The sequence below is a fragment of the Urocitellus parryii genome, unplaced genomic scaffold (assembly GCF_045843805.1).
Source record: "Urocitellus parryii isolate mUroPar1 unplaced genomic scaffold, mUroPar1.hap1 Scaffold_171, whole genome shotgun sequence".
NCBI lineage: Eukaryota > Metazoa > Chordata > Mammalia > Rodentia > Sciuridae > Urocitellus > Urocitellus parryii.
In genome coordinates, this window is record NW_027552194.1 from 114,673 (window position 1) to 167,889 (window position 53,217).

Consider the following 53,217-nt stretch of genomic DNA (forward strand, 5'->3'; position numbering starts at 1 on the left):
GTCTCTCTCTCATGGAGCTGGTCTCTCTCATGGAACTGGACTTTCTCATGGAGCTGGTCTCTCACTCATGGACCAAGTCTCTCTCAGGGAGCTGGTCTCTCTCTCATGGTGCTGGTCACTCTCATGGAGCTGGTCTCTCTCATGGATCTGGTATCTATCAGGGAGCTGGTTTCTCTCTCATGGAGCTGGTCTCCTTCTCATGGAGCTGGTCTCTCTCATGGATCTGGTCTCTCTCTGATGGAACTGGTCTCTCTCATAGAGCTGGTCTCTCTCTCATGGAGGTGGTAACTCTCATGTAGCTGGTCTCTCTCTCTCATTTAGCTGGTAACTCTCATTGAGCTGGTCTCTCTCATGGACCTAGTCTCTTTGTCATAAGACTGGTCTCTCTCATGGAGCTGGTCTCTCTCTCATCTAGTTGGTTTCTCCAATGGAGCTGGCCCCTCTCATGGAGCTGGTCTCTCTCCCTCATGGACCTAGTCTCTTTGTCATAAGACTGGTCTCTCTCATGGAGCTGGTCTCTCTCTCATCTAGGTGGTTTCTCCAATGGAGCTGGCCCCTCTCATGGAGCTGGTCTCTCTCCCTCATGGAGCTGGTCTCTATCATAGAGCTGGTCTCTCTCATGGAGCTGATCTATCTCTCATGGAGCTGGTCTCTCTCAGGGAGCTGGTCTCTCATGGAGCTGGTCTCTCTCATAAAGCTGGTCTCTCTCTCTCAGGGAGCTGGTCTCTCTCTCATGGATCTGTTCTTTCTCATGGAGCTGATCACTCTCTCATGGAGCTGGTCTCTCTCCCATGGAGCTGGTCTCTCTCAGTTAGCTGGTCTATCTATCATGGAGCTGGTCTCTCTTAGGTAGCTGGACCCTCTCTGTGAGCTGGTCTCTCTCTCATGGCGCTGGTCTCTCTCTCATGGATCTGGTCTCTCTCATAAACCTGATCTCTCCCTCAAGGAGCTGGTCTCTCGCATGGAGCTAGTGCACTATCTCATGAAGCTGGTCTCTCTCATGGAGCTGGTCTCTCTCATGGATCTGGTCTTTCTCCCATTGAACTGGTCTCTCTCTCTCTCATTGAGCTGGTCTCTCTCATGGAGCTGGTCTTTCTCAGGCAGCTGGTCTTTCTCAGGCAGATGGTTTTTTCAGGGAGGTGGTCTCTCTGTCATGGAGCTGGTCTCTCTCAATGAGCAGGTCCCTCACTTTCATGAAGCAGGTCTCTCTCTCATGGAGCTGGTCACTCTCATGGAGCTGGTCTCTATCAGGAAAGTGGTCTCTCTTTATGGAGCTCGTCACTCTCAGGGAGATGGTCTCTATCTTGGAGCTTGTCTGTCATGGAGTTGGTCTCTCTCTCATGGAGCTGGTCTCTTTCTCATGGAGGTGGTCTCTCATGGAGCTGGTCTCTCTCTCATAGAGCTGGTCTCTCTCTCATGGAGCTGTTGTCTCTCTCTCATAAAGCTGGTCTCTCCCGTGGACCTAGTCACTTCTCATGGAGGTGGTCCCTCTCTCATGGAGCTGGTCTCTCTCATGGAGCTGGTCTCTCTCTCAGGGGGTTGGTCTCTCTCTTGGAGCTGATCCCTTTCTCATGGAGCTGTTCTCACTCATTATGCTGGTCTCTCTCTCATGGAGCTGGTCTGTCTCATGGACCTGGTCTATCTCTCCCATGGAGATGGTTTCTCTCATGGAGCTGGTCTCTATCATGGAGCTGGTCTTTCCCATAAAGCTGGTGTAACTCTCATGGAGCTGGTCTCTCTCATGGAGCTGGTCTCTTTTTCTCATGGAGCTGGTCTCTCTCATGAACGTGGTCTCTCTCATGGAGCTGGTCTCTCTCTCACGGAGCTGGTCTCTTTCTCATGGAGCTGGTCTCTCTATGGATTTGGTCTCTGTCTTTCATGGAGCTGGTCTGTCTCATAGCGCTGGTCTCTCTCAGGCAGATGATCTCTCTCTCAAGGTGCTGGAATTTCTCTCATGGAGCTGGGCTATCTCATGGAGTGGGCTATCTCATGGAGTGGGCCTCTCTCAGGGTGTTTGTCTCTCTCTCATGGAGGTGGTCTCTCTCAGGTTGCTGGTCCCTCTCTCATGGAGCTGGTCTCTCTCAGGGAGCTGGTCTCTCTCACATGGTGCTGGTCTCTCTCATGAAGTTGGTCTCTCTCTCATGTATCTGGTCTCTCTCCCAGGGAGCTGGTCTCTCTCATGGAGCTTGTCTCTCTCATGGAGCTGGTGTCTCTCTCTCTTGGAGCTTGTCTGTCTCAAGGAGCTGTTCTCTCTCATGGAGCTGGACTCTCTCATGGAGCTGGTCTCTCACTCATGGAGCTGGTCTCTTTCATGGAGCTGGTCTCCTCAGGGAGCTGGTCTCTCGCTCATGGAGTTGATCTCTCTCATGGAGCTGGATTCTCTCATGGAGCTGGTCTCTCTCTCATGGAGCTGGTCTCTCTCAGGGTGCTGGAATCTCTCTCATGGAGCAGGTCTCTCTCATAAAGCTGGTTTCATTCAGGGAGCTGGTTTCTCTCTCATGGAGCTGGTCTCTCTCATGGAGCTGGTCACTCTCAAATGGTGCTGGTCTCTCTCTCAGGGAGATGGTCACTCTCATGAAATAAGTCTCTCTCATGGATCTGGTGTCTCTCTCTCATGGAGCTTGTCTCTCTCATGGAGCTGGTCTGTCTCTCATGGAGCTGGTCTCTCTGTCTCATGGAGCTGGTCTCTCTCATGGAGCTGGTCTCAGTGAACTGATCTCTCTCTATCATGGAGCTGGTCACTGTCATGGAGCGGTCTCTCTCTCATGGAGCTGGTCACTGTCATGGAGCAGTCTCTCTCTCATGGAGCTGGTCTCTTTCTCTCATGGAGCTTGTTTCTCTCACGGAGCTAGTCTCCCTCTTGGAGCTGGTCTCGATCTCATGGAAGTGGTCTCTCTCATGGAGCTCGTCGCGCTCAGGAAGCTGGTCCTCTCTGTCATGGAATTGGTCTCGCTCAGGGAGCTTTGCTCTCTCATGGAGCTTGTCTCTTTCTTTCATGGAGCTGGTGTATCTCATGGAGCTGGTCTCTCTCAGGGAGCTGGTCTCTCTCTCATGGAGCTGGTCTCTCTCTTTCATGGAGCTGGTGTCTCTCATGGAGGTGGTCTCTCTCAGGGAGCTGGTCTCTCTCTCATGGAGCTGGTCTCTCTCTAATGGATCTGGTCTCTCTCATAAAGCTGGTCTCTCCCTCAAAAAGCTGGTCTCTCTCATGGAGCTAGTTCGCTCTCTCATGGAGCTGGTGACTCTCTTGGAGCTGGTCTCTGTCATGGAGCTGGTCTCATTCTCTTGGAGCTGGTCTCTCTCAGGGAGCTGGTCTGTCTCTCATGGAGCTGGTCTCTCTCATGGAGCTGGTCTCTCTCTCAGGGAGATGGTCTCTCTCATGGAGCTGATCCCTTTCTCATGGAGCTGTTCTCTCTCATTAAGCTGGTCTTTCTCTCAGGGAGCTGTTCTCTCTCTCTAATGGAGCTGGTCTCTCTATTATGGAGCTGATCTCTCTCATGGAGCTGGTCTCTTTCATGGAGCTGGTCTCTCTCATAAAGCTGGTGTATCTCTCATGGAGCTGGTCTCTCTTTTTCATGGAGCTAATCTTTCTCTCAGGGAGCTGTTCTGTACTCACATGGAGCTGGTCTCTCCCATGGAGCAGGTCTCTCTAATGGAGCTGGTCTCACTCATGGAGCTGGTCTCTCTCAGGGAGCTGGGTTCTCTCTCATGGAGCTTTTCTCTCTCTCTCATGGAGCTATTCTCTCTCTCATGGAGCTTGTCTCTCTCATGGAGCAGTTCTCACTCTCTCATGGAGCAGGTCTCTTTCCATGGAGCTGGTTTCTCTCAGGGAGCTGGTCTCTCTCATTGAGCTGGTCTCTCTCATGGAGGTGGTCTCTCTCAGGGAGCTGGTCTCTCTCATGAAGCTGGTGTCTCTCAGGGAGCTGGTCTCTCTCAGGGAACTGGTCTCTCCCTCTTATGGAGCTGGTCTCTCTCATGGAGCTCGTGTCTCTCTCTCATGGAGCTTGTCTCTATCATGGAGCTGGGCTTTCTCATGGAGCATGTCTCTCTCACGGAGCTGTTGTCTCTCTCATGGAGCTGGTCTCCCTCTGGGAGCTGGTCCCCTTCTCATGGAGCTGGTCTCTCTCAGGGAACTGTTCTCTTTCTCATGGAGCTGGGCTCTCTCTTGGAGCGGGTCTCTCTCAGGGAACTGGACTCTTTGTCATGGAGCTGGTCTCTCTAATTGAAATGGTCTCTTTCTCATGGAGCTGGTTTCTCTCTCATGGAGCTGGTCTCTCATGGAGGTGCTCTCTCTCTATAATGGAGCTTGTCCCTCTTATGGAGCTGGACTCTCTATCATGGATGTTGTCTCTGTCTCATGGAGCTGGTCTCTCTCATGGAGCTGGTCTCTCTCTCATAGAGGTTGTCTGTGTCTCATGGAGCTGGTCTCTCTCATGGAGATGGTCTCTCTCTGTCTTGGAGCTGGTCTCACTCATGGAGCTGGTCTCTTTCTCATGGAGCTGGTCTGTCTCATGGAGCTGGTCTTCCTCATGGAGCTGGTCCCTCTCTCATGGACCTGGTCTCACTCTCATGGAGCTGGTCTCTCTCATATAGATGGTCTCTCTCAGGGAGCTGGTCTCTCTCTCATTTAGGTTGACTCTCTCTCATGGAGCTGGTACCTCTCATGGAGCTGGTCACTCTCTCATGAATCTGGTCTCTCTCATGGACCTGGTCTCTCTCATGGGGCTGGTCTCTCCCTCTCATGGAGCTTGTCTCTCCCTCTCGTGGAGCTGGACTCTCTCGTGGATCTCGTCTGTCCCATGGAGCTGGTCTCTCTCATTGAGCTGGTCTCTCTCTCTCATGAAGCTGGTCTCTCTCATGGAGCTGGTGTCTCTCTCTCATGGAGCTTTTTCTCTATCATCGAGCTGGGCTCTCTTATGGAGCGGGTCTCTCTCAGTGCGCTGGTCTCTCTCTCATGGATCTGGACTCTCTCAGGGAGCTGGTCTCATTATCATGGAGCTGGTCTCTCTCATGGAAGTGGTCTCCTTCTCATTTAGCTGGGCTCTCTCATGGAGCGGGTCTCTCTCAGGGAACTGGTCACTTTCTCATGGAGCATGTCTCTATCATGGAACTGGTCTATTTCTCATGGAGCTGGTTTCTCTCTCATGGAGCTGGTCTGTCTCATGGAGCTGGGTTCTCTCTCTCATAGCTGTTCTCTCTTATGGAAATTGTCTCTCTCTCATGGAGGTGGTCTCTCTCATGGAGCTGGTCTCTCTCTCATGGAGGTTGTCTCTGTCTCATGAAGCTGGTCTCTCTCATATAGATGGTTTCTCTCTATCTTGGAGCTGGTCTCTCTCTCATGGAGCTGGTCTCTCTCATGGAGCTGGTCTCTCTCATGGAGCTGGTCTCTCTCTCATGGAGGTTGTCTCTGTCTCATGAAGCTGGTCTCTCTCATATAGATGTTCTCTCTCTATTTTGGAGCTGGTCTCTCTCTCATGGAGCTGGTCTCTCTCATGGAGCGGGTCTTCCTCATGGAGCTGGTCTCTCTCTCATTCAGCTTGTCTCAATCTCATGGAGCTGGTCTCTCTCATGTAGCTGGTCTCTCTCAGGGTGCTGGTCTCTCTCTCATGGAGCTGGTCTCTCTGATAGAGCTGGTGTCTCTCTCTCATGGAGCTTTTCTCTCTCATGGAGCTGGGCTCTCACATGGAGCGGGTCTCTCTTAGGGATCTTGTCTCTCTCTCATGGAGCTGGTCTTTCTCAGGGAGCTGGTCTCTCTCTCATGGAGATGTTCTTTCTCAGGGAGCTGGTCTCCTTCTCATGGACCTCATCTCTCTCATGGAGCTGTTCTCCCTCTCATGGAGGTGGTCTCTCTCCCAGGGAGCTGGTCTCTCTCATTGAGCTGGTCTCTCTTATGGAGCTGGTGTCTCTCTCTCTTGGAGCTTGTGTCTCTCATGGAGCTGGTCTCTCTCATGGAACTGGTCTCTGTCTCATGGAGCTGGTGTCTCCCATGAAGCAGGTCTCTCTCTCATGGAGCTGGTCTCTCCATTGGAGCTCGTGTTTCTCTCTAATGGAGCTGGTCTCTCCCTTGACGCTCTTGTCTCTCTCTCATGGAGCTGGTCTCTCTCAGGGAGATGGTCTCTCTCTATCTTGGAGCTGGTCTCTCTCTCAAGGAGCTTGTCTCTCTCTCATGGAGCTGTTCTTTCTCTCATGATGCTGGTCAATCTCATGAAACTGTACTCTTTCTCATGGACCTGGTCTCTCTCAGGGAGCTTGTCTCTCTCATGGAGCTGGTATAATTCATGGAGCTGTTCTCTCTCTCATGGAGCTTGTCTCTCTCTCGTGGAGTTGATCTAGCTCTCTCATGGAGCTGGTCTTTCTCTCATGGAGCAGGTCTCTTTCTCATGGAGCTGGTCTTTATCATGGAACTAGTCTCTTTTTCATGGAGCTGTTTTTTCTCTCATGGATCTGGTCTCTCTCATGGAGCTGGGCTCTCTCATGGAGCTAGTCTTCCTCTCATGGAGCTGGTCTCTCTCACGTGGTGCTGGTCTCTCTCATGGAGCTGATCCCTTTCTCATGGAGCTGTTCTCTCTCATTAAGCTTGTCTCTCTGTCAGGGAGCTGTTCTCTCTCTCCCATGGAGATGGTCTCTTTAATGGAGCTGGTCTCTCTCATGGAGCTGGTATCTCTCTAATGAAGCTGGTCTCTCTCTCTCATGGAGCTGGTCTCTCTCATGGAGCTGGTCTCTCTCTTATAGAGCTGTTGTCTCGCATGGAGCTGGTCTCTCTCTCTCATAGAGCTGGTCTCTCTCATGAAGGTGGTCTCTCTCATGGAACTGGTCTCTCTCTCATGGAACTGGTCTCTCTCATCGAGCTGGTCAATCTCTTATAGAGCTGTTCTCTCGCATGGAGCTGGTCTCTCTCTCTCATAGAGCTGGTCTCTCTCATGAAGGTGGTCTCTCTCATGGAACTTGTCTCTCTCTCATGGAGCTGGTCTCTCTCATGGAGCTGGTCTCTCTCAGAAAGCTGGTGTCTCTGTCTCATGAAGCTTGTCTCTCTTATGGAGCTGGTCTCTCTCTCACAGAACTGCTCTCTCTGTCCCATGGAGTTGATCTCTCTCATGGAGCTGGTATCTCTCTCATGGAGTTGGTCTGTCTCTCATGGAGCTGGTATCTCTATGGAGCTGGTCTCTCTCTCCATGGAACTGGTCTGTCTCATAGAGCTGGTCTCTCTCAGGCAGATGGTCTCTCTCTCAAGGAGCTGGACTCTCTCTCTCATGGAGCTGGTCTCTCTCATGGAGCTGGTCTCTCTCTCAGGGAGCTGGTCTCTCTCATGGAGCTCGTCTCAGAAGCAGGTATCTTTCAGGGCGCTGGTTTCTCTGTCATGGAGCTGGTCTCTCTCAGGGAGCTGGACTCTCTCTCATGGATTTGGTCTCTCTCATGGAGATGTTATCTCTCTCATGGAGCTGGTCTGTCTCATGGAGCTGATGTCTGTCTCATGGAGCTTGTCTCTCCCATGGAGCTGGGCTCTCTCATGGACCTGGTCACTCTCAGGGTGCTGGTTTCTCTCTCATGGAGCTGGTCTCTCTCAGGGAGCTGGTCTCTCTCTCATGGAGCTGGTCTCTCTCAGGGAGCTGGTCTCTCTCTCATGGTGCTGGTCTCTCTCGTGAACCTGGTCTCTCTCTCATGGAGCTGGGCTCTCTCCCAGGGAGCTTGTCTCTCTCATGTAGCTGGTCTCTCTCTCATGGAGTTGGTCTCTCCCATGGAGCTTGTGTCTCTCTCTCATGGAGCTGGTCTCTCCCACGGAGCTGATCTCTCTTTAATGGAGCTGGATATCTCATGAAACTGTTCTTTTTCTCATGGAGCTGGTCTCTCTCATGGAGCTGGTGTCTCTGTCTCATGGATCTGGTATCTCTCATGGAGCTGGTCTGTCTCTCATGGAACTGGTCTCTATCTCTCTCATGGAACTGGTCTCTCTCATGGAGCTCTTCTTTCTCATGGAGGTGGTCTCTCTCATAAAACTGGTATCTTTCTCATTGAGCTGGTTTCTCTCTCATGGAGCTAGTCTCTCTCATGGAGCTGGTCTCTTTCTCTCATGGAGCTGCTCTTTCTCTAATGGAGCTGGTCACTCTCATGGAGCTTCTCTCTCTCTCATAAAGATGGTCTCTCTCATGGAGCTGGTCTCTCTCTCTCATGGAGGTTGTCTTTCTCTCATGTAGTTGGTCTCTCTCATGGAGCGGGTCTCTCTCTCTCTTGTAGCTGGTCTCTCTCATGGAACTGGTCTCTCTCTCATGGAGCTGGTCTTTCTCTCATGGAGCTGGTCTCTCCCATGGAGGTGGTCTCTCTCTCATGGATCTGGTCTGTCTCATGGAGCTGGTCTTCCTCATGGAGGTGGTCTTTCTCTCATATAGCTGGTCTCTCTCTGGGAGGTGGTCTCGCTCTCATGGAGCTGGTCTCTCTCTCTCATGGAGTTGGTCTCTCTCTCATGGAGCTGGTCTCTCTCATGGAGCTGGTGTCTCTCTCTCATTGAACTTGTCTCTCTCATGTAGCTTGTTTCTCTCAGGGAGTGGTCTCTCTCATCGAGCTGGTCTCTCTGTCATGGAGCTGTTCTCTCCCATGGAGCTGGTCTCTCTCAGGGAGCTGGTTTCTCTCTCATGAAGCTGGTGTCTTTGAGGGCGCTGGTCTCTCTCAGGGAACTGGTCTCCCTCTCATGGAGCTCGTCCTTTTCATGTAGCTGGTGTCTCTCTCTCATGGAGCTTGTCTCTATCATGGAGCTGGGCTCTCTCATGGAGCGGGTCTTTCTCAGGGAGCTGGTCTCTCTATCATGCAGCTGGTCTCTCTCAGGGAGCTGGTCTCCTTCTCATGGAGCTGGTCTCTCTCATGGAACTGGTTTCTTTCTCCTGGAGCTGGGCTCTCTCTTGGAGCGGGTCACTCTCATGGAACTGGTCTCTTTATCATGGAGTGATGTCTCTCATGGAACTGGTCTCTTTCTCATGGAGCTGGTTTCTCTCTCATGGAGCTGGTCTCTGTCATGGAGCTGGTCTCTCTCATGGAGCTGGTCTCTCTCTCATGGAGGTTGTCTCTGTCTCATGGAGTTGGTCTCTCTCATGGAGATGGTCTCTCTCTATCTTGGAGCTTGTCTCTCTCTATCTTGGAGCTGGTCTCTCTCATGGAGCTGGTTTCTCTCTCATGGAGCTGGTCTCTCTCATGGAGCTGGTCTCTCTCATGGAGCTGGTCTCTCTCTCATGGAGGTTGTCTCTGTCTCATGGAGTTGGTCTCTCTCATGGAGATGGTCTCTCTCTATCTTGGAGCTGGTCTCTCTCTATCTTGGAGCTGGTCTCTCTCATGGAGCTGGTTTCTCTCTCATGGAGCTGGTCTCTCTCAGGGAGCTGGTCTCTCTTTCATGGAGCTGGTCTCTGTCTGGGAGTTGGTCTCTCTCTCTCTCATGGAGCTGGTGTCTCCCATGGAGCTGTTCTCTGTCAGGGAGCTGATCTCTCTCTCATGGAGCTGGTCTCTGTCAGGGAGCTGGTCTCTCTCATGAAGCTGGTCTGTCTCATTTAGCTGGTCTCTCTCTCATGGAGCTTGTCTCTCTCATGTAGCTGGTCTCTCTCATGGAGCTGTTCTCTCTCTTGGAGCTGGTCTCTCTCATGGATCTGGTGGATCTCTAATGGAGCTGGTCTCTCTGGTGGAGCTTGTCTCTCTCTCATGGAGCTGGACTCTCTCATGGAGCTGCTCTCTCTCAGGAAACTGGTCTCTCTCTCATGGAGCTGGTCTCTCTCATGCAGCTGGTCTCTCTCAGGGAGCTGATCTCTCATGGACCTGGTCTCTCTCATGGAACTGGTCTCTCTCTCTCATGGAGCTGGTCTCTCTCATGGACCTGATCTCTCTCATGGAGCTGGTCTCTCTCATGGAGCTGGTCTCTCTCTCATGGAGCTGGTTTCTCTCACGGAGCTCATCTCTCTCATGGAGCTGGTGTCTCTCTCTCATGGAGCTTGTCTCTCTCATGGAGCTGGTCTCTCTCTCACAGATCTGGTCTCTCTTTCTCATGGAGCTTGTCTGTTTCTCTCATGGAGCTGGTCTCTCTCATTGAGCTGGTCTCTCTCATGGATCTGGTCTCTCTCTCATGGAGCTGGTCTCTCTCATGGAGCTGGTCTCTCTGTCATGGAGCTGGACTCTCTCATGGAGCTTGTGTCTCTCCTGGAGCTGGTCTCTCTCTTATGTAGCTGGTCTCTCTAAGGGAGCTGGTCTCTCTCAGGGAGCTGGTCTGTCTCTCATGGACCTGGTGTCTCTCATGGAGCTGGTCTCTGTCAGGGAGCTGGTCTCTCTCTCATGGAGCTGGTCTCTGTCAGGGAGCTGGTCTCTCTCTCATGGAGCTGGTCTGTCTCATGGAGCTGGTCTCTCTCTCATGGAGCTTGTCTCTCTCATGTAGGTGGTCTCTCTCATGGAGCTGGTCTCTCTCTCATGGAGCTGGTCTCTCTCATGGAGCTGGTCTCTCTCATGGAGCTGGTGTCTCTCTCTCATGGAGCTTGTCTCTCTCATGGAGCTGGTCTCTCTCTCACCGAGCTGGTCTCTCTCTCTCTCTCTCATGGAGCTGGTCTCTCTCATGGAGCTCTTCTTTCTCATGGAGCTGGTCTGCCTCTCATGGAGCTGGTCTCTTTTTCATGGAGCTGGTCTCTGTCATCGTGGTGGTCTCTCTCATGGAGCTGGTCTCTCTCTCTCTCATGGAGCTGGTCTCTCTCATGGAGTTGGTCTCTCTCATGGAGTTTGTCTCTCTCTCATGGAGCTGGTCTCTCTCATCTATCTGGTCTCTCTCGTGGAGCTGGTCTCTCTCTCATAATGCTGGTCTCTCCCAGGGAGCTGGTCTCTCTGATGGAGCTGGTCTGTCTCTTATGGAGCTGGTCTCTCTCATGGAGGTGGTCTCTCTCTCTCTCATGGAGCTGGTCTCTGTCATGGAGCTGGTCTCTGTCAGGGAGCTGGTCTCTCTCTCATGGAGCTGGTCTCTCTCATGGAGCTGGTCTCTCTCTCATTGAGCTGGTCTCTCTCTCTCATGGAGCTTGTCTCTCTCTCATGTAGTTTCTCTCTCTCTCTCATGGAGCTGGTCTCTCTAATGGAGCTGGTCTCTATCTCATGGATCTGGCCCCATCTTGGGACATGACCGGTTCCCCAACGTGTACTGCTGCAGAGGGCAAGAAGCCCTCGCGAGAGGATGAACCAACAAGCCTGCCCGAACTTAGAGTCTGGACCTCTAGGACTGTGAGCTGGTAAACCTCTTCTCCTTATGATGTAGGCCACCTCAGGTATTTTGTCACAGGAACAGGAAACAGATCGAGACCACAAGTACCTGGCCGCCCCTGCTGCTGCAGTTGCCAGGTCACAGTTCCTCCCTCCTTCCTCTGAACTCTGGAAAGCCTTGCTGGGTGCGTGACAAGCCACCTGGTCTGGCAGGTGTTTCTGTGTTTCACCTGAAAACTTGGTCAGGGAAGAGACCTTGCCTCATTCTGCACACACCAAATGCACTTCCCCTGTTTTAAACTCAATTCAGTGGCGTTCTTTTTCTTTTTTTCCAATTTATTATTATTTTTTTAACTGGAAAATTTTTTATTTTTTAAACTGGAAACCTGGAATCCAGTTGCCAAGGAGTGTGGTGGAGTCTCTGGCCATGGTGGTGTGCAGCTTGCCTAGCTCCTAGTGCGTGCGCTGGGTGAGTGTGTGAGGTGTGTGCTTCCTGCATGTGTTCACTGGCCAAACCACAGACCAGGTGCTGTGCACTTGTGAGAGCTGGTGTCAGCTGAGGGGACACTGGGGTGGATCCTAGAAGGGCACATCTCTGTGTCTCTCCCTCTCTCTGACCCTGTCTCTCCTCTCTGTCTCCCTCGGTCTGTCTGTCTGTCTCTCTCCCTGTCTTGGTCTCTCTCAAGACCTACCTCTGAGGCTATCGCCTACCCGAGGACTGTGTCCTGCTCCCCCCCACCCCCCCGTGGGCCGCTGCCTTCCACACAGTCCAGGGAGTCTCCTGTGACGTTTTCTGACCAGACACAGGGTGGGACGCAGGGTGGGAAGGAGCCCGTTGCCCCTCAACCTGCCAACTGTCCTGTCAATGCTGGCTCTGCAGAAGGGCTCACGGTGTGGGCCAGGCTGGGTAGAGGGGGGGTCCAGGCATCAGTGAGAAGTGCCCCCTGAGCCTTGGAGTGCATGGGGGCTGGGACCCTCTGGGATGGTGTCTGTTTTGGTGGGGAAGAGCCAGGGGAAGAGGGAGGGAGGGGCGGCTGGTAGCCAGGCTCCCAGGCACCTGCTCAGCATCTCTTTGTAGTGTCATGCCGAGATCTTGGGCACTGTCCATTTGGCAGGCTGAAGGGGCCAGGGCAGAGTCAGGCCCTCTGGTGGGCACACGGCTGGTGTGGGGCTGGGACTCCCCTTGGCCCTCGCCCTGCTCTGGGAGGGCGAACGTCCCCCAAGATTCCTGCCCGCACTGTGCAGGGTTCCCTAGTCGGGAGGTACCTGGCCACCACCTGCCACACCCCAGGGCCTTCTGCACGTGAGCACCACAGTGATGCATGGACACCTGGTCCACAGCCTCGGGCAGCCAGGCTCTGGAGAGTGCTGGAGCCTGTGCACAGCCACCTGTGCCCCGGGTCTCCAAAGACCAGCACTGGCCAGGGGAGATTTGTCCCTCCTCATCCAACCACAGATCACCTGAGACAAACAGACGTGTGCCTGTCCCTGTGCCTGACCACCGAATCCCAGACTGGCTAGGGTGGGCCACATACCACTGGGACCCTGGTGAGATGCAGGAGACCATGTGCTGTGTAGACCACTCTGTGGGGACCACACTCTGTGGGGACCATTCGCTGCATATGGTTTGGAAGGGCTCACGTGTGGAAGGTGGGTCCCCAGTGCAGAGAAGTGACCCGTCACGAGGGCTCTGAGCTCGTGAGTGGAACAGTTAATCCAGGAGTTCATACTGATGGAGTCACTGGGAAGTGGTGGGAACCAGGCCCTGGGCCTCGCTGGATAAGTGGGCTCCGGGATGTGTCTTAGAAGGGCTGTTCCTGCCCTGCCCCACCGCCCCTCCCTTCCTCCTTCTTCCCCCCTCCCTGGCCTCCAGGAGTGGGGACTCTCCTCTCCCATGCCCTCTCTCCACCATGTTTTACTTGCCACCAGCCCAACACAACGGAGCCAGCCAACTCTTGGGGAGACCTCTGAATCGCAAGCCCACGTCGCTCTCCCCTCCTGTAGGAGAAGTTTCCTCCGGTATTTTGTCACAGCAGTGAAAAGCTGGCTAATGCACCATGCTCTGTGTAGACCAGGCTCTTGGACCACTCTCTGTGTTGAGCACTCTCTGTGTAGACCACTGTCTCGTCCACAGCCCAGGTGTGGCAGGGCAGTGGGAGGCCAAAGTGCCAGAGGCAGCCTGTGAGACAGATTTATTGGGGAGCACTTACTAGACATCAGTGACTGCCCCAAGAAGAGTTTGGTGGCAGCAGAATGAAGGGCAGCACCTCTGTCCCTCGTGGTGTTTGTCCAAGGACACCAGCAGGATGAGTGACACCTGTCCTCACTCAGTGCCTGCAGGTCTGCCCACTCACCACGGGGGAGGGCTGTCCTCACGGGCATCAGCTTGCTTAGTCTGCTGGTGTGACCAGCATCCTGAGGAGCAGCTGTCCTGGGCAATGCAGGAAAGTGGCTTTCTCCAGGGGACACTGACCGGCCCTGGTTCCCACTGTGCAGGAGGGAAGCCAGTCCTTCAAGACAGTGTGTGTCCGACACTGCAGCCCAGCCTTGCCCTGTGTCCCTTGACTCGGCAGGTTTGGGGAGAAGAGGAGGAGGGTGTTCTGGGACATGTCTTCTGTCCCCCTCCTCTTTAGGGAAGATGCACCACATTTGGGTACATACTCACTGGGTAGACCCTGCTCTGTCCAGACCACTCCTCACCTTGACCTCAGGCCCCACTTCTCTGCAGCCTTTTAGCTCTGAGCTGTGGTTTGTGCAGAGCTGACACCCTCTCTTGGGAAGTTATTTGTCTTTATTTCATCTCATTAATAACTTGTTATCTTTCTGCTTTTTTTTTTTTGGTTTGGGAATGGAACCCAGCTCCACCATTAAGCTACATCTCAGCCCTTTTAAAAGTTATAAAATTTTGAGGCAGGGCCTTACTTGTTGCCCAGGCTGTCTTTGAAGTTGTAATCCTCCTGCCTCAGCCTCCTGAGAAACTCTTTTTTTTTTTTTTTTGTACCAGGGATTAAACTCAGGGGCCCTTGGCCACTGAGCCACATCTCCTGCCCTATTTTGTATTTTATTTAGAGACAGGATCTCACTGAGTTGCTTCGTGTCTCACCATTGCTGAGGCTGGCTTTGAACTCGAGATCCTCCTGTCTCAGCCTCCTGAGCCTCTGGAACTGAGTGACTCATCTTTCTTTTACAAAATGCTTTCCAGTCCTTTGTGTTTTGTGGTTCAGACGTGAGGTGTCCCCAGAATTCAATGTGTGAGACACTGCGGGAAGTTTCAGAGGGGCACTGATTGGGTTAGAGAGCCTTAACCTGACCAGGGCACCAATCCTCTGATGTGGTTGACAGGTGGTAGCTGTGGGCAGATGGGGTGTGGCTGCAGGAGGGGTCCCTAGAGGCAGGATTCTGGGGCTTCTGTGGGTTCCTTGTTGAGCAGGGCTCTCTCTCTGCTTCCCGGGTGGGGCTCGAGGCAGCTTCCTCCGCCGAACACTTCCACCGCGACATGCTGCCTCACCTGGGCCTAGAGCGATGGAGTTGGCCATCTATGGACTGAGACCTCCAAAACCACGGACCCCAAATCAACTCTTCCTCTTGTAATTGTCCTCGTCAGTTTTCTTGGTTGGAGTGGTGAAAAACTGAGACGTGGTGTCTCGTGCTGTTTGTCACCAGGGCACGAAGTGGGGGTTCTGCCACGAGCCCCCATTGACCCATCCTGACCCGAGGCAGCCCCTGGTGACATGGCTTACGGTGTTAAAATAGTTTCACTGAAGAAGTTGGCACCGTCCTCTGCAGGTGTTGGCCAAGATGAAGTCCCTGAGGACCCCTGCACTCCTGGTGGTCCCAGGGCCACATGGTGAAGGCAGGTGTGTCCCCTGGCTTCAAGCAGACTTGTGCTGGCCCTTTCTCCAGCTGGAAGCGTGCAGGGCAGGAGTGCCCTGCAGGGCCAGCAGCTCCTCCAGTGAGAGCGCCGACTTCCTCAGAACCCTCGTCTCCCGCCTCCGTCCCCCCAGAGCGTGGGGCTGCCTGCGGGGGACCTGAGTGCTGAGCTCCCTGGTGATCCCAACAAAGGGACCTTCCAACAGTGAGGTGGGCCCACTGAGCCCCCCACAGACAGGAGGGTTGCAGCATGGAAAATGTTTTGTTGGTTTGTTTTCAAAGACAAGAAGATTTAGTGCCTTTAGGATTGATCAAGAGGGTGTGAGTTACTTGTTCCAAAGTCTTCCAATCATTGCCCTTTTTAAAATCGCTATGGATGTCATGGGAGGCCCGGTCAGAGGGGACCACCGTCAGGTGCACCAGCTGAAGTCCCGTCAGAATGAGAAGCCAGAGGCATACGGGCTCTTGGCCCTCGAGGACGGGGACGGGTATGATGGGGACAGGGCCTCTCTGGGAGCCCTTCTCAGATACAGTGACTAGGCCAGAAGTGCAGGTGCGGCCATTCTCAAGTACATTTGGATCATTGCTCACCCGCTCACCAGGCTAGCTGCACTGCGTAGTCCTGGTCACTGCTGTCCTTGGAAAGTGACAGCAAATTTTGCCCTCATTTCTCTCTTGGGTGAGATTATTCCCCATCTGAGTGGATCAGGCTGAGGGCAAACACTGTCCCCGGGAGCTGGTCCACCATGGGTGACAGGTCCCTCGTGGGTGACAGGTCCCTCGTGAGCAGGGCAGGCCCAGTGGTGGAATGGGATTGGGTGTGTGTGTGTGTGTGTGTGTGTGTGATTGTGTGGGTGGGGGTCTGGCCATGAGATTTTTTTCCAGACAAGCTGTCGTTTTTCTGCATTAAAATAATAGCCTGATTAATTTTAATATCTGCCTGACTGTGCATCTAAGTCTGTGTCACAGGGGGAAATTACTAATAGGTGCGTGCCAATCTGCAGTGTGGGTGAGGCTGCCTCCGACAGTGTGGAGCTTTGTGCTCACCCACCACGGGGGGATCACCAGCAGCCAATCACTCCGGCAGCCTCCAGATAGCTCCACAGAGGCTATTGAAATTCCAGTCATTTCCACAGCCCTTCCCACCTAGGTAATTGTCAACTGGCCCTTATCATTATTTATTATGCAAAATTGGATTTTTTTGAAGCATGAAGAATGAAGTAATTTCGTATGCCAACAGTTAAAACTCTCATGTGTATTCTGATGACGTCCGTGTTGATAAATTCACTTATGATGAGTGACAGTGTGAGATTCCAGGGTCAGGGGGTCAATCTGTGGAAGGCGCTGATGAAAATGATCAACGAAATACCAGAAGAGCCCGGGCCCTCGGGCGGGAGGTGCCCCGGGCCCTGCCTGGCCACTCTGTTAACACCGGGCTGCGACTATGTGTGACGAGGACACCCTCGTCCTGACGGAGCTGCTGCGTGTGTGGCCCTCCAGATGTCGCTGCTTAGAAATTCATACTGCCCTGTTGCTGGTCAATGCAGAATGACCTTCTCAGATCCCAAGGCTGTCGGGACCCCGAGGATCATTCCTAACACCCAGTCAGGCAGGGCGCCTTTCCTCCCAGCAGGCAGAGGCTCTGTCCTTTGTCACGGTCCAGTCTCCTCTCTCTTCACTACTGTGCCCTTAGGGACAGGCCGTGCAGCTGGGCCCACAAGATGGCTGAGGCGGTTGCTTCTCATCCTGGGGTGGGTGTGGCCTCTGCCCAGACAGAGACCGGCCTTCAGCAGCAGGAGGCTGTGGCTGTGTTCTGGGCTTGATGGGCAGAGGTCATTCGAGGGCCACCCTGAGAGCCCTGGAGCCCACGGGGCTGCCAAGAATGGAGGAGACTCAGAGGCCAGGGCCTGGCTTGTCTGGAGTCCAGGCCGACCTCAGGGCCCATGCAGATGGGATGAAACCAGTGGGCGGGGCTGAGCCGAGGCTGGGGGTGGGGCTCAGAGGGACCCCCGCTCCCAGGGCGGCCGAGGACGTGGCGGGTCTGGGTCAGCTGCCCAGGGTTATGGATGAGGCGCGGTTTCTGTCACTGTGCCCTTGAGAGTGGACGGTCCCTTCAGTGGAGGTCTCACGGACCTTCTGAGAAGGTTTGTCTGGGCTGGGAAAGTGGGAGGGTCGGAGCCCCACACCGGCACGGCGGGAGGCAGCAGGGCAGGCGGGTTCTGCAGGGATGTTTCCCAGGGAGGGACGCTGGGCAGCTGAGTGGTGTTGGAGGGGGGGTGGGGGTGGGGTCAGGTGCTCCCTTTAGTCGGGCTCAGCAAGTCTAAGATAGCCCTGAGAACCTGCAGCCCACTCTGGACAAACACCCGGTGATCCGAGGCATGGCCTGAGGCCTGGGATCAGGGAGGTGAGCCTTCTCCACCTGAGAACAGCACTTCCTTCCAAGCCCACACCTGACACAGGAGGGAAGGCCTGTCCCTCCCCAGGTCTTCACAGCACACATGGGGTGCCCCGGGTCCTGTGACGCAGTGTTGGGGCAGTCTGGGAAACGCTGAGGGTGCTTAGCCCCGTGGCCAGGACCAGGGGCTGGAAGGGGAGGAAGGGCCCTCTCTGGAGCCTGCAGAGGGAGCCCAGCCAGTGCCTCCATTTGCAGCTTGTGGCCCCCGGACTGAGAGGGCAGCCTCCCACTGTTCAAAGCCACCTTGCCGCCTCCAGTTCTCTTCTTTTCCAGATGATTTTGGCCATTCTGGTCCCTGGCTGTTGCATATGACTCTCAGAACCAGCTTCTCAGCTTCTGCAGAGACGTCGGCTGGGGCTCCGGAGGGATCACGCTGAACCTGTAGGGCAGTCAGGGGACCACTGTCATGGAAAGCAGGTCAAGTCTCTCAACCCCTGACCACGGGACACCCTCCTATTACCTAGACCTTCTTCTTTTTTTTTTTTTTTCAGTCATTAGAAAGTCATTTATTTTTAAATCAGCAATAAAATAATCAAATGTACATTTTTTAAAAATCCAAAGACCCTTCATGTGTTGCACTCCAAACATTAACCCCCAGGCCTTGGTCTCGGCTGACGGTGAAGGCCTGCGGTTGCAGCCTGACTTCTCCCATCACAGCCATGGGAGAGGGCATCCCTGAGGCTCTGTCTGATGCTGGGTAGTGAGAGCCGAGGAGCCTTTGCACAGGAGCTAGTGGGCAGGCCTGGGTCAGGTGCTCTCTCTGCCTGAGAGAGCTTTACAGTCAAAGCTGAGACACAGCGACACCCGCGTCAGGGAGACTGGCAGGGATCTAAGGCTACCCACGGCTTAGCAGCCACTACACGAAGATTTCCTGGATGCTGCTTCCTCTGGGCCAAGAACTGGGGAACCAAGGACCTGTCAAGCTCCTTCACCCAGTGGCAGGTAGTCCCGGGCCTCTCCCAACTCACCCAGCCCACGGCAGGACATCCCCAGGTCACATGGGTTGCTGTGGGATGTCCCAGGGGAGCCTAGTGGAGGCAGCCAGTAGGGAGAGGTGTCAGGATCCACTCTACCTGCTGCACAGAAACCGGAAACCAGCTCAGTCCTCAGTCTGAATATCTCATTTGATTCTCCCAGTTCTCTTCTAGAAAACAACTTTGTTGACGACATAAGAGGATCATATTTCTACCATGATTCATTTGTAGGTAAAAAAAGGCAACTTACCTAATTTTTAGTCTAGCTCAAAAAAAGTTTTGTTTTTTTTTTTTTATTTCTGAGGTCATAGTATCTTCCTTTTCTAGTTTCCTATTTCCTGAGAAGCAGGCACATATACGTACATGCACCTCACATACACACTTTTAAAAATACCCCTGAACACATGAGTGACTGCACACTCAGCCTCACGGAGACCTTTTCAGAGTCTGAAACTCTAGCACCTTGTCCCCAGCCCAATTTTAAATCCCTGGTTGATTTTGGCTTCACAAAGAGTCACTCCAAAGGTGAAAAGCCATTTCCCAAACTCATAGGGAAACCAATATTCCAAATCCTCAGCCTTTGAAAAGGGCCACCTCAGAAGACGGTCATCCTGGTCCCTCTTTGAGTAAACGTGAGAACACAACCTAGAGAAAGACCAAATTGGCCCCAGGTGGCTCTTATTAAAAGCTTAATTGAAGTTGAATTTCAAGCAAGTCCACCTTCTGGACCCAAATGGCATCGGCCGACCACTCAGGTTTTCAGGACCGGCAGGACCGACAGGACCGGCATCCTGCCACGCAGAGTCTCCCATCTAACCCTCCCGTTGCCAAATCTAGGAGCATCCCTCTGCTTTGTTAAAGAGACTCCCCTAGAAAAATGCCTGTCGTTTCTGGGAGAATCCTCCATGGGGCAGAAGACGCAGCACTTGGGACGTCTCTCAGGGGATTTCCAAGGTGCAAGGCTTAATCGGGCACAGCCGGGAGGGAAAAAGCTGGGTCAGTCCTGGGGCCCAGGAGGAAAGGCCCTTCAGCTGCTGGGGCAGGAGTGGGTTTGGAGGAGAACTCGGGGTTCGTCAGGCAGGTAGATTCCTCCAGGGCTGGACTGACTGTGGGTCAGTCACAGGAAGGCCATTCAGACTCCATTCCCATCTGAAGACAAAGGTGGTCCCTCGAGGCTGGAGTGAGATAAGGTGATCTCGGAGCAGCAGCCCCGCAGGCCGCTCACGCAGCCCAACGGCAAGTCCAGGGATGGAGGCTAAGGTGCCCAGCAGCACGACACCATCACAGTGAGGATCACCGATTTCTCCCGGGCCCGACCCTGGTAGTTCACAGCTCTTGGAGTTTCGTCTTGTGCCTTCTCACCCGGTCCACTGTGTGCATGACATCCAGCTCTCGGCCATCTAACCTCTGGCCCTGGTCCTCCACCAGCCTGGCACTGTCCATACACGTGTCAGGCAGTTCTTTAAGGCTGCTCTCCAGCCTCCCAATGTCCTTATGCCCATCCTCGGTCTCCCTGAGGGCTTGCTGGGGATCTGGGAGTCGGTGATCCCAGAAGTGAGATGGCAGGTGGCCACTCGGCAGCATCTCCTCCCGCTCCTCTTGGTTGTCTTGTTGCCAGTCATCTCCAGCTGCCTGGGTTCGCCCTTGGCTGTGTTCACAAAGTCCCCCTGAGCCTCATCGTACCTGGTCATCGCCTCCACAGACTTCCGAGAGAGAAGGCCTGCTAATGAGCGGACCTCACCCCTTCACTGTGCCTCTCCAGCTCTTCAGTTTGTTCAGGACACTGTTGGCCCTTTTCTTGGTCTCCATTGTGAGCTGCTCAAGGTCATCCTTGGTGTTTGGCTCTGGAATTGGTGCAGAGAGGATGATACTCTAGAGTTTCTTTGCTTCCTCCACATGCTCTGAGATCTTGCCAACGTTGAGCCGAGTCTCCTTGATCTCAGAAAGAATCCAGCGTGAAAGCCATGTCAACAACCGCGACCTCCACCTCCTGGGCCTCATCGTCCTGGGTCGGCAGCTTCGTCTTCAGTGCTCAGCCGGCCCTTCATCCTGGGGTCCAGGTGCCCGGAGGCAGGTAACGCGTGGAACCGCTGGAAGTGGCGGCCAGTCCCTGCAGGGCCAGGGAGCTCCAGGTGGGGCAGGCAGCGGGCCTCGTTAGGAGGAGCGTCCCAGGCCACTGAGGCTCCAGGCTCTGCCGCGCCGCCTCCTCCACCCCCCCCCCACCTCCTCCGAGTGCTGAGAACCCGGCTCCAGGCCGGCACCCTAACAGACCTTCTTCAGTTCATCTCAGCCACGTCACGTAGTGTTTAGAGTGTCAGTTTTACGTTCCTTCTGTTAGATTTATCCCTAGGTATTCTGTCTTTTTTGATGCTATGGTGAATGGATTTATTTATTTATTTTGGCTCCAGGTATTGAACCCAGGGGCACTTGACCACTGAGCCACTCCCCCAGCCCTGCTCTGTCTTGTATTTAGAGACAGGGTCCGCCTCACTGAGTTGCTTAGCGCCATGCTATGGCCGAAGCTGGCTTTGAACCTGGGATCCTCCTGCCCCAGCCTCCGGAGCCGCTGGGGTCACAGATGTGACACTTGCCTGGCTAGTGTCTAACTTCGTGTCGGTGCTGGCCGTGGCAGGGGTGCAGAGACTCAGCCCGTCTTTACACGTCTGTCTGCCGCTGACGCCTCCGCACCTGCCGTTTCCTTCCTTGGGCCACATCCCTCCTGGGGAGAAGGCGAGATACCGGGGACCAGGGGAGGAGGGGGAAGGGGGCAGGATTCGGCCGAGAGGCAGGCTGAAGCGAGACCCCCAGGCGCAGGACCCCTGGCAGCCCCCGCATCCCTGGGCTTTGACCCTCCGGCCCTTCTGTGCCATTTGCAGAGCGGAAAGGTGAGCATCTGCCTGGAGGAGGCGGGCCAGAGAGCAGCCTGCAGGAAGCAGTGAGCACTAGGGGGAGGACGGCAGCCGTGGACAGCCAGAATGACACTCCTCAGCAGGAAAGGGACACGGAGAGCCTCGTGGCTCTCAGGAGAGTGACTGGTGGTGACAGCGCTCTGACCCTCAGTGCTCCCTGGCTTCCTGTCTGATAGTGTGATCTCTGTCCTTCATGTGCTCGCACCCAGGGGCTCTCACCAGAGGCTCTCATGCACTTTCAGCCTCCAAGACGGAGAGCTAGACAAGCCTCTGTTCTCTATAAAGTTACCCTGCCTCAGGTATTCTGTGACAGTAACAAAAATGTACTCATGCCCACAGACTGTTCTCTAGTGAGGCATCTCAGCCAGAACGACATCCGACCTCCTCCATGGCACCATGACTCGCTGCTATGTGAGCCCCCAGGTCGCGAACCAGCCGTGAGTCCTTCTGGGACCTGGGCCGTTCAGGTAACTCAGTGGCTGATTCCTCAGAAGCCATCAAGAGACACTGACTTGACATTGGGCTTCCCAGCTCCAGGGCCACCGTGTCCAGACACACCTGCTGTACCACGCCGACGGCCAGTACATACCCCATGTCCAGTCCTCCTGAGGCAGCCACTCCTGGGCACTGCTGGCGCCCAGGTGCCCGGCGGGGCTGCTCCAACATCGGGAGGCTCCCCCATCTTGGGCTGGTCTGGCCCAGACCTTCCTCCTTGGAGGGGTCTCCTGGCCTGTCACCAGACCTCCTCCAAGCGTGGCCCAGGTGGGCTCACAGCTGGGACAGCCCACTGCCCAGGGCAGGCTTCAGGTTTCTCAAGGAGGAGCCTCAGTGCGGAGAGCAGAAGGCTCGGGCAAGGCGGAGCTGGCCTCTCACTCAGGCCTGCTCAGGGTGTGTGGGAGGTGGCCGGGTCTGAGAGGCTGGGCTGCCCCCTGGCTCAGGCCTGGGCCTCCCCTGGGCCTGCTCCTCTAAGACCAGCAGCTGGGAGCCAATGCTGTGCTCCATCCTTTCCTGGGGGCAGGGAGTCCAATTCCAGGCCTGGGGCTGGGTAGCCCAATGGCCAGTCCGCGTCTTCTTATGACTGGAATCGGAGGCCCGTGGGGTACCTGACCTCCCAGAACTCGACGCGAGGGGAGCCGCTCAGCCTCCTCCCAGTGGAAGGGCCTTCCTTGACCACCATGGAATCCAGGGGGACGCCTTCTGTGAGAGGCTCTTGATCAGCCCTGGGGAGGGTGAGGAGGTGGGGGAGACGGAACTTGCGTTCTGGGGCAGGTCTCTCTTTTCATTTATTTGGTGCTGGGATTGAGCCCAGGGTCACTGACCATTAAGCCACATCCCGGCCTTTTATTTTTTAATTTTGATGCAGTCTCACTAAGTTGCTTAGGGCTTCACTAAGTTGTGAAGGCCGGCCTTGAATTCCTCATCCTCCTGCCTCAGCCTCCTGAACTGTTGGGATTTCAGGCGTGGGCCACAGTGCCTGCTTGGAGGCTCCTTTTCAAAGAGGGGGTGAAGGCTGCTTTGGCCACAGTCTTCCTCCGAGGCACACACACGTGTGGGTGGATCTTACTTTTATCCACGCCACTGCAGCAATCGGCAGATTCTGGGCTTCCTGAGAAGGCTGATGTGGAAACTCTGACCTTCGTGGGCGGAACCCTTTCCTGGCGCTTAAAGCTGAGTAGGTACTGGTGACTGGGAGGACGAATCCTTCGTTTGAAGCCTCTGGTTCTTCTACCAACCCAGAGTCCCAGGAAATCCATCTCTGTGAATCCTGATCAAAGCCACCTAGATCCTTGGGAAAGAGATGAAAATAAAACCCAGGTGGGAATCCAGTGCTGGGCTCGGGAAAGGGATGTTCCCACATTCAGGGGACATTAGTGGACCTCTGCCCTGTGCAGACCGAGGACACCGGGAGGACCCAGGGACGAGTCCTGCCTGACACTGCTCCGGCCGTGAGAGGCGTGAGGAGCCCACAGGCCCCAGCTGTGAGCCAGGTCTGCCCAGCGGTTCAGCCGTGGGCAATGCCGGCCGGAGGCTGAGGCGGCCACACCTGAGCAGGACGCCAGGGGTCAGTGTGTGTCCCCGAGGGACGGGATGATGCTGCTGGCACAGCACAGCCCTGAGAGAAGGTGTGATTCGGTGTGCCCCCAGGGGAGCGGGCTCAGGCACAGGTGAGGGGAGCGGGCAGAGGGCTGAGGTTCAGAGAGGCCGGGCACACCTACAGGAGGGGGAGCCCAGGGGTGGAAGTGACATCAGACCCGCCTCTGAGGAGGGGCTGTGGCTGAGGGCGTGGGCCGGGGGGACAGGGGCAGGGGCAGAGTCAGGAGGCGGCTTCGGCAGACCACGGGGAACCCGGCTGGGCCCAGCTGCCGAGGATGGGGGGCAGTCGGGGAGGGTGAGAGATCTAGGGGTGGAGGCAGGATCTGGAGGTGGGGAAGGAAGACGGGACCCAGAGGGAAACTGGGCAACAGGCTTGGGCAGAGGGAAGCCCTGGGCCTGGCCGGGCTCTGACGCTGAGCTGAGGGCCTGGGATCTCGGGGAAGGTCGGGCTGCTGGGTGGGGCTTCCAGTGTCCACAGCCCGCGGTGCAGGAGCAGGCCCTGCGGGGAGTCACGGAGTCTGTCACTCAGTGGCCTTCCGCTGGCCCAGCGCTGTGGCCAGGGGCTTCCTCACAGGCTGCGGCTTGCAGGGTCCCGGGGGAGGTGGCTCTGCTCTGTCTCTGGTCAGGGTTGTTCATTTCTAGACGCTCTTCAACTCTCACGTGTCCTATGTCCAGGATGCAACCTCAGCGTGAGCACAGAGTGACCTCTGGCCGTGGCTGCAGCCCTCCGTGTCCACCCCCAAAGGGGCAGTGTCTGCACACAGATCTGAACTCGCCAAGTGGGCTGTCCGGCGGCCTGCGGTCGATGACCCTCGGTCAGGGATGGGCAGCGGGCGCCTGCCGGACAACGGAAAGCAGTGCGTGGAGAGGACCTGTTGAGGCTGCGATGCCTTCGATGACATGGACACAGAGGCACATGGGTGCCAGGTCTGTCTGTGTGGCACAGGGAGCCCCGTCATGGGAAGATGCTTCGGGGCCTTGGGGACACCGTGCAGGACGAGTCAGGCTCAGGCACGGGCTCCCTGCTGCTGGTGGCTGGTGTGGGCTCCATTTGGCCCCAGAAGCTCTGACACCCGCAGCCTGGTGTGGCCAGCCTCCCGTGCTGGCTGCAGCCCGTCCTCCCCAGGGCCAGGGCTCCTGCAGCGGGCAGAGCACCCCATCGCCCCGCCGCCGGGTCTGCTGACTGTGCCCAACACGCACCTCTCCCTTGCTCTCTCCCCGACTTTCCTGTTAGGGGCCGGCCTCTTCCTGAGTGCCTGTTGTTTGTAGTAATGGGCTGGCGGCTCGGTTAAGAGGAACACAAACTTACAAAGGCTGTGAACTGGCTGTGTGCGGAGCGTGTCTGCCCAGCTAGTTGGAGGCTCTGGTTTGGGGATGTTCTGGGCTTGCTGCATGGCCTGTTAGGGCCTCTCACGGGGGACTCTGGGCTCCTGCCGTGCCTTAGGTTTGGCTCCCAGGGCACTTGCGTAACTGCAGGTTAACATACAGGAGCCCCGACACCACAAGCACGAGTGTCCCCAGGAGCCTCCGCAGGAGTGCCCGGCTGCTAAGAGGCAGTCCCCTGTCCCTGCTCCCTGAGGGCCATGCGTCCTGTGCTTTGAAGGATCTTGAGGGAAAGTAGAGGGCAACTCTGTGAGAGGCGGGCCCTGCTGAGAGTCTGCTTTGGAGCCTTTGTCCTTCGGGGGGTGAACATTTTGGGGTGAGTGGGCATGAGGAAGAGCACTCTGCTCACTGGCTGAGAGCTCGCTCAGCTATGGTCTGGGGTGCCTCGAGGAGCAGGTGGCCTGGCCCTTTCCGAGCCTTGCCAGGTGCCCTGGGGCCCGCACTTTGTGAATGGAAGCAGATTGCACTGAGGTCAGGCTGGCGAGGCTGGTGCTGGGCAGGGCTGGGGCTTCCTGGCCCAGGCTGGTCAGCAGCATCAACGCATGCAGTCCCCTTTGAAATGCCTGCTCCCCTCCCAGCTCCTGAAGCTGAAGCCCAATGTGGATCCCAGCAGAGCTGGGGAGGAGCTGGGGAGGACTCAGGGTGTGCTGGGGAGGAGCAGGGGAGGAGCTGGGGAGGAGCAGGGGAGGAGCTGGGGAGGACTCAGGGTGGAGCTGGGGAGGAGCTGGGGAGGAGCTGGGGAGGAGCTGGGGAGAAGCTGGGGAGGACTCAGGGTGGAGCTGGGGAGGACTCAGGGAGGAGCTGGGGAGTACTTAGGGTGGAGCTGGGGAGGAGCTGGGGAGGACTCAGGGTGGAGCTGGGGAGGACTCAGGGAGGAGCTGGGGAGTACTTAGGGTGGAGCTGAGGAGGACTCAGGGTTGAGCTGGGGAGGAGCTGGGGAGGAGCTGGGGAGGAGCTGCGGAGGAGCTGGGGTGGAGCTGGGGAGGAGCTGCGGAGGAGCTGGGGAGTACTTAGGGTGGAGCTGGGGAGGACTCAGGGTTAAGCTGGGGAGGAGCTGGGGAGGAGCTGGGATGGAGCTGGGGAGGAGCTGGGGAGGAGCTGGGGAGGACTCAGGGTGGAGCTGGGGAGGAGCTGGGGAGGAGCTGGGGAGGACTCAGGGTGGAGCTGGGGAGGAGTTGGGGAGGAGCTGGGGAGGAGCTGGGAGGACTCAGGGAGGAGCTGCGGAGGACTCAGGGTGGAGCTGGGGAGGACTAAGGGAGGAGCTGGGGAGGACTAAGGGAGGAGCTGGGGAGGAGCTGAGGAGGAGCTGCAGAGGAGCTGCGGAGGACTCAGGGTGGAGCTGGGGAGGACTCAGGGAGGAGCTGGGGAGGAGCTGGGTGGAGCTGGGTGGTGCAGGCTGGCTGCTCATCCTGTGGGCAGAGGCTCCTGTCTCAGCCCTGACCCCTGCCCATCCTGAGCAGCAGCTCACCTGCTTCTCCCTGGACCTGGTTTCAGAGGCCTTCGAGCACACGATCCTCCCTGGACCAGAAGAGGCTCCGGGGCCTTCTGGGGTGAGGACTGGCCTCTTCTCTCCCTGGAAAGCCCTTCTGCACCTGAAGATGCTCAGTGCAGCCCCCATGGTGTGTCCCCCTGCCCTCCATCAGTCTCGACACCAATACTCTATGCTTCTGGGACAGTCAGAAGGAGAGCAGGCCGGAGGGAGCGTCCTCTCAGCAGCATTCATAGCATCACTGTGTCTCTGCTACATCAACAGCTGCTCTCCGGTGCCAATCCACAGGCAGCCTATTCAGCCACGGAGACCCACGTCTGTGCACGGCCACAGCAGTGGCAGGAAGGGCAGGCAGCCAGGCCCAGGTTCCAGCCACGCCCGCCGCCCACTCGCCTGCCCTCTGGGTGGAGAAGAGCCCAACAAAACCGCAGCAGGAAACGGAAGAGTGAATGGAGCTGGTCATCACTCAGGCCTCGGGCCTCCGTGAAGTGACCTTTGGAGACCAATGGGAGCCTTTCAGAGAGGGCAGGGGCACCAAATGCAGTCACCCTGGTGTGTGCCGTGGGGACTCCTGGCTCAGCCCCATGTCCTCAAGTGTGGTCATCCAGTCGGGTGCCATGGGGACTCGGGGCTCAGCCCTGTGTCCAGCACTGTGCCTGGGCCACTGAAAAGCTGTGGGACCGTAGTTCTGGTCTCCCCTGGAAGAGGAGCACACTTGGAGCAGGGGGTGTGCACCCCCATGTCTAGGGGTCGTGGGGCAGCAGGGCGGCTCAAGGAGCCTGCTAATTCCTGCTCAGGGCAGCCCATGGGGGGAGGACGAAGTCCAGGTTTCCCTCTGAGGTGTGCGCCAGATAGAGCAGGGCCCCAGTGTAATCCCCCAGCCTTGGACACTGGCCCTCCCTACAACCTGCAGCACAGAGGACTCAGAGGAACACACCTTCCCCAGCAGAGTTCCTGAGGAGGACCGTTCTGGCTCTGTGTTGGCAGTGAGCAGAGAGAAAGCCCCAGCCCAGGCAGGAAAGTGACCAGTTGAAGGGGCACCTCCCCAACACCCTGAAAACAAGCCCCTGTGTTCCTGCAGTGGCTAGCCACAGGGAGACAGGGTGGAGAGACAGTGACAGAGTACCAGTGCTGGGGCCAGACACACCTGGGTCATGTGCTTGGCTGACCATATGCCTTGGCCAAGCCCCTCACCTCCCTCCATTTTCTCATCTATAAAATGAGATGGCAGCCAGGCATGGGGGTGCACACCTATAATCCCAGTGACTCAGGAGGCCGAGGCAGGAGGATCCCAAGGTCAAGGCCAGCCTTAGCAACTCAGCAAGACCCTGTCTCAAAATAAAAAATTGAAAGGGCTGGGGATGAGGCTCAGAGTATAAAACTCCTGGGTTCAATTCTGGTCTCTCTGTCTCATACACACACACACACAGACACACACACACACACACACACACACACACACACACACACTGACAGATAGAGGTGCCTAGATCAGGGCCTGCATGTGAAGGCTTTCTTTTCTGGTGGACATGTGTCTCTCGGACACCAATGGCTTCTAAGGGCCTCTTGGTGGGAAGCAGGTGTGGGAGAACTGGGTGTGCTGGGGGCCGGAGGCAGTTGTGGTGGTCATTTGCACATTAACTGGCTCATTTCCGGTTCTGTAAAAGCATGTCATCGCTCACCCATTTTCCATGGGACAGGTGACATGCAGCTGCAGAGCCACAGCATGGGGGCTCATGGGCAGCTCTGGGCGGCTTCTCCCAACCTGTCCCAACAAAAGGGGAGTATGCAGCCTTTTGGCTGTGCATGTGTGTGCACACCATGTATGTGCATGCCCACAAGGGCCTGTGTGCATCTATACGTACATATGCATATGCATGACTGTGCACACGTGGCTGCATGTGACTGTGTGTGTGCACATGGACACACATATACGTGCATTCCGGTGCCCAACAGACCTGTGTGTGCAATCACGACACACACATGTGTACAATATATAAGTGTCACTGTGCACATGTGGGCCTGTGTGTGCATGTATCACACACACATGTGTACTATGTATAAACATCACTGTGTACACATGGGCCTGTGTGTGCATGCATGGCATACACATGTGTACTATGCATACATGTCACTGTGCACACGTGGGCCTGTGTGTACATGCACGACATACACATGTGTACTATGTATAAACATCACTGTGCACACATGGGCCTGTGTGTGCATGCATGAGATACACATCTGTGCTATGTATAACTGTCACTGTGCACACATGGGCCTGTGTGTGCATGCATGAGATACACACGTGTACTATATTTAAACGCACTGTGCACATGTGGGCCTGTGTGAGCACGCACTACACACACATGTGTACTATGTATAGGTGTCACTGTGCACACGTGGGCCTGTGTGTGCATGCACAACACACACACGTGTACTATGTATAAACATCACTGTGCACACGTGGGCCTGTGTGTGCATGCACAATATGCACATGTGTACTATGTATAAATGTCACTGTGCACACGTGGGCCTGTGTGTGCATGCACAATATGCACATGTGTACTATGTATAGGTGTTACTATGCACATGTGGGCCTGTGTGTGCATGTGTGACATACACATGTGTACTATGTATAGGTGTCACTGTGCACACATGGTCCTGTGTGTGCATGCATGACGCGCACATGTGTGCTATGTATAAACATCACTGTGCACACGTGGGCCTGTGTGTGCATACATGACATACACATATGTACTATGTATAGGTGTCACTGTGCACACGTGGCCCTGTGTGTGCATGCGTGACACATGTGTACTATGTATAAACGTCACTGTGCACACGTGGGCCTGTGTAATAACGCACGACACACACATGTGTACTATGTATAGGTGTCACTGTGCACACGTGGGCCTGTGTGCATGTGTGACATACTCATGTGTACTATGTATAGGTGTCACTGTGCACACATGGGACTGTGTGTGCATGCATGACACACACATGTGTACTATGTATAAACGTCACTGTGCACACGTGGGCCTGTGTGTGCATGCGTGACACGCACATGTGTACTATGTATAAACGTCACTGTGCACACGTGGCTGCATGCATGCATGTGTATGCCCACGTGTGACACATACACATGTGCATGTCCACGTGGGCCTGCGTGTGCATGTGTGCGTGTTATGTGTGCATGTGGCAGAGGAGAGGGACTGTGGAATGGGGTGGAGAGAGATGATGTCTAAAGATCTCCTGGATCAGTCCACCATGGGGTCGAGGCTCTCTTTCACCTCATTGATTTAAAGCAATCAACACTACGTGGGGAGTGCCTCTCGCGCATGGGCACCGTCCTAGGAGCCCGGGGCTCCACTGTGAACTGTCAGGTCCTGCCTTTCTGGGCCCCTTCTGGGCCCACAGCAAACTTGTGCCTTCCCTCGCCTGTGTCCACTGCCCTGCTCCTTCTGGCATCTGTCCCCCCGCCAGGGCCTCAGGCTGCACCCATGTCCACCACGAGGTCAGCTCAGGCTCCATGGGCCACATGTCCCTGTAGCAAGTCCCCAGATGAAGGTGACAGGGAGTGGCCAGTGACAGCAGCTTCAGCCTGGGTGCTGGGGTGCTGTCCATCTCTGCCTGGCCGGGAGGCAAAGTGTGCAGACCCCGCGAGCTCTTCTGGGCTTCGTGTTCCACATCAAGGATGCAGAGATGCTTCCTCTGGACAGCGAGCAGAGACCAGCCTCTGAGACGCAGAGCCACACTGGCCAGGGTGCTGGGGGAGCTGGCCATGGCTGAGCCTCACAGTTTCTTTTAAGGCCGCGGCAGCGGGGCGGGGGGGCGCTGGAGAGCCACAGTGGGTGACTGTGTCGGGGCTGTCCCTGCAGGAATGGTGGCACATCTATCTCTACTGCCACCATCGGCCCCTGCCTTGGTCCAGCACGCACTGCGTGGGGGGTGCCTAGCGTTTTGGAGTGTGTTGACCCCTGGGCTTCCTGCCAGCCTGGGCTTCAGCAGGGCCCTGGAGTCTGACGCCCCGAGGGTCGACGGGGTGCCGAGCCGTGCACACGCTCGCCTGAGCGCTGGCGGTGGGTATGTCCCTCCTGAGCTCCTAGCAGCTCCTCCTATGTGAACCGGGCAGGAGAAGGGCACTCCAGTTAGACGGCTGTCCCGGATGGTCGGCCACATGTCACGCACAAGTTTCAGAGAATCAGAATGGAGGGCACCTCGCCTCCACACAGGAAGCATGCCCATCAGCCAGTCGTGTGACAGTCACAGTGAGTTTCCCACAAGAGGAGGTCACATGGGGACCCCAGCTGCCTTCCAAGGCCTGTGGCCGTGGAAAACGATGCAGCTGAGAAGGCAGGAGGGCCACGAGTGGGGTCCATCCCAGGGTTCAGACAAAGGGCGTCTGCTGGCAGGGCTTAGGGATGCCCAGGGGACTTGGCACAAAAGGGCCTGGTAAGACAGCTCCTGGTCACGGCTCAGGGTTTAGGGCTGGCTCTGCCTGACGAAGGTGTATAGTCAACTTTATTCTTGGATTTTCTGGCAACCCTCAGAGAGCTTTTCGTTGTTGTTGTTACTATAGATTGCACCCAGGGGTTGCCACTGAGCTGTGTCCCCAGGGTCTCGCTAAGTTGCTGAGGCTGGCCTGGAAGTTGCAATCCTCCTGCCTCAGCCTCCGAGCCCCTGGGATTACAGGTGTGTGCCACTGTACCTGGCAGTAATTTTGTGATGTAGAGGGAGCAGAAGGGAAGGGGCTGGGAGCACCATGTGTCGCCCAGAGTGAGGTGGAGGAGAGGCCCCAGCGCCATGGAGCAGGCGGACGCTCAGCAGAGCCAGCAAGACGAGCACCAGGGAGGCCTCTGGGGGCCCCTGCTGGGCACAGAGGATCCGCCGCTCCTCCTCTGGGGTCCACTGGGCCCTGACTGACCTCTGGCCACTAGAAAGTGGGTGAGAGCCCATAATCATGTCCAGGCCTGGCCCTAAACACCTGACCCTCCCAGGCTCTCTCCTCTCTGCACAAGACAAGGGCTGAGAGGGAGGCGGAGTCACTGCGTGGAGAAGAGCGTGGGCCACCTCCTCCCTCCACCGGGTCAGGGTTTACGGGAGATGCCCCAGCAGCCCACGTGTGAGCCACGGAGAGGGTCCGAGGTGAAGTGATTGGGTGATGGGAGCCTCGACCTGGGGAGGACTGACCCACTGAGAGGTCTGCCCGGGGGTGGCTTAGGCAGGCAGGGTGCGGCTGGAGGTCACTGCGGTGCCTTTGGGCTTTGTCCCTGGTGAGCAGAGCTCTCTGCTTCCGGGTGCCACGTCTGAGCAGCTATCCTCCGCCACGCCCTCTGCCATGGTGTTCTGCCTCCCTGGGCCCAGGGCACGGGAGTCGGCTACCTGTGGACTGAAATCCGTGAGCCAAAATAGACTCCTCCTCCGCTGTGTGGTCTTCGGCAGGTTTTGGTCACAGCTTGGGAAACGCTGACTCAGACCCTTCGCAGGAGCAGAAGGAAGCTTTCTTTGTCAGTTCAGCTCCCGTGACTCACCCTCTTGCTAGCAGAGGGACAAGGGGCAGACTACAGGGAGCGAGGTCACAGGAGCTGCCACAGCTGGCCCCCCACGGCCTGCTGAGACCAGGAGGGAAGGGAGGAGACCCACAGGCCTCCAGGGGAAAGCAGGGGGCTGCAGGAGGCCTCCCGTGGGGGTGCTCAGCCGGCAGAGCTCTGCCTCTTCCTGATGTTGAAGTGCTGTTCCTGTATCAGCCCTGCCCCTTCATCAGCCCTGGGGCCAGCAGGGCACTGGACACCCAGTCTAGGGAAGAAATAGCCAGCAGGCAGACATGGCCGGTCTCCAGGGGGAGGACCTGGAGGCAGGCGGAGGACTCACCTGGAAGTCCTGTGGAGTCCAAGTGCTCTCTGAGCATTCGAGGCCCCCGGGTCCACAGGCCCCAGTGAATGTGAGAGACTCTTGTTCAAAAATGCAGGAGGCAGATTGTGGCTGCTCTGCTGGGCTTTGAGGTCAGGTGGGATGGGGCCTCTGGGTCCTGCCTCCTACTGCCCCAGAGGGGAATTGAGCTCACCGGTGGTCTGTTTCCATGGAGGAAAGGGGAGTACATTTCCCACCTCCTAGGGTGCATGAGCATTCCTGGAAGTGACGTGTGACAGGTGCAGGGCCTGGATGTCACTGGAAACCAGAACCCCTGGCTGAAGGCCCGGGAGGTCCGATCTGGCTCACTCCTCTAGAGGTGCTCCTCCCAGTGACCCTGCTCAGCAGGGCATCTGCTGTCCCCAGAGCCCTTGGCACTGTGGGTACCGCCTCCCCGGAAGTGCCACATGGTGACCCGAGTCATCAAGGTCCAGTGCCCTTCATTGAACACTTTGCATGTGCTGAGACTGGCTTCCGGCCCAGAGTCTGCGCTGTCCTGCTGAACGGACCCTGAACAGATGGGGGAAGGAGCAGCCCAGTGCAGCCCAGTGCAGCCCAGGCAAGCACTGGCCTCTGAGCCACACAGAGCCCTCGGGCGGTCTGCAGCGTGACTGGGCTCGTGCGTGTCTTGCTGGGTCTTCTTGCTGAGGAGTGTTGCACTCTGGACTGGCTGTGAGGCCGTCTAGGTCTCCCTGCAGCTCTGTGGATGTCTGTACCGTGTATTGTTTAGTTCTGAGGCACGTCTTGCTGCATTGCCCAGGCTGGCCTCCTACCCTGTGCTCAGTGATCCTTCTGCCTCAGCCTCCCGGGAAGCTGGGACTGCCACTCTGCCTCAGCCGTCCCCCCTGGAGCTGACGGAGCTGCCGGGCCCTCGCATGCTGGCCACCTGCGAGGACCTTCTCCTCCTTTCATATATGTTCAACCTAGTGTCTTCATAATTCAAGGGAATCTCTTGTGGACAGTGTGTAGTTGGATCTTGCTTCTTCAAAAGGCCCTGACTGACGACCTCTGCCCCCGAGTGCTGGTGTGTCGACATTCTGTTACCTGTGGCTGGACTGCAGTCTGTCTGTCGTTGCTGGGTGAGTCCTGTTGGGCCTTCTGGCCTCTGCCCTCCTGCGCTGGAACTGGCTTCAGATCTTCCAGCATCCTGTTCTAGAGCTCAGGCCTCTTGGCACTTTTTGGAGCGGATTCCAGAGAATCCACTCTGCTTCTGTGGCTCCTGTCAGGCCTGTTGGAATCACTGTCCCTCGAGGGGTGTGACCCTTCCAGCAGGATGGGCATTTGCTTCCGCCCTCCGTCTCTGAGCTGCGGTCGCCAGGGGCACCATGTCCATATGCCCTGCCGACTCACGGGAAGTGCTGTGACTTTGTCCTAAACAGGCAGATGCATCCTGAGGACGTTGAGGGGAGGCCTCTGTGTCCACCAGGTCTTGCTGCTGCTGCTCCTGCTGCTGCTTCCCAGAGGCCTGTGGGTCAGCTTCCCTGAGCCCTGCACACTCCTGGCTCTGCAGCCACTCCAGGGCCTGGCTCCCTGGTGGAGCTGGTGTCCTGGGAGGCCTGCGGGGCCCAGGCTGGAGACTGGAGGTCTGAGGCTGCTGGCCAGTGTCCAGGATGCTGACTCCACGTGGCCCATAGCCACTGTGCCTTCTCAGCCGCCGGAGCCAGAGTTGTGAACAGACCCCAGAAGAAGGGGCGAGATGGGCAGGAGCTGCCCCCACAGTGCCGTGTCCCCTGTGCATGCACAGAGCCTGAGGAGGGGCAGAGGCCTCGGCCAGAGTGTCCTGGGATCACTCCCTGCCCCTCACTGCAGCTGAAGAGGCCTCCCTGGCTGGCCCAGGCCCAGGGTGGCCTGGAGCTACTTTGCCACACTGTGGTGTCCAGCAGCCTGGGGCAGAGCCGGCCTGTCCAGGCTGAGAGAGGTGGCTTCGTGTCCCCCAGTTCTGTCGGCCAAGGCTAGCATTAGTACTGGCAAAGTTTCCATCCTCTCCCAATCTGAGACTAGCCAGGGATCCTGGTTTCGAGACAGCTGGGCCAGCCTGGGCCATTCCCCCACAGAGAGGCCCAGGGAACACTGGCCACACCTTGGCAGCTGACATGGGGCCCGCAAGAGGACAGCCTGGCTTCCTGATGCCTCGTGGGCACCTCCTCTGCTCTCTACGCAGTGGTAGTTCTGCCCCCCGAGGGCCCCTGGCCACCCGCCTCATCTTCATCTCCCTCCTGGCCTTAGCTGCCTCTCCGTGACTGAGGAGCCCAGAGCGACGGCGGGGTCCAAAGGACGTGGGTGCCTGTCTGCTGGCCTGCCTTGGGCAGAGGAAGGGGATGACCCGTGGGGGTGCTGTCTTCCCTCATGCGCAGCCAAGGGCCGCTGCCCTGTAATCTGCCCTCCCCTCCAGGGTGCCAGCCTCTTGAGTACTGCTCCAGCCACGCACAGTGCTCACGGGCACAGCCTGCTGCGTCGGCAGAGGCCTGGGAGGGAGGGGGACCAGAGTCAGGGGTCAGCACTGCAGGCTGGCGGCCCAGGGGAGGGGGCTTTCCTCTTTGTCCTCAGTCTTGCATGTGACCTCAAGGTGACATTTTCTCAGATGCAGGTTGACATGAATCTGGAGTTTCTCCTGTTTGTGGAATTGTGAAACAGCAAAGGTAGCATCCGGCTCCTGACTTGTCCCCAAAGGTTGGAAAGTATCTGCAGAGGGAACCCTGCAGCTCCGAGGGCTGCTGGGCCTGGCTGTGTGCACAGGCAGCTGCAGGGCCTGGGCCACCACAATACCGGCCCCCGGCTGAGCCTCTGCCCTCAGGTTCCCAACTCCCAAAGGGTTTGTGGTCCCTCTCAAGTTCCCTGCCTCTCCCAGGACCCCAGCCACGCCCCCGGCCTCACCCCTGCTTTCCTTGCCACGTGGAAGATATTAACAAGTGGCTCCGGGTGGGTCGACAGCTCTCAGGATCCTCCTTGGTGTGGCAGCAATGTGACATCTAAAGCGTGGTTGCGTCTGCAGCTGTCCCTATGTTGGGAACCAAGTGGTCACTAGGGCAGTAGGCCAGCTCAAAGGCCTCTTCTGTTCCCTGGTAGGGAGGCCGGTCAGGAGGGACACTGCCCTCCAGATGATGGAGTGACTTGGGGATGTGGTGGTTGCTGTGAGTCCTGACGTTCACCCCACAGTAGATGATGGGGCGTCCCATAGCAGAGGCTGGCTCTTTCCTAAGGTGCAGAGTGACCCTGCACCCAGTGCCTGGCTCCTCGGCTCTGGCAGGTGGATAGAGGCCTCTTGTGCACCTTGACATTTCTTCTGTCCTGTCTACCCCCCAGCTCATCCCTGTCACTGGCTAATGGCCTGTGACCTATGTCTCCCTGTGGCAGGAGGGGTGCACTGGGAGGCCGGGACTGGAGGATGGAGAAGTGATGACTGTTTCCTGGCCTCTTTCGAGGCTGTTTGAGTTTGCCTTTGTGTCCAGATCTGGGAAGTGTTTGACTCTGTGTCCCTCTTCACGCTGCGTTTGGTGGTGTCACGGCGAAGCCCATGCTCATTGCTTGCCCTGGAAAAGCCCATGACAGGGACAGGCAGTTGGGCGAGGGGAAGATTTACTTGGAATATCAGCAACCCAGAGAAGGTGGGCTGCTGCCTTCAAGGGCCAGGTGCACACAGGGATTTGGGAGGCACAGCAGCAGGCAGTGCTGGGTCATGCCCTTCTGACACACGGTGGCTTCCTCTGCAGGTGGCCAGAGGTGCTGGGTCTTAGGATTTCAGGCTTTTTAGCTCCTTTCCCCACAAATTGCTAGCCTAAGACCTTTGACCTTTGAGCAACTCCTGCTCCCGCTTGAAGCGTGCTGGGCCCTGGTTCTCCTGCTGGTCACCCCCTGCAGTCCTGGGCTCGCTGGTGCTGGCCATGCTGACAGAAGGCCTCCTGCCCTCCCTCAGAGTCCATTCCCTCTGCTCTGCACCTGGGCTATTTGGTGGAAAGCGCTTTCCATCTTTCATGGAGGCCCAGAGCCAAGAAATCAGCAGCCCCGACTCGATTTCCAGCTTCCCGGAGGCCAGTGTGCAGGCTCCGCTCCCAGCAGCTGCTGTGAGCTTGGAGACACCACTTCCCCACCTTTGGTTGCAGAAGATTTTGACCCGGCTGGGCGCAGTGGCCACACCTGTGATCCCACCAGCTCAGGGGCTGAGGCAGGAGGACTACAAATTCAAGGTCAGCCTCAGCAATTTAGTGAGGCCCTAAGCAACTTAGAGAGACCCTGTCTCAAAATAAAAAATAATACCAGGTGCGGTGGCGCACACCTGTAATCCCAGCAGCTCAGGAGGCTGAGGCAGGAGGATCGCGAGTTCAAAGCCAGTTCAAAGTGAGGTGCTAAGCAACTCAGTGAGACCTGTCTCTAAATAAAATACAAAATAGGGCTGGGGATGTGGATCAGTAGTGGGTGGCCCTGGGTTTAATCCCCTATACCTCCCAAATAATAATAATAATAAAAAGTCCTGGGATCAGGTTGTGATAGAGCACCCCAGAGTTCAATCCCCAGGGTCAAAAAATAAGAAAAAAGAAACAAGGACCACCTGGCCGGGCTCTGCTGGGGCGAGTCCACCCATCCGAGGCCTTCCACACACAGTGCTGTTTCCTCCTGGCCGAAAGCTCACCAGCAGGAGCGCGGCACGGCCGGTGAGTGGCACGGTCTGTCAGTGGCAAAGCTGGTGAGTGGCATGGTCTGTCAGTGGCAAAGCTGGTGAGTGACATGGTCTGTGAGTGGCATGGTCTGTCAGTGGCAAAGCTGGTGAGTGGCATGGTCTGTGAGTGGCACGGCTGGTGAGTGGCATGGTCTGTGAGTGGCACGGCTGGTGAGTGGCACAGCTGGTGAGTGGCATGGTCTGTGAGTGGCACGGCTGGTGAGTGGCATGGTCTGTGAGTGGCATGGCTGGTGAGTGGCACGGCTGGTGAGTGGCATGGTCTGTGAGTGGCATGGTCTGTGAGTGGCACGGTCTGTGAGTGGCACGGTCTGTGAGTGGCATGGTCTGTGAGTGGCATGGTCTGTGAGTGGCACGGTCTGTGAGTGGCACGGTCTGTGAGTGGCATGGTCTGTGAGTGGCATGGTCTGTGTGTGGCATGGTCTGTGAGTGGAATGGTCTGTGAGTGGCATGGCTGGTGAGTGGCATGGTCTGGGAGTGGCATGGTCAGTGAGTGGCATGGCTGGTGAGTGGCACGGCCGGTGAGTGGCATGGTCTGTGAGTGGCATGGTCTGTGAGTGGCATGGCTGGTGAGTGGCACGGTCTGTGAGTGGCATGGCTGGTGAGTGGCACGGATGGTGAGTGGCATGGCTGGTGAGTGGCATGGTCTGTGAGTGGTATGGTCTGTGAGTGGCATGGTCTGTGAGTGGCACAGTCTGTGAGTGGCATGGCCGGTGAGTGGCACGGCCGGTGAGTGGCATGGTCTGTGAGTGGCACGGTCTGTGAGTGGCATGGCTGGTGAGTGGCACGGCTGGTGAGTGGCATGGCTGGTGAGTGGCATGGTCTGTGAGTGGCACGGTCTGTGAGTGGCACAGTCTGTGAGTGGCATGGCCGGTGAGTGGCACGGCCGGTGAGTGGCATGGTCTGTGAGTGGCACGGTCTGTGAGTGGCATGGCTGGTGAGTGGCACGGCTGGTGAGTGGCATGGCTGGTGAGTGGCATGGTCTGTGAGTGGCATGGTCTGTGAGTGGCACGGTCTGTGAGTGGCATGGCCGGTGAGTGGCACGGCCGGTGAGTGGCATGGTCTGTGAGTGGCACGGTCTGTGAGTGGCATGGCTGGTGAGTGGCACGGCTGGTGAGTGGCATGGCTGGTGAGTGGCATGGTCTGTGAGTGGCACGGTCTGTGAGTGGCACGGTCTGTGAGTGGCATGGTCTGTGAGTGGCACGGCTGCTGAGTGGTATGGCTGGTGAGTGGCATGGTCTGTGAGTGGCACGGTCTGTGAGTGGCACGGTCTGTGAGTGGCATGGACTGTGAGTGGCGTGGTCTGTGAGTGGCACGGTCTGTGAGTGGCATGGTCTGTGAGTGGCACGGTCTGTGAGTGGAATGGTCTGTGAGTGGCATGGTCTGTGAGTGGCATGGCTGGTGAGTGGCATGGCTGGTGAGTGGCACGATCTGTGAGTGGCATGGTCTGTGAGTGGCACGGCAGGTGAGTGGCATGGTCTGTGAGTGGCATTGCTGGTGAGTGGCATGGCTGGTGAGTGGCATGGTCTGTGAGTGGCATGGTCTGTGAGTGGCATGCCTGGTGAGTGGCATGGCTGGTGAGTGGCATGGTCTGTGAGTGGCATGGTCTGTGAGTGGCATGGTCTGTGAGAGGCATGGCTGGTGATCGGCACGGCTGGTGAGTGGCACGGCTGGTGCGTGGCATGGCTGGTGAGTGGCATGGCTGGTGAGTGGCATGGCTGGTGAGTGGCACGGTCTGTGAGTGGCACGGTCTGTGAGTGGCATGGACTGTGAGTGGCACGGCTGGTGAGTGGCATGGTCTGTGAGTGGCACGGCTGGTGAGTGGCATGGTCTGTGATTGGCACGGCTGGTGAGTGGCATGGCTGGTGAGTAGCATGGTCTGTGAGTGGCATGGTCTGTGAGTGGCATGGCTGGTGAGTGGCATGGCTGGTGAGTGGCACGGTCTGTGAGTGGCATGGTCTGTGAGTGGCATGGTCTGTGAGTGGCATGGTCTGTGAGTGGCATGGCTGGTGAGTGGCATGGTCTGTGAGTGGCATGGTCTGTGAGTGGCACGGCTGGTGAGTGGCATGGCTGGTGAGTGGCACGGCTGGTGAGTGGCATGGCTGGTGAGTGGCATGGTCTGTGAGTGGCATGGCTGGTGAGTGGCATGGTCTGTGAGTGGCATGGTCTGTGAGTGGCACTGTCTGTGAGTGGCATGGTCTGTGAGTGGCACGGTCTGTGAGTGGCATGGCTGGTGAGCGGCATGGCTGGTGAGTGGCACGGTCTGTGAGTGGCATGGTCTGTGAGTGGCACGGCTGGTGAGTGGCATGGCTGGTGAGTGGCACGGCTGGTGAGTGGAATGGCTGGTGAGTGGCATGGTCTGTGAGTGGCACGGCTGGTGAGTGGCATGGTCTGTGAGTGGCATGGTCTGTGAGTGGCATGGCTGGTGAGTGGCATGGTCTGTGAATGGCAAGGCTGGTGAGTGGCATGGTCTGTGAGTGGCACGGCTGGTGAGTGGCATGGCTGGTGAGTGGCATGGCTGGTGAGTGGCATGGTCTGTGAGTGGCACGGTCTGTGAGTGGCACGGTCGGTGAGTGGCACGGCTGGTGAGTGGCATGGTCTGTGAGTGGCATGGTCTGAGTGGCACGGCTGGTGAGTGGCATGGTCTGTGAGTGGCATGGTCTGTGAGTGGCACGGCTGGTGAGTGGCATGGTCTGTGAGTGGCATGGTCTGTGAGTGGCATGGTCTGTGAGTGGCACGGTCTGTGAGTGGCATGGTCTGTGTGTGGCATGATCTGTGAGTGGCATGGTCTGTGAGTGGCATGGCTGGTGAGTGGCATGGTCTGTGAGTGGCATGGTCTGTGAGTGGCATGTCTGGTGAGTGGCACGGTCTGTGAGTGGCATGGTCTGTGAGTGGCATGGCTGGTGAGTGGCATGGCTGGTGTGTGGCACGGCTGGTGAGTGGCATGGCTGGTGAGTGGCATGGCTGGTGAGTGGCACGGCTGGTGAGTGGCACGGTCTGTGAGTGGCACGGTCTGTGAGTGGCACGGTCTGTGAGAAGCATGGACTGTGAGTGGCACGGCTGGTGAGTGGCATGGTCTGTGAGTGGCACGGCTCGTGAGTGGAATGGTCTGTGAGTGGCACGGCTGGTGAGTGGCATGGCTGGTGAGTGGCATGGTCTGTGAGTGGCATGGTCTGTGAGTGGCATGGTCTGTGAGTGGCAAGGCTGGTGAGCGGCACGGCTGGTGAGTGGCACGGCTGGTGAGTGGCATGGTCTGTGAGTGGCACAGTCTGTGAGTGGCATGGTCTGTGAGTGGCATGGCTGGTGAGTGGCATGGTCTGTGAGTGGCATGGTCTGTGATTGGCATGGTCTGTGAGTGGCAAGGTCTGTGAGTGGCACGGCCGGTGAAGTGCATGGTCTGTGAGTGGCACGGCTGGTGAGTGGCATGGCTGGTGAGTGGCACGGTCTGTGAATGGCATGGTCTGTGAGTGGCACGGCTGGTGAGTGGCACGGCTGGTGAGTGGCACGGCTGGTGAGTGGCATGGCTGGTGAGTGGCATGGTCTGTGAGTGGCATGGCTGGTGAGTGGCATGGCTGGTGAGTGGCACGGTCTGTGAATGACATGGTCTGTGAGTGGCACGGCTGGTGAGTGGCACGGCTGATGAGTGGCACGGCTGGTGAGTGGCATGGCTGGTGAGTGACATGGTCTGTGAGTGGCATGGTCTGTGACTGGCATGGCTGGTGAGTGGCACGGCTGGTGAGTGGAACGGCTGCTGAGTGGCACGGCTGGTGAGTGGCACGGTCTGTGAGTGGCACGGTCTGTGAGTGGCACGGTCTGTGAGTGGCATGGTCTGTGAGTGGCACGGCTGGTGAGTGGTATGGCTGGTGAGTGGCATGGTCTGTGAGTGGCATGGTCTGTGAGTGGCACGGTCTGTGAGTGGCACGGTCTGTGAGTGGCATGGTCTGTGAGTGGCACGGCTGGTGAGTGGCACGGTCTGTGAGTGGCACGGTCTGTGAGTGGCATGGTCTGTGAGTGGCATGGTCTGTGAGTGGCATGGCTGGTGAGTGGCATGGCTGGTGAGTGGCACGATCTGTGAGTGGCATGGTCTGTGAGTGGCACGGCAGGTGAGTGGCATGGTCTGTGAGTGGCATTGCTGGTGAGTGGCATGGCTGGTGAGTGGCATGGTCTGTGAGTGGCATGGTCTGTGAGTGGCATGCCTGGTGAGTGGCATGGCTGGTGAGTGGCATGGTCTGTGAGTGGCATGGTCGGTGAGTGGCATGGTCTGTGAGTGGCATGGCTGGTGAGTGGCACGGCTGGTGAGTGGCACGGCTGGTGAGTGGCACGGCTGGTGAGTGGCACGGTCTGTGACTGGCACGGTCTGTGAGTGGCACGGTCTGTGAGTGGCAAGGACTGTGAGTGGCACGGCTGGTGAGTGGCACGGCAGGTGAGTGGCACGGCTGGTGAGTGGCACGGCTGGTGAGTGGCATGGCTGGTGAGTGGCACGGCTGGTGAGTGGCATGGCTGGTGAGTGGCATGGTCTGTGAGTGGAACGGTCTGTGAGTGGCACGGTCTGTGAGTGGCATGGCTGGTGAGTGGCACGGCTGGTGAGTGGCATGGCTGGTGAGTGGCATGGTCTGTGAGTGGCATGGCTGGTGAGTGGCATGGTCTGTGAGTGGCATGGTCTGTGAGTGGCATGGCTGGTGAGTGGCACGGCTGGTGAGTGGCACGGCTGCTGAGTGGCACGGCTGGTGAGTGCACGGCTGGTGAGTGGCACGGTCTGTGAGTGGCACGGTCTGTGAGTGGCACGGTCTGTGAGTGGCATGGACTGTGAGTGGCATGGTCTGTGAGTGGCACGGTCTGTGAGTGGCATGGTCTGTGAGTGGCATGGTCTGTGAGTGGCATGGCTGGTGAGTGGCATGGTCTGTGAGTGGCATGGTGTGTGATTGGCATGTCTGGTGAGTGGCACGTTCTGTGAGTGGCATGGTCTGTGAGTGGCATGGTCTGTGAGTGGCATGGCTGGTGAGCGGCACGGCTGGTGAGTGGCACGGCTGGTGCGTGGCATGGCTGGTGAGTGGCATGGCTGGTAGTGGCACGGCTGGTGAGTGGCACGGTCTGTGAGTGGCACGGTCTGTGAGTGGCATGGCTGGTGAGCGGCACGGCTGGTGAGTGGCACGGCTGGTGCGTGGCATGGCTTGTGAGTGGCATGGCTGGTGAGTGGCACGGCTGGTGAGTGGCACGGTCTGTGAGTGGCACGGTCTGTGAGTGGCATGGACTGTGAGTGGCACGGCTGGTGAGTGGCATGGTCTGTGAGTGGCACGGCTGGTGAGTGGCATGGTCTGTGATTGGCACGGCTGGTGAGTGTCATGGCTGGTGATTGGCATGGTCTGTGAGTGGCATGGTCTGTGATTGGCATGGTCTGTGAGTGGCATGGCTGGTGAGTGGCATGGCTGGTGAGTGGCACGGTCTGTGAGTGGCATGGTCTGTGTGTGGCACGGCTGGTGAGTGGCATGGTCTGTGAGTGGCATGGCTGGTGAGTGGCATGGCTGGTGAGTGGCATGGTCTGTGAGTGGCATGGTCTGTGCGTGGCATGCCTGGTGAGTGGCATGGCTGGTGAGTGGCATGGTCTGTGAGTGGCATGGTCTGTGAGTGGCATGGTCTGTGAGTGGCACGGCTGGTGAGTGGCACGGCTGGTGACTGGCATGGTCTGTGAGTGGCATGGTCAGTGTGTGGCACGGCTGGTGAGTGGCATGGCTGGTGAGTGGCATGGTCTGTGAGTGGCACGGTCTGTGAGTGGCACGGTCTGTGTGTGGCATGGTCTGTGAGTGGCATGGTCTGTGAGTGGCATGGCTGGTGAGTGGCACGGCTGGTGAGTGGCATGGTCTGTGAGTGGCATGGTCTGTGTGTGGCATGGCTGGTGAGTGGCATGGCTGGTGAGTGGCATGGCTGGTGAGTGGCATGGTCTGTGAGTGGCATGGTCTGTGAGTGGCACGGTCTGTGAGTGGCACGGTCTGTGAGTGGCACGGCTGGTGAGTGGCATGGTCTGTGAGTGGCATGGTCTGTGAGTGGCATGGTCTGTGAGTGGCACGGCTGGTGAGTGGCATGGTCTGTGAGTGGCATGGTCTGTGAGTGGCACAGCTGGTGATTGGCATGGTCTGTGAGTGGCATGGTCTGTGAGTGGCATGGTCTGTGAGTGGCACGGTCCGTGAGTGGCATTATCTGTGAGTGGCATGGTCTGTGAGTGGCATGGTCTGTGAGTGGCATGGCTGGTGAGTGGCATGGTCTGTGAGTGGCATGGTCTGTGAGTGGCATGGCTGGTGAGTGGCACGGTCTGTGAGTGGCATGGTCTGTGAGTGGCATGGTCTGTGAGTGGCATGGCTGGTGAGTGGCACGGCTGTTGAGTGGCATGGCTGGTGAGTGGCATGGCTGGTGAGTGGCACGGCTGGTGAGTGGCACGGTCTGTGAGTGGCACGGTGTGTGAGTTGCATGGACTGTGAGTGGAACGGCTGGTGAGTGGCATGGTCTGTGAGTGGCACGGCTGGTGAGTGGCATGGTCTGTGAGTGTCACGGCTGGTGAGTGGCATGGCTCTTGAGTGGCATGGTCTGTGAGTGGCACGGTCTGTGAGTGGCATGGTCTGTGAGTGGCATGGCTGGTGAGTGGCACGGCTGGTGATTGGCACGGCTGGTGAGTGGCACGGTCTGTGAGTGGCACAGTCTGTGAGTGGCATGGTCTGTGAGTGGCACGGCTGGTGAGTGGCATGGTCTGTGAGTGGCATGGTCTGTGAGTGGCACGGTCTGTGAGTGGCACGGCCGGTGAGTGGCATGGTCTGTGAGTGGCATGGTCTGTGAGTGGCATGGCTGGTGAGTGGCATGGCTGGTGAGTGGCACGGTCTGTGAGTGGCATGATCTGTGAGTGGCACGGTTGGTGAGTGGCATGGCTGGTGAGTGGCACGGCTGGTGAGTGGCATGGCTGGTGAGTGGCATGATCTGTGAGTGGCATGGTCTGTGAGTGGCACGGCTGTGAGTGGCATGGTCTGTGAGTGGCATGGTGTGTAAGTGGCATGGTCTGTGAGTGGCATGGCTGGTGAGTGGCATGGCTGGTGAGTGGCATGGTCTGTGAGTGGCATGGTCTGTGAGTGCCACGGCTGGTGAGTGGCACGGCTGGTGAGTGGCACGGCTGGTGAGTGGCATGGCTGGTAAGTGGCATGGTCTGTGAGTGGCATGGTCTGTGAGTGGCATGGCTGGTGCGTGGCATGGCTGGTGAGTGGCACGGTCTGTGAGTGGCATGGTCTGTGAGTGGCACGGCTGGTGAGTGGCATGGCTGGTGAGTGGCACGGCTGGTGAGTGGCATGGCTGGTGAGTGGCATGGTCTGTGAGTGGCATGGTCTGTGAGTGGCATGGCTGGTGAGTGGCATGGCTGGTGAGTGGCACGGCTGGTGAGAGGCATGGCTGGTGAGTGTCACGGTCTGTGAGTGGCACGGTCTGTGAGTGGCACGGTCTGTGAGTGGCATGGTCTGTGAGTGGCACGGCTGGTGAGTGGCATGGCTGGTGAGTGGCATGGTCTGTGAGTGGCACGGTTTGTGAGTGGCACGGTCTGTGAGTGGCATGGACTGTGAGTGGCATGGTCTGTGAGTGGCATGGTCTGTGAGTGGCACGGCTGGTGAGTGGCATGGCTGGTGAGTGGCATGGTCTGTGAGTGGCACGGTTTGTGAGTGGCACGGTCTGTGAGTGGCATGGACTGTGAGTGGCACGGTCTGTGAGTGGCATGGTCTGTGAGTGGCACGGCTGGTGAGTGGCATGGCTGGTGAGTGGCACGGTCTGTGAGTGGCACGGTTTGTGAGTGGCACGGTCTGTGAGTGGCATGGACTGTGAGTGGCATGGTCTGTGAGTGGCATGGTCTGTGAGTGGCATGGCTGTTGAGTGGCATGGCTGGTGAGTGGCATGGTCTGTGAGTGGCATGATCTGTGAGTGGCATGGCTGGTGAGTGGTATGGCTGGTGAGTGGCACGGCTGGTGAGTGGCACGGCTGGTGAGTGGCACGGCTGGTGAGTGGCACGGTCTGTGAGTGGCACGGTTTGTGAGTGGCACGGTCTGTGAGTGGCATGGACTGTGAGTGGCACCGCTGGTGAGTGGCACCGCTGGTGAGTGGCACGGCTGGTGAGTGGCACGGCTGGTGAGTGGCATGGCTGGTGAGTGGCACGGCTCGTGAGTGGCACGGCTCGTGAGTGGCACGGCTCGTGAGTGGCATGGTCTGTGAGTGGCATGGCTGGTGAGTGGTACGGCTGGTGAGTGGAATGGCTGGTGAGTGGCATGGTCTGTGAGTGGCACGGTCTGTGAGTGGCATGGCTGGTGAGTGGCACGGCTGGTGAGTGGCATGGCTGGTACGTGGCATGGTCTGTGAGTAGCATGGCTGGTGAGTGGCATGGCTGGTGAGTGGCATGGCTGGTGAGTGGCATGGTCTGTGAGTGGCATGGTCTGTGAGTGGCATGGCTGGTGAGTGGCATGGCTGGTGAGTGGCACGGCTGGTGAGTGGCACGGCTGGTGAGTGGCACGGTCTGTGAGTGGCACGGTCTGTGAGTGGCACGGTCTGTGAGTGGCATGGACTGTGAGTGGCACGGCTGGTGAGTGGCATGGCTGGTGAGTGGCACGGTCTGTGAGTGGCATGGACTGTGAGTGGCATGGTCTGTGAGTGGCATGGTCTGTGAGTGGCATGACTGGTGAGTGGCATGGCTGGTGAGTGGCACGGTCTGTGAGTGGCACGGTCTGTGAGTGGCATGGACTGTGAGTGGCACGGCTGGTGAGTCGCACGGCTGGTGAGTGGCACGGCTGGTGAGTGGCATGGCTGGTGAGTGGCATGACTGGTGAGTGGCACAGCTGGTGAGTGGCATGGTCTGTGAGTGGCATGGTCTGTGAGTGGCATGGCTGGTGAGTGGCACGGCTGGTGAGTGGCATGGCTGGTGAGTGGCATGGTCTGTGAGTGGCACGGTCTGTGAGTGGCACGGTCTCTGAGTAGCATGGTCTGTGAGTATCACGGCTGGTGAGTGGCATGGTGTGTGAGTGGCATGCCTGGTGAGTGGCACGGCTCGTGAGTGGCATGGCCAGCTGGCCGACCCACTGGTAACGAGGTCATTTGGCCTGCAGGCCGATGTGTGAATGGAGCACCACACAGACCCTGCTGGGTGGGCTGTGTGCTCTCAGCTCCTGGGACTGATGAAGACCCTCCCCAGAGCAAATGCTCAGCCCTCGACACCGGGCTGCGTCCCAGTGGGGACTTGAACCACACCATCTGCCCCCGGCCGTGGAGGCCGGAAGCCCAGGTCTGAGGCGGCCTGGTCACCTTGAGGGTGTCCGTGCCCCGTGCTCTCCAGAGGGGAGCCAGCTCTGTCTCTGGGCAGGACACCTATCCTGACCTGGGCGCTGCCTCCTGACCTCATCTAACCTGGCGACCTCCAGGCCCACTGCGACCTTGAGGCCCACCTCCATGGGGATGACATCGCCATTGTCCTGGGGGTCTGGGCTCTTGAGGGCCTTCCCAGAGGGTTGGCTTGGCTTGTCCACAGCTGAGATGGTCAGCTCCCAGCACATGAGCTGGGAGCTGCAGGGAGTGCTGTGCAGGAGGGCACCCCAGCTTCCGCAGTCTCAGTGCGCGTGTGCACACCCCTTCCTGGGTGCACATGTGCAGGGCTGTGTGCCGGCGCCCTCTGGGCTTCCTGTCTCCTGGCTTCCTGGCCTGGGGCACACACGTGGTGTGCCTTCTCCTCCAGCTCTCTCTGTTACAGGCAGGGTACTGGGAGAGCAAGGTGAGGCCAGGCCAGCGGCCACAGAGGGTCATGAGGCCTGCCATCTGGGTTTAGTGACCCTCGGGGGCTTGCATTTCCCAAGGGCCATGATGGTTTCCAAGAAGCCAGAGCTCCTCTGCACAAGGGGGAGGACATGTGTGGTGGCCACTTGATTCTGTGGCCATCACCAGGCCGTGGAACCAGAGGTAAGAAGGGGACTGTGGGCAGACTGCCAGAGGACACTGCAGGACTCGGAGTCTTACCACACAGAGTGAGCAGCGCCTGTCCCTTGCAGCTGCAACGGGGATGGCAGCTGGGGTCAGAGGAGGGAGTGGCCCTTCCCTCCCAGGCCCACTCCAGGCTACAAATCTCCCCAGGGCTCTTGGCAGGGAACCCCAGGGCTCATGGTGGGACAGAGTCGGCAGGGACCTGAGCAGGGACGAGGCCAGGCCACAGTCATCCCTCACTGGCACTGCCTGGCCTGGGTGCCCGGGTCCTGGGCTGTGGTCCCGGGAGCTATGAGCTGCAGGCCCAGAGAACACGCAGGCAGCAGCCAGAGCGCAGGGGCAGGCAGACTATTCCCAGCCCGTGTCCACGCCACTGGGCCTGGTGATACCAGCCCTGCCCAAGATAAGCAAGGCCCCCAGAGCCTGGCGCCTGCTTGCTCCCTGTGTCTGTGCCCCTCACCTGGGGAAGGGGGTTCCCTGGCTTCAGGCGGGGGCGAGGCGGGGCCTGGAGCCGGGCATCCACAGCTTGTGAGGAGAGGGGAACAAGCCCCTGGGATGCGAGAGCTGGCCCAGTAGCCTCCGTGTTAGACATGTGTGGGCAAGCACAGACAGGCAGGCATGGGCGGGCCACCCGGGCTCAGGGCAGGTGTGGGGACCTGTGCCAGCTCCCAAGCAGCCCCTCGGAGAACCCACCTGCCCCAGAGGGCATCTGGAGGTGATCCATGCTCCTTCCCATCTGCCTCCTGCTGGGGAGTGGCCCTGGGAGACTACTGAGGTTTGTGAGGGACACAGGGGCCCAGTGGGGCATGGACTACGTCATGGGAAGGGGCTTGACACAGGCCTGGGATGGCCGGAGTCTGCTCGTGTCGGTGTTTAATGCCACTGCCAAGCCCAGCACTGTGGAAGGCCGTGGTGTGGGTGGACAGAGGATGCAACTCAAGCTGCTAAGTCATGGTGTCACAAGAGGCCCACATGGTCATCTCTGCTCACCCAGCAGCGGTCAGACAATCCTGGGGGCAGAAGCCAGGCTCTCAGGGTTGAGCCAGGCCCTGGGTGACCCAGAGTCCACTTATTCAGGGTAGGTGTGAGTGGGTCTGAAATAGGGGAGTCAGCTGGGGCTGGGGGCTGGGGACCGCACGGGACCCTGCAGGGACAGAACAGGCCAGGTGCTGGGGTCTTGGGGACAGTGACCACATCCTCAGTGAGGGACCCTGCAGGATATTCCCTGATGCCCCCAGAATCCCAGACCACGGGTTTGGTGTAGCCCCCCCCCGCCCCCGTGCGTGGACACCTCCAGGGGCTGAGCTCTTGTCTGCAGGAGTGCAGGGGCACCTGGGAGGGGCTGCAAGGCTGGACTGCAGGCAGAGGGGCAGGGCCTTGCGGACAGGGCAGGCGAGGCTACTCACCCTGTCCCTGCTGGGCGCCGGGAACTGGTGCTCAGGCTGCGCTCCTCTGCTTGGTGTCTCAGTCCATCCCAGCCTCTGGCAGCCCTTGGCCAGGGGAGCCCAGGTGGAGGCCACAGCCAGCTGGAGGACCCTCCCTGAGGAGCCCCTGTGGCTAGAGCTGGGGCGGAGGCTTCTGCTGTCCGTCCCTCAGGCCTCACCAGAGGGCCCTGGGCAGGTGTGCTGCGGCCAGGAGCGGAGGAGGGCACTGGGCAAGGAAGTGGGAGCTGCCGCCCGAAGCTGGGGAGTCTGCCTCAGTCCTGGGGCCCCTGGAGCTGCCCTGGGAGGTCTCAACTGCTCCAGCAGCAGCACAGCTCAGCTCCCTCCCTTCCCTACCCCTCGGACAGACGCGGGTTTGCAGGTGCGCAGGGACGCGCACTCAGGCCCATCTGTGAGGGGCTGGGGCACCCCACGGCCCAGGCCTCAGGGCACGTTTGGGCTGGGCACTCACAGAGTGGTCCACATTGGAGCCAGTACCCCCCAGGCCAGTCCAGGAGGGCTTTGCCCCTGGAAGGGCTTCGTTTGAGGTGGGGCTGGTTGGCTGAGAGCCAACCGTGAGTGGCAGTGGCAGTGGACGTGCTGGGACCTTGGCCAACATGGGGCTGTGGGGGCCCATGGCAGAGCCGTGACCTCCCCGACCCCTTCATGGGCACCCACTCTGTCAGTGAAACTCCAACCCTAAAAATGGCAGAGTGGCCGCCACGGAGTGTGCTGACCTGTGAGCAGCCCGTGCCTGAGGCCTGAGTGTGAGTGGGTTCTTATAGATGGACACCCAGAGGGGACAGAGACAGACAGGGAGGTGCAAGGGGGCAGAGGAGAGACAGAGACCAAGACAGAGGGTGCAGGAAGACCTCCCTAAGGCAGGGGGCGAGTGGGAGAGGGAGCATGGAGGACCTGAGGGTCACACCGGCCAACGGGAGGGACAGGGCCACCAGCCTGCTCCTGGGACCCCTGCCAGCCACCACTCTCAAGCATCAGCCACCACTGCAGCTCCAGCGCCAGAGGCGGGTGACACAGAGGGAAGGCTCCCCGCACTGGAGGGGCTTGGTGGCAGTGCAGAGGCAGTGGGCATGGGTTCCTCCTTCTAGGCCCGGCCCCTCACATGGGGGACGTGTGTCCACCCGCTCCCATCCCGCCCCGGCCACTCGTGGCCGACTGTGCCCCACTGACACATCCCTGGGCCCATCCCCCAGAGAGCAGAGCCGAACAGGGAGAAACGGACTCATGTCCAGAAAACCACATTTACCAGCCACACACAACTAAAAAAAGCAAATTACATAAACCATCTGGTTTGTCTAATAAATAGAGCTGCATAAATGGCTAAGACCAGTTTCTAAACAAATACTCAAATAAAATGAAAACCAGCCATTGTTCAGGAACAAAGGTATAATCAAATTCTAATTTTCTATTCCAATAAACATCTTTGAATTAATGCCTATTCCACTAATTATGAAGGTTTTATTAGTGTTCTACTTGATTAATAAAGCACAAAACACAGATTACGTAGAATGCGGCTGTCATTTCCCCGCGGAGAGCACTTGGGTGGTTTCGTGCCTGCATTTAAATGGAGGAGCCAGACAAGCAGAGACAAAGGGAGGGTGGGGCGGCGGCTGGGAAACCGCTTCAAAACTGTTAAGTCAAATTTGAAAGGAAAAAAAAATGAAGTGTCCTCCTGCAGTTTTATCAATTGACACGGCCAGTAAAATAAATCAACAGCGCCAGCTTAAATGTCAGGCCGAGCAGGCGCCCCCCGGGCCCCTCCCGCGGGGATGAGGGCTGGTCTGCAGCTGCCCAGCAGCAGGGCCACGAGTGGGCGACATCCAAGGATGGTGACACCCCAACGCACGGCCCCAGGGCCAACAAGCTCGCTGGCAGGACTGCGGTTCCCCAGGCCGAGGGTGACGTGGGCTTTCAGAGGAGACAGGAAAGCCCTGCAGTGGCCCCAGTGGAGAGAGCAGTCCCCAGGCTGGGAGGAGCCTCTCCTGGGGAATGTGCAGCTGGTGGTGAGCCCAGTGGGCTGCAAGGGGGCAGCAGAGTGTGCATGACCCTGCGGGCCCCGGTTCCAGCCATCCCTGCAGACCAGCCGTGCCCCCCTCATTAGGCTTGTGCACCTGGGAGGGACGGCGGGCATCTTTGGAGACAACGGGGGTGCGTGCGTGGTTGCACATAGGCCGGCGTTCCTGGGTATTCACCTCCATTCCAGTAGCTGAGAAGAGCAGGTTTGTGGCCTTTCCACCAAGGTGAGCATCCGGCACTTCTCATACGAGGAGTGACGATGGTACAAGGAGTGACGAACGTATGTGTAGGGATGGTACATGGAGGGGCGGCACGTGGAGGGACGGCACGGGGAGGGACATTCACAGGTCTTTACACTCTGGAAGAGCACCTCTAACCATAGTTTTCCACGGTCATAAGCAAGGATTTCGTAAACCCAGCCCTGAGTTTGCCGGAGGACTGAGCCCCACGGTGTGGAGATGGCGGACCCAAGAAGCCACCAAGCTCTGTGAAGAGCAGAGGGGAGCCGGACATCCGGGCAATGGGGTGAGCGCCAGCCGTGAGAGCAGAGCCCCTCTCTGGGCGCCAGCCTGCTCTGCTGGATGCCATTTGCACCATCTGCCCATGCCTGGCCAGGTGTGTAGCTCACCACCTGCCCACTGTAAGGTGGGGTGGCCCAGTCGCCGCCCCGACCCTCTTCGATGACGTCCATTCTGGGGAAGAGTTTCTTGGCACGTTGAGGGAACTCAGGTCCAAGGGACTTCATGTACTGTTCTCTTTTACCACATGTCCTGGTTGATCCGGGAGCCCCTGGGGCCAGTGACCACATCTCGCACCCCAGTCAGGGACAGGTCAGCTTCTACCAGGTGCTGGCCCTGCTGGTGGGAGAAAACCCTCCTGGTGGTGGGGGTCTCGACACCACCCTGACCCAGCTTGCGTCCCTATAATGCAGTTCCTGAGATTGGGTACTTACAGAGTTAATTTAGCTCAGTTTAGAGGTTCAAGGGTGTGGCCCTGGCTCTGGTGGGACCTCGTGGTGGATGGCCTCAGTGGCAGGAGCACGTGACAGAGGGAGGTTGCCAGGTGACCCAGGGTCAGCTGCTCTTGTGAGGACTAACTACGTGGGGTGGCCCAGTCGCCGTCCTGTCCCTCTTGGATTAGTCAGGCCTCAAGCCGGGGCTGAGGGCCCACCCCTAGGCCACACCCCGCCCCTGCCCCCAGGCCAAGTTTCCAATGCATGGACCCTCCACATCAGAACTGGCAGGACCGCCCAGACCACAGGCCCTGCTGGGGAGGGACACCACCCCTGGGCGATGGCTTCAGACAGGGCCTTGTGCCCCTTGGAACTGGCCCCTGACCCGGGGTTGGCAGCAAAGCCCAAGCCCTTGGTGGCCACAGCCTGGGAGGCTGGGCAGGGGCGCCCACCCTGTGGGGGGTTCCTGGGTGTGCTGGCTGGACTCAGCTGGACCTGTTTTCCTCTGGGCTCGTCTGCTGGCTTTTGTGGCAGGCGGGTGCTCGGCCTCTTCTCGTTCACACTGGAGTCCTCTGCTGTGGCCATCTGTCCAGCCCTGACGGGCCCTGTGACTGGACCCGCATGTCCAAGTGGTTTCTTCTTTCAGTCTTCTCTGGAAGCTGCCCTTGTTAGTGAGGGTCCTCTTTATGCCACTTGGAGTTCTAGACTGACCTTGAAGCTCCTCGTGGCCATCGCCGCACCCCCATATGCCGGGGGTCCCTCTGACTGCCGTCCATACCTTGGGTGCTCTGTGATTGTTTATTAAGAGCCAATCTCTGCTGGGTGCCGGAGCGCCTGCCTGTGTTCCCAACAACTCAGCAGGTTGAGGCAGGAGGGTCCCGAGGTCACGGCCAGCCTGGGCCACTTGGCAAGTCCCTGTCTCAGAACCAGAATGAAAAGAGCTGGGGTGTGGCTCCGTGGGAGGGCCTTGCCCAGCACTGACACGTGCGACAGGGACAAAGAGCTGGCCCCTAGGGTTGTCCTGCCTGCGACTGTGGCAGGTCCCCAGGTGAGTTTCCCTTCCTTGTCTGAGGCCCCCGAGTCTCCCTGGGCAGGGGTCAGTGTTCCACCTTAACTTTCCAGCGTGGACCCTGGGGCCCTGTGGGCAGGATGGTCTGCCTTTCTTCTGCCAGCTGGTGGGATGGGCCCCAGCTGGCAGGGCTCACAGATGGTTAGGATTTAGGAATTTTGTAGACTGGTTTTTGGATAGTTGCTCATTAAAAACTAATGTTTATGTTAACCGATAAGTTACAGCAACTACCCAAGGTCATGGAGAAGGACTTGCTGCCCACAGCACACAGAAGCCAGAATCAGGCACCAGGTGTCTGCAAAGAGGGAAAGCTTCACCGTGCAGCGCACCGCGAGGAGGCGGGCAGCCGGGTGCTGCCACCTGCTCCCTGGCCTGGGTGCGCAGCTCACCAGAGGGCAGGGAGCTGCTGTGGGCGAAGGCTGCATGTCTCTCCTGAGGGGAGGCAGCTTCTGCCTGGGGGGTCCTGAGCTGTGACGTCACTGACCAGAATGAGTGGGCTTCTAATCCTCACGTCCATGGCTGGAAGGCCGGCCCCACCTGCTAGGGTCCTGGTGAGAGGCCCGCAGGGTTTTCCTGGAAGACAGCTTGAGGACCTTGTTGTTGAAGGGCCTTTTCGAAACCTGGTCACTTCCCCTTCTTGGCAGGGTGGGGATGGGACCAGGACCTGGGCCTGTAGGCGAGTGCCCTACCCCTGAGCCACACCCCCAGCCCATTTTATTGTCTGATCAAGTCCACCAGGCTGGCCTGGAACCTGTGATCCTCTGCCTCGGCCCCCTCGAGTGGCCACTGTTTTGAGTGA

At 58.0% G+C, this 53,217-nt stretch overlaps 1 pseudogene; it reads right to left on the reverse strand.

Annotated features, from left to right (window-relative positions):
- Positions 1 to 19,574: 19,574 nt before the first annotated feature.
- LOC113177264 (syntaxin-3-like) lies at positions 19,575 to 52,081 on the reverse strand (annotated as a pseudogene).
- Positions 52,082 to 53,217: the final 1,136 nt, after the last annotated feature.